General features: G+C 42.6%; 4 protein-coding genes and 1 pseudogene across 4 annotated transcripts; all 5 read left to right on the top strand.

The window, feature by feature from the left end:
• The first annotated feature begins 3,105 nt into the window (after positions 1-3,105).
• gdf9 (growth differentiation factor 9) lies at positions 3,106-7,982 on the top strand. Its single transcript, XM_046324618.1, has 3 exons — positions 3,106-3,631; positions 6,745-6,977; positions 7,168-7,982. The coding sequence occupies exons 1-3, from the start codon at positions 3,286-3,288 to the stop codon at positions 7,897-7,899; spliced, it is 1,311 nt and encodes a 436-aa protein (XP_046180574.1). The 5' UTR covers positions 3,106-3,285; the 3' UTR covers positions 7,900-7,982.
• Positions 7,983-17,337: 9,355 nt separating this feature from the next.
• On the top strand, positions 17,338-19,337 carry LOC124010890 (annotated as a pseudogene).
• A 145-nt stretch (positions 19,338-19,482) lies between these two features.
• Positions 19,483-35,410, top strand: LOC124010891 (heat shock 70 kDa protein 4-like). The gene is made up of 20 exons (XM_046323653.1): positions 19,483-19,925; positions 20,570-20,627; positions 21,027-21,167; positions 21,434-21,556; positions 22,227-22,326; positions 22,457-22,590; positions 22,844-23,088; positions 23,575-23,651; positions 23,816-23,967; positions 24,265-24,371; positions 24,744-24,877; positions 25,716-25,912; positions 26,168-26,269; positions 26,539-26,694; positions 26,927-27,052; positions 27,767-27,780; positions 27,931-28,039; positions 29,606-29,725; positions 31,441-31,602; positions 34,420-35,410. The coding sequence occupies exons 1-20, from the start codon at positions 19,819-19,821 to the stop codon at positions 34,627-34,629; spliced, it is 2,574 nt and encodes an 857-aa protein (XP_046179609.1). The 5' UTR covers positions 19,483-19,818; the 3' UTR covers positions 34,630-35,410.
• Positions 35,411-36,154: 744 nt separating this feature from the next.
• Positions 36,155-40,881, top strand: LOC124011367 (glucosamine-6-phosphate isomerase 1-like). The gene is made up of 6 exons (XM_046324678.1): positions 36,155-36,396; positions 38,281-38,382; positions 38,510-38,692; positions 39,070-39,254; positions 40,099-40,273; positions 40,505-40,881. Exons 1-6 carry the CDS (start codon positions 36,273-36,275, stop codon positions 40,552-40,554), a joined length of 819 nt encoding a protein of 272 aa, XP_046180634.1. The 5' UTR covers positions 36,155-36,272; the 3' UTR covers positions 40,555-40,881.
• A 121-nt stretch (positions 40,882-41,002) lies between these two features.
• LOC124011023 (NEDD4 family-interacting protein 1-like) lies at positions 41,003-57,121 on the top strand. The gene is made up of 8 exons (XM_046323955.1): positions 41,003-41,190; positions 49,478-49,580; positions 49,846-49,985; positions 50,133-50,202; positions 50,494-50,618; positions 53,225-53,291; positions 53,389-53,497; positions 55,761-57,121. Exons 1-7 carry the CDS (start codon positions 41,155-41,157, stop codon positions 53,493-53,495), a joined length of 648 nt encoding a protein of 215 aa, XP_046179911.1. The 5' UTR covers positions 41,003-41,154; the 3' UTR covers positions 53,496-53,497; positions 55,761-57,121.
• The last annotated feature ends 13,444 nt before the right edge of the window (positions 57,122-70,565 follow it).

Consider the following 70,565-nt stretch of genomic DNA (forward strand, 5'->3'; position numbering starts at 1 on the left):
AATAAGGATGCCAATAAAGGTTACCAATAAGGTTACCAATAAGGTTACCAATAAGGATGTCAATAAGGATGCCAATAAGGTTATGGATGCCAATAAGGTTACCAATAAGGATGCCAATAAGGTTACCAATAAGGATGCCAATAAGGTTACCAATAAGGATGCCAATAAGGATGCCAATAAGGTTACCAATAAGGATGCCAATAAGGTTACCAATAAGGATACCAATAAGGATGCCAATAAGGTTACCAATAAGGATGCCAATAAGGATGCCAATAAGGATGCCAATAAGGATGCCAATAAGGTTACCAATAAGGATGCCAATAAGGATACCAATAAGGATGCCAATAGGGTTACCAATAAGGATACCAATAAGGATGCCAATAAGGTTACCAATAAGGATGCCAATAAGGTTACCAATAAGGATGCCAATAAGGTTACCAATAAGGATGCCAATAAGGTAATCCAATAAGGATGCCAATAAGGATGCCAATAAGGTTACCAATAAGGATGCCAATAAGGATGCCAATAAGGTTACCAATAAGGATGCCAATAAGTACTCTGATCAATCTATTCCTTTGGAAGCTGTAGGTCATGATTGGCTGGTGAAGTCTGCTGCAGGTCTCTGGAGACTACAGTCTGCTGTTACAGGATCCGCCGCTGACCGAGAAGAGAGATTTCATCTCAGGTTTCACTGCCCTCCACTGGGCAGCAATACAGACATGGTCTGCAACATCCTGGACATCTCCAAGAAGAGAGGCACGGAGGTAGACGTCAACATCAGAACACAGGCAGGTTATTTTTATTTTACCTTTATTTAACTAGGCAAGTCGGTTAAGAACAAATTATTATTTTCAATGACAGCCTAGGAACTAACTGCCTGTTCAGGGGCAGAACGACAGATTTGTACCTAGTCAGTTCGGGGGTTTGAACTTGCAACATTCTGGTTACTAGTCCAACGTTCTAACCACTAGGCTACCCTGCCGCCCCTATCAACAGCAAGGTTATATTCCTCTACACGTCGCTGTCATACACAGACACGATGGAGTCTGCTGGCCAGAGACTATGGAGTGAATACACTGAGCAGACTGATGGAACAAAGGAGGAGACAAACACCACGCTGTTGAAGACACAGAGGATGACAGAAAGCATGGGCTGATAATGTTTTGCAGCTTTTTGGCACATCAGCTGCTTACTCATTTAAGTCAGTTCCCTTCAGTTGCTGAATCTGCCATAGAGAGCCTTGACCAAAATGACGATGACCCACTCTTTCTGTGAGCCAGCGTAGCCTGTGTGTGTGGAGGGGGGTCTGGAAAAAACAACAATGAACCTGAATTAGGGCCAGACTAGTTACCATAATGTTCTCATGTTGCCATTGACAGTTTTTTCTATTGTCTCTTTTTGGTCCATTTAGATTGTTAATATAGATTATATACAAAAAATGTAAAAAATGTTATGGTTAAAAATGTTCATGTTTTACTGTGACTTGTTGTATGCTCCTAAGTGGACCATAAGGTTAAAAACCAAACCAAATTTAGAAAACTAAACTAAAAATAATTAAATAATACACTAAAAAACTAAGTATCTCCGCCAGAGTGTCTCTTTTGGGTTACTTTTGCCGGTCACACGCCTGGATAAAGGAGGAGGGTTGTAATTGTGACATTAAAAAAAACAAAGAATCTACAGAAGAAAGTTCATTTGTAGTTCTAAACATATTTGGGGTGTTTTTTTTACTCACTTTTTGTCTCTCCCACGACGTTATTCCTCTCTCCTACAGCGTTCATGACAATTACATCCACTTGGCCCGATTATGCAAATTAAGCGATGACGTCATTTAGCGATTTCTAGCGACTTTTAGGACAGCCAATAGCTACTTTCCTTACTGAGGAGTTGGCAACACTGATTTAGGGGCTTCATAGCAAAGGGGATGAATACATATACAAGCGCCACTTTTCCGTTTTTTTCCCCCTATTTTACCAATTTTGTGTATGTCCATTACATGAAATAAAAATACATTTAAATTGCAGGTTGTAATGCAGTAAAATAGGAAAAAACGCCAAGGGGGATGAATACTTTTGCAAGGCACTGTACTTGGAGCACCTCATCCTTGTGAAACAGAAAACCTCTGGGATGAAATAAATAAAAATCTATCTTTACAGTGTAAAAATGTTTACATGTAATCAGCACAATGTTAAACTTTAACATACTTTTATAACAGCTTTCTACTCCATAAACTCATATGGCACTGAGCTGAGAACTGGCAAATGCCTCCTGCAGTAAAGACAACAACATACTTTTCCTGTGTATGTATGTATGTATGTATGTATGTATGTATGTATGTATGTATGTATGTATGTATGTATGTATGTATGTATGTATGTATGTATGTATGTATGTATGTATGTATGTATGTATGTATGTATGTATGTCACAGTTCTGTGTATTTAACCTCCCCACGTGTGTGTGACTGTGTCCTCTCTGTGTGTGTGTGTGTGTTGTCACCCTGTCACCTTCCCCCCTGTGGCAATGTGTCATCTTTACTAGATGTGTGTCTTCCACTGTATGTATGTATGTATGTATCCTTTTTATTTAACACCTCCCACACTGCCCCTATATATATGTGTGTGTATGTCCCTAGGCCGTCATTGAAAATAAGAATTTGTTCTTAACTGACTTGCCAAGTTAAATAAAAAGGTAGGTAGGTAGGTAGATACGTACATACAATGAGGTTAGAATAATTCATACTGAGAAATTCATTAAATGAAAATTCCCTAAACAAAAATAAGTAATATTTTTTTATATATATTTTTTCAATTTGAAATGAAAACAATCTCAGTAAGGTACTTATTGTTACCCAGAAATGATTTGATATTGAGATAAAAACGTCAAGTGGAAGAGTTGGAGACAGAAATACAATACACAAGGAGGTACGGACAGACAGAGTATCAGTACAAGCCCACCCTGACACGACCTTGGTCTTCTGATGGAAGTAGATTTTTTTTGTGGCCACAGTTAAATGTTTATGGTATTGAAGACTTGGTTAATTACACGGACGGTGCTCACCTGTAATCAGCTTATAAAAATCAGTCCTTGTACGATGCACTGGCACCTGAAGTGGCTCCTTCGGAACGGTTCATATTTCTACATCTGCGTACAGACGTTACCGTCCAAGGACCTTCACATTTTCGACGTAAGAGTTGATTGCGCACACCTGTTCAATTTGAGAGACTCGTGTATAGGTTGGTTGACTTGAGAGCGTTCTCCAGCAAGTTGACGGATTGATTTACAATGGAGACTCTCTTCCACTTGACCTCTGTTTTACTACAACTCTTGATCAGCGGCCTTTCATTTGGATCGACCCCGACCACGTCGAATCTAGCTGATTACGAGTTTGGCGATTCCGTTTTATACCAACATGGCAGTATCTTGTCACCCCTTCTGAAGGCGCTGACCGCACAGGGAGATCCATGGCGATCCACCCCAGTAATGAGACCCGAGTCGAGATATGTTCGATACATGAAACGACTGTACAGGATATCTTCAAGACATGAGAGGAGTTCAGAAAGGAACAACCACTTGTACAACACAGTTCGACTTATAACACCGCGTGATGAGTGCCTGGAGCAAAGCAAAGGTGAGTTTTGGGTAAACTATTTTTTTTTAAATATGGAAGGCCTATCTTACATTGGGACACTAATTTAAAACTGAGTGTACAAAACATTAGGAACACCTGCTCTTTCCATGACCGACTGATCGGGTGAAAGCTATGATTCCTTATTGATGTCACTTGTTAAATCCACTTCAATCAGTGTAGATGGAGAGAAGAGGCGTTTTTAAGGAAGGACTTTTAAGCCTTAAGACATGAGCTGTGTTAGAATACTCATACATACCATGCTGTTGTGACGTAAATTGAGTCAAATGCTTATTGGTCATAGTATGGATATAGTTACTATGCCAAAAGTTACCAGCTGTCATACTAAGTTCACCAAAAGACAAAGTGAAGCAGTGGACACTTAAGCGCTTTTAGGGCCCATTATGCAGTTCTTCAGAAAATAGTGTGGCTTCACAATGTTTTCAGATTTGTCGAAAATATGCATTACACAAACGGTGCCAAAGTTATAGAAATCAGTCCTCATGTGGAACATCGAAGAGCAGGAGTTCACATCTGCGTACAGACGTTACCGTCCAAGGACCTTCACATTTTCGGGGTAAGAGCAGATTGCGCACACCTTCGGGGAAGAGCACCCAGCAGGAGACATTTACAATGGAGACTCCTTCCACTTGACATCTGTTTTACTAGCAACCCAGGAGACATCATTTGGATCGACCACCACGTCGAATCTAGCTGGAAGAGCACCCAGGAGACAACGGGGAAGAGCACCCAGGAAGAGCACCACAGGAGATCATCGGGAAGAGCAGTAATGAGACCCGAGTCGAGATAGGAGACATCGGGGAAGAGCACCCAGGAGACATCGGGAAGAGCACCCAGGAGACATCGGGAAGAGCACCCAGGAGACATCGGGGAAAGCACCCAGGAGACATCGGGAAGAGCACCCAGGAGACATTGGGACAAGAGCACCCAGGAGACATCGGGAACAGCACCCAGGAGACATCGGGAAGAGCACCCAGGAGACATCGGGGAAGAGCACCCAGGAGACATCGGGGAAGAGCACCCAGGAGACATCGGGGAAGAGCACCCAGGAGACATCGGGGAAGAGCACCCAGGAGACATCGGGAAGAGCACCCAGGAGACATCGGGAAGAGCAGGAGACATCGGGAAGAGCACCCAGGAGACATCGGGGAAGAGCACCCAGGAGACATCGGGAAGTTCACCAAAGACAAAGTGAAGCAGGAGACATCGGGGAAGAGCACCCAGGAGCAGTTCACAGGAGACATCGGGAAGAGCACCCAGGAGACATCGGGGAAGAGCACCAAGACATCGGGAAGAGCAGGAGACATTGCACAGGAGACATCGGGAAGAGCACCCAGGAGACATCGGGAAGAGCACCCAGGAGACATCGGGGAAGAGCACCCAGGAGACATCGGGAAGAGCACCCAGGAGACATCGGGGAAGAGCACCCAGGAGACATCGGGGAAGAGCACCCAGGAGACATCGGGAAGAGCACCCAGGAGACATCGGGGAAGAACCCAGAGACATCCACCCAGGAGACATCGGGGAAGAGCACCCAGGAGACATCGGGGAAGAGCACCCAGGAGACATCGGGGAAGAGCACCCAGGAGACATCGGGGAAGAGCACCCAGGAGACATCGGGGAAGAGCACCCAGGAGACATCGGGGAAGAGCACCCAGGAGACATCGGGGAAGAGCACCCAGGAGACATCGGGAAGAAGAGACATCCACCCAGGAGACATCGGGAAGAGCACCCCAGGAGACATCGGGGAAGAGCACCCAGGAGACATCGGGGAAGAGCACCCAGGAGACATCGGGGAAGAGCACCCAGGAGACATCGGGGAAGAGCACCCAGGAGACATCGGGGAAGAGCACCCAGGAGACATCATCGGGGAAGAGCACCCTTCTCCAGCGTGCCAGTGGCCGTTGAAGATGTGCATTTGCCCACCAAAGTTGGATACGATGCCGAACTGCAGTCAGGTCAAGACCCTGGTGAGGACGACGAGCACGCAGATGAGCTTCCCTGAGGGTTTGACAGTTTTTGGGACCAGTTTGTGCAGAAAATCTTCTGTTGTGCGAGCCCACAGTTTTGTCAGCCTTCCAGGTGGCTGGTCTCAGACGATCCTGCAGGTTTAGAAACCGGATGTGGAGGTCCTGGCATGGCTACATGTGGTCTGCAGTTATGAGGCCGGTTGGACATACTGCCAAATTCTGGAAAATGTTGGAGGTGGCTTATGGTAGAGAAATGAACATTTAATTATCAACAGCTCTGGTGAACATTTATGCAGTAAGCATGCCAATTGAATGCTCTGTCATCTGTGGTATTGTTGTGACACAACTGCTCTTTTTTTTTTACAATGGCCTTTTATTGTCCCCAGCACAAGGCACACCTGTGTAATGATCATGCTGTTTAATTATCATGCTCTTTTTGATATGCCACACCTGTCAGGTGGATGGATTATCTTTTAGAAGGAGAAATGCTCACTAACAGAGAATTAAGCTATTTGTGTGTATGGGGAAATGTGTTTTATTTCAGCTCAGGGAACATAGGACCAACACTTTAGATGTGGTCCTTCTGTAGCTCAGTTGGTAGAGCATGGCGCTTGTAACGCCAGGGTAGTGGGTTCGATCCCCGGGACCACCCATACGTAGAATGTATGCACACATGACTGTAAGTCGCTTTGGATAAAAGCGTCTGCTAAATGGCATATATTATTATTATGTTGTGTTCTAGGTTTTTGTGCAGTGTGTATTATTTGATATTTTTAGGCCATTGAAGTTGACACTTAGTTTTATCTCAGGCCTTTACTCTTCCCATGTTTTTCGAGCATATGTAGGCCTAACCTATAGTTTTCATTAAGCTACTAAAGAGGTTGTCACAGTTCTACCAAAGATGGTTAATAAATGAAGATATCCTACTCAGGCCATTGTAATTTTTTTCATTTTTAAATGTCACAGTTCCGTTCTGCTTAAGAGGTGTCTCTCCCATAGGCACCAATGCATTAGCAGCTGTGTCTGGTCTGCTTAGTTTGACTATATGAAGCAGAAAAAAAGGAGTGAATGAGATGTCTCTGGTTCTACTTCTTATAGGCCTACATTTCCCATGTTTCTCTTCAGAGTTCTTCATGCAAGACCTCTCCTACAATTTGGGCCGTGTCAGAGCCAAGGAGCAGCTCCTGAAATCTGTCCTGCTGTACTCCTTCGACCAAGAGCAGGCCACGTTCATGACTAACCAGTGTTACCAAGATGTGAAAGAGCAGGACACCCACAATCAGTGTCCTCTCTGCCCAAGCACCCATCACTCGGTTAACTTCCTGTTCCACACGGATCGCAGGAGGAAGTGGGTTGAGGTGATTTTTGGTTTAATTCAATGCAAAAAAAAACATTTTGTTACCTCAGGAAAATCGTATAAGGACTATAAAGGGCTATATTTGATCATTTTTTTAAAAGCACAATTTAACAAACTATGTGGATACACTGCATTTACAATCGGAGGATGTTAAACCACAATGCTAACTTATTTTCATTGTGGCCCTCAAGGTGGACATCACAGCTTTCCTCCGCCCTCTCATCCAGTCCCACAAGAAGGACATCCACCTACTGCTCAACCTGACCTGTGTGGAGGGCAGAGGCAGGGTATCTAAGGCTGGAGGAGAGGAGTGGAGCGCTAGGAGCCCCATGGAGCTCCACCTAAGGTCTCCGTCCTTGCTGCTGTATCTCAACGACACCAGCGAGCTGGCTCACCAAAGATGGCTGCCCACCACGTCACAAGGTCATCCGAGGTCTGCCAATGAGGTGGACACCTTAGCGAGCCTGGCGGAGTTCAAACCAGAGCAAAGGATCATCCGGAGCGAGAGGAGGCGGCTGAGGAGAGAATCTCCATATCTGTCGACGAACAACGCCGAAGACAAAACGAGGACCTTCCTCCCGGACCTCCTCCCGAGTTCTGACTTCCCTACGAGTGACTGTGCCTTGTACGACTTCAGAGTGAGCTTCAGTGAGCTCAAACTGAGCCATTGGATCATTTTCCCCCACAGGTACAACCCCAGGTACTGTAAAGGCACCTGTCCCAGGGCTGTGGGGTTCATCTACGGCTCCCCCAGACACACCTTCTTCCAGAACATGATCTACCACAAACTGGACTCTTCTGTGCCAAGACCTTCCTGTGTTCCTTCAGAGTACAACCCCCTGAGTGTTTTAACCCTTGAAGCTGACTCCCTCGCCTACAAGGAGTTAGATGAAATGATCGCTACGAGGTGTACATGTCGCTAAAGTCCCACCTCCAGGGTCGGGCTCAATTCCATTTAAATCTAAATTGAAATTCCAATTGTTCTAAATACTTTTCAATGTAAAAAGTGACTGAATTTAAATGGAATTGACCCCGACCCTACCTACCTTCCTGCCTGATGACGTTTTACCAGCCTCAACACTTTGACTGTTAACCTAGCTACTGCGTTGACTGCCGCTCGACTTATTCCATCCTCAAGCGCTTGACTTCAATTACTTCCTCACATTAATTGTCTAGTGTAACATCCTGGTCTTGTGACTTCATGTCAAAACATCCGTGTCTTTGTCAAAACATCAGTGCGTTGAGCTTGATTTGATCTAGAACAGATGTATTTACTCACTTGCCAAAGTATTTTTTTTATCTAAATGGAAGATATGTCATTATTTTCTCTTTGTTTATGTGAAGTGATAGGAGGAATGTTGTGAAGACGTCTTGTTTGTCATCTGCTTTTGCAATGTGTTGACATGCATGGATTGATATTTTACAAATGAATTTAATATAATTTATTATTAATATGATTTAAGTTATTTTTGTTAATTTATTTTGGGTGTTTTGTCATTATTCTTTCACACTAACTGGTACATTTTAAGTACATCTGTTTTGGACAAAATATTGTTTTAAAGTAGTCCTATATACTCGTCTCAAACACTTTCACGTTTCATTTTATTCCTGGGGATTGCAGACTGTTGTTTTATGGACAACCCCTCTTTTCATACGGTCCAGAATGTAAGTTATCTTGTATGGCCAACTTGATGTTTCAGTGTGTATTTATTACCCTGGGTCATGAAATGACTGCATACCTATATGAATTTGTATTGGCAAATTTAACTAAAATGCATGTCGTCTATTTATGCAACAACAAAAAAAAATATTGTACAGTCTTGTTTGGCTCACTGATTATCACAATGTTAAATTTGATAACTTAAAATAAAGAGTACACAAAGATCCTTGTTTTATTCCATATAAATAATTCTAAATTGCATGGCTTGTTGGTTCTGACTTACAAACACATTTGACTGCTGAGATACACACTAGCCGCTGTTCCCCGGGCGTCTTGGACGTGGATTTAAGGCAGCCCTCCGATTCAGAGGGGTTGGGTTGAATGCATTTAGTTGTTCAACTGACTAGGTATCCTTTCCCTTTAAAGTCTGTGTGTCTGCAATCCTGTCTGAATTGACTCCTGTAGTAGATGGATAGTTAACATACTGCTTGGCAAAGGTTTATCAGCTTAGTTTTCTGATCCTAGGGGTACGTGACCCCCTCAAATTGGTCCTGTAAAAACAAACACAAACGGGATACTTTTTTTTTTTTTTTTTGTGTGTTGGTTTTAGCCCAGATTGGTTCTCAACCTCAACTAGCTACCAAGAAGCCATTTCAGGCTATCAATCAAGTTTAGAATTGCTATCTTTTCTAATTATCTTAGCTGGCATGCCTGCTGGCAAGGTCAAATTATAACTAAATGTACTGAATAAGACTCCCATTTTGTTAAATATTTTACCCAGATTTTTGCAGAGAAGCATACTTTTATTTTAAAGCACCAGTCCGGAATGAAGCAACAGAATTAAGCATGATTATGGCTCTTGACTGAATTAAAAAGCTGTTTCAGGGGTTTGAAAACTTCTCAAATTTTGGAAGGGGGGCCTAGACCCACTACGGACCACCCCTTTCAAATCATCACGTACTTTGTGCCCCCTCAGGTTTTGAGGGTGCATGATGCCCCAGTGTGGGGTGTCTGTAGTGCTCCAGAGTGGTGCAGGGGTCTTAGGCACTGCATCTCAGCGCTAGAGGCATCATTACAGACCCTGGTTCGATTGGAAGGTGTCTCACAACCGGCCGTGATTGGGAGTCCCATAGGGCGGCGCACAATTGGCCCAGCGTCGTCCAGATGAGGGTTTGGCCGGGGAAGGTCGTCATTGTAAATAAGAATTTATTCTTAACGGACTTTCCTAGTTAAATAAAGGTTGAATAAAAATAGAAAATGGAATTTTAAAAAGTGTGGGATGATTCATTCCAAAGAATGAGCCGCTGGCTATACTTAACCACATGGTGGCAGTAGAATCTAAATGTTCAGATATGTCACATGTGTAGAAGAAGAGAACGGAAGTTAGCCCTCCAGTGGGTGGAGGACATACAACCTGCTAGAATTATAGTGTGCTCAGATTCTCTGTATTGAATAGTTTATCATCTGGTCAATCTAATGTGTGACCTACTATTGGAGCTATTCATGTTATTATGGAGAATTGAGAGACCTGTGTGTAGTAGTGAGATTCTGCAGGGTCCCAGCACATTCAGGTGTGGAAAGGAATGAAATTGAAGACCAGTTAGCTAAAAGAGCTTTGAAACTAGATATAATTGATATTAATGTTCCACTGGGTATAGGTGAGGCCAGACGTAAGATCACAGCCATTTTGATAGATGTGTGTCAGAAGAGATGAGACTCTGAGCCCAAGGGACGGCATTTATATGCCTTCCTAAGAAAGGTTGCCTGACCAAGAATCAAAGGTCAGATTAGGAAGGAAGAGGTGGTGTTTGCTTGGTTGTGTTTAGGACATTGAGTCGAGTATTACTTTATTAATTCCAACTTGGGAAATAGTTTTTTCACAGCATGCATCATCAATGACTTACAATGACAGAACACGCAACCAGGACAAACACATGATAAAACAATAAAATAAAAACACATTAAGACAAAGGTACATGCACCAACCTTAGTATCCATAAAATTATAGTATGATTCAAGTGCTATTTTCTATCCTACTCTGGAGAAAACAAGCAACAACATTTTCCAATTGAAAGACCTCACAAAACAGTTGATCCATAACACCAATTAAAAAGTATCATATCTGTGGGTAAAAATGACCATCTAAAACTTTCTGTGGAATATCTGGGCAGCACAAACCTGCTACTGAAGCTGCTCCTGTGTGTCATTAGACTGCTGTGGAGTGGGTGTGTGTCATTATACTGCTGTGGAGTGGGTGTGTGTCATTATACTGCTGTGGGGTGGGTGTGTGTCATTAGACTGCTGTGGGGTGGGTGTGTGTCATTAGACTGCTGTGGAGTGGGTGTGATGCTGTGGAGTGGGTGTGTGTCATTAGACTGTTGTGGAGTGGGTGTGAGTCAGTAGACTGCTGTGGAGTGGCTGTGTGGGGTGGGTGTGAGTCATTAGACTGCTGTGGAGTGGGTGTGTGTCATTAGACTGCTGTGGAGTGGGTGTGTCATTAGACTGCTGTGGAGTGGGTGTGTGTCATTAGACTGCTGTGGAGTGGGTGTGTGTCATTAGACTGCTGTGGAGTGGGTGTGTGTCATTAGACTGCTGTGGAGGGGGTGTGTTATTAGACTGCTGTGGAGTGGGTGTGTGTCAGTAGACTGCTGTGGAGTGGGTGTGTGTCATTAGACTGCTGTGGAGTGGGTGTGTGTCATTAGACTGCTGTGGAGTGGGTGTGTGTCATTAGACTGCTGTGGAGTGGGTGTGTGTCATTAGACTGCTGTGGAGTGGGTGTGTGTCATTAGACTGCTGTGGAGTGGGTGTGTGTCATTAGACAGTCTGGATTATTTATTTATTTTGTAGAAACTGAGAGAATTGTGTGGCCTCACACATTTCATAAAGGACTCTGTTATATCCCTGTGATGAGCTTCGTGATCTCTCATCACACATCGGACTATGGCAGAGTCTCCTCTCATCACACAGCTGACTATGGCAGAGTCTCCTCTCATCACACAGCGGACTATAGCAGATTCTCCTGTCATCAGACTGCTGACTGGCAGAGTCTCCTGTCATCACACAGCTGACTATAGCAGAGTCTCCTCTCATCACACAGCGGACTATAGCAGAGTCTCCTCTCATCACACAGCTGACTATGGCAGAGTCTCCTCTCATCACACAGCTGACTATGGCAGATTCTCCTCTTATCACACAGCGGACTATAACAGTCTCCTCTCATCACACAGTCTGGATTATTTATTTAGTTTCTAGAAACTGACTATGGCAGAGTCTCTCATCACACAGCTGACTAAAGGAGTCTCCTCTCATCACACAGCTGACTACAACAGAGTCTCCTCTCATCACACAGCTGACTATAACAGTCTCCTCTCATCACACAGCGGACTATAGCAGAGTCTCCTCTCATCACACAGCTGACTATGGCAGAGTCTCCTCTCATCACACAGCTGACTATGGCAGAGTCTCCTCTCATCACACAGCTGACTATAGCAGAGTCTCCTCTCATCACACAGCTGACTACAACAGAGTCTCCACTCATCACACAGCTGACTATGGCAGAGTCTCCTCTCATCACACAGCTGACTACAACAGAGTCTCCACTCATCACACAGCTGACTATGGCAGATTCTCCTCTCATCACACAGCTGACTATGGCAGATTCTCCTCTCATCACACAGCGGACTATAACAGTCTCCTCTCATCACACAGCGGACTATAGCAGAGTCTCCTCTCATCACACAGCTGACTATGGCAGAGTCTCCTCTCATCACACAGCTGACTATAGCAGAGTCTCCTCTCATCACACAGCTGACTACAACAGAGTCTCCACTCATCACACAGCTGACTATGGCAGATTCTCCTCTCATCACACAGCGGACTATAGCAGAGTCTCCTCTCATCACACAGCGGACTATAGCAGAGTCTCCTCTCATCACACAGCGGACTATAGCAGAGTCTCCTTTCATCACACAGCTGACTATGGCAGAGTCTCCTCTCATCACACAGCTGACTATGGCAGAGTCTCCTCTCATCACACAGCTGACTATGGCAGATTCTCCTCTCATCACACAGCTGACTATGGCAGATTCTCCTCTCATCACACAGCTGACTATAACAGTCTCCTCTCATCACACAGCGGACTATAGCAGAGTCTCCTCTCATCACACAGCTGACTATGGCAGAGTCTCCTCTCATCACACAGCTGACTATGGCAGAGTCTCCTCTCATCACACATCGGAATATGGCAGATTCTCCTCTCATCACACAGCGGACTATAGCAGAGTCTCCTCTCATCACACAGCTGACTACAACAGAGTCTCCACTAATCACACAGCAGACTATAAGAGAGTCACCAGAGAATTTCTGTAAGTGGCTCAGTTCATTGTTGTGTGTAAAGTAATTTGTGTAAAGGGTCAACAGAAAAGCTGACCGTCCCGTGCGGTGCTCCTGTGTTCGTACATATCCGATCTGATACTGCCTGATTCAGTCTTACGAACTGTAGTCTATTGGTCAGGTAGTTCACAATCCATTTGATAGTGTGTGGATTTACGTGAATGTCCTACGTGAGTTTACGTGAGCTTTTCGGGCCAGCAGGTGGGGTAGTATGGCAATGAAAGCACTGGAGAAGTCAAAGAACATTGTACTCACCACACAACCGTGCCACTCCAGGTGCTCATATCCTCTGTGGAGGAAGTAGAGCAGAACGTCGTCAACATCACTTTCTGGGCGGTAGGCAAATTGCGAAATATCCAAAGAGGTTGCTACCTAAACTCTTAATACGGGCATTGAAACCCGCTCAGAGGTTTTCACGACTTGTGAGGTCAAAGCCACTCGTCTAAAGTATTTAGTTCCTCCTGCTTTCTCTGAGATGGGCACTTTGCAGGATGTTTTTCGTTTAGTGTAAATATCTGATAGTATTAGGGACAGGTTGAAAATATACTGCAGTATGACAGCCAGTTGATTAGCACATACCTTGAGTACTCTGGCTTTAACCACATCAGGCAGACTTACTGTGACTGAGCCTCTTCAGCTGCTTCACATAGCCAGACCTTTACTTGTTCCTCCCAGATGCTCATGGGCTCAGTGCTTCCCAGATCAGAGTCCAGCACCTCCCCTATCTGCTGAGAAATCATACTTATCGAATCTGGTAAACAAAAATGGTTCAACTCTGTGGCTCTGTCCCTTTCTTCATCACTCTGTGGCTCTGTCCCTTTCTTCATCACTCTGTGGCTCTGTCCCTTTCTTCATCACTCTGTGGCTCTGTCCCTTTCTTCATCACTCTGTGGCTCTGTCCCTTTCTTCATCACTCTGTGGCTCTGTCCCTTTCTTCATCACTCTGTGGCTCTGTCCCTTTCTTCATCACTCTGTGGCTCTGTCCCTTTCTTCATCACTCTGTGGCTCTGTCCCTTTCTTCATCACTCTGTGGTTTTGTATTTGTATTTGCAGCAGTTACTCTTCCTGGGGTAGTTGTCTCCCGGGGTAGTTGTCTCCCGGGGTAGTTGTCTCCCGGGGTAGTTGTCTCATGTTGTAGTAGCCTGTTATCTTCTTCATATCATCCCAGACATTCTTCATGTTATTCACTTTCAGCTTGAGTTCTAACTTCAGTTTGTATTCATGTTCGTCCTTCTTGATCAGCCCTTTAAATCTCCCTCTGTACCTCTCTCAACTCATCCCCATGTCCATTTTCAAAAGCCTTCTTCTTCCTGTTCAGTGCCTCCTTGATGTATTTTGTGACCCATGGCTTATTATTTTTCATTTCACTGTTTTGCTTGGCACCACATTGTCAGTACAGAAGTTAAAATAATCTGTTATTACATTCAGAAATACTATTCAGATCCTCCTCCCAATCGTCTATAAATAGGTTCCAATCTGTACCTTCAAAGCAACTCTCTGCAGTGCCTCTCCAGCTTTGAGTGTCCATTCGTGAATCACTGTCTGAGTGATGCGTTGCCTCTGGACCAGTGGGCTGTATTCTGGTAGCAGCTGGATCAGGTTGTGGTCAGACTGTCCTAGCGGAGGCAGAGCAGTCGAGCAGTAGGCATCATTCCTATTGGTGCAGAGAGGGCCAATGGGCTTGTCCATACGAGTTGGAACTTTAACATAATGTTTGAAGGTAGGAAGTGTCACGGACAGCAAACATTGAACTCGTCATTGCATCTAGTTGGCAAGCATGTGAATGGTTTGTATCTGGAGTGTATGGTTGCTGAAATGTTGGAGCATGTGTTGTTATATTGTTGTCAGCATGTTGAAGAGAGGGATAGATTGACGTGTAGGGTATTTGAGGTTTGACAGAGACGGGGGGGTTTGGACTGGATTTGGGGGATGGGGAAGGGTCTATTAGAAGTTATTAGGGCTCTTTTTGATTTTACCTACGGAGTTAGGTAGGAGGATTTAGAAATGTTGTAAACCTTGACTGACCACACACTCCAGCACAGTAGGTGGCGGCATGCACCTTTAACGTTTGTTTGTGGAACGCCAATATATCATAGAAGAAGAAAAAGAACGGAAGTTACGTAAGGCAACTTCTGCTGGTTGTTGAACCAATCCAGAGTTGTTTTTTATAGCTCAGCGATCTAGGGCAGAGCCCACACCAACAGCAATTAATCTGCGTTTTGAGAAGCAGTAAGGTAAGAGACACTGAAAGGTCAAGGTTTTTGGGATTCATTTCACAATGTTAATCACTTGTATAAGTGTCATATCAGTGTATGTTCTTGGGATTTTACGAAGTAAGTATCGTGCCATTACACACCTTTTAAATCGTGGCGTGAATGTCAAGCAAGGTCTTCATGGCTGGTTGCCCTCTTGTACAATCATCTTTTCTATCTAGCTAAATTTGACCATTTTCATATTTTATATTATCTCTCAGACACGAGTTTACCTGTCGTAATATCAATCGGTGACTAAGTGACCGATGTCATCGAATGTATGGTGTTAACTTGGCTAACGCTTTAGTTAATATAATGTTTGCCATCCAGTTGTGTTTGGAAATTAAGGAATCACGTCCAAACATGTCTATTGACATTGCATTTTTACTGGGGTCGGACAGGCTTCCTGTATAGATTAAGACACTGCTGAGCCGGCACTAGATATGGCTTGGAAAACACTTGTACATAGTTTGTGGACACCCCTTCAAATGAGTGGATTTGGCTATTTCAGTCACACCCATTGCTGACAGGTGTATAAAATCGAACACACAGCCATGCAATCTCCATAGACCAACATTGGCAGTAGAATGGCCTTAATGAAGAGCTCAGTGACGCTCAACGTGGCACCGTCATAGGATGCCACCTTGCCAACAAGTCAGTCAAATTTCTGCCCAACTACAGTTGCCCTGGTCAACTATAGGTGGTGTTATTGTGAAGTGGAAACGTCCAGGACGTAGACCACACAAACTCACAGAATATGACCGCCGAGTGCTCAAACTCACAGAATATGACCGCCGAGTGCTCAATCTCATCAAACACCTTTGGGATGGATTGGAATGTCGACTTCGAGCCAGGCCTAATCGCCCAACATCAGTGCCCGACCTCATTAGTACTTGTGGCTGAATGGAAGCCAGTCCCTGCAGCAATGTTCCAACATCTAGTGGAAAGCCTTCCCAGAAGAGTGGAGGCTGTTTATAGCAGCAAAGGGGGGGACCAACTCCATAATAATGCCCATGATTTTGGAATGAGATGTTCGACAAGCAGGTGTCCACATACTTTTGGTCATGTAGTGTACCTCAATCCAGGGATGAGAAATTGCATTGTACTCAGAATTGTCCCATAATCCCAATTGTTACACAGAAGATTGAACGACTGCTGTTCTCCTCCCCATGCTAGCTATCAGTAGCTACAGCAGACATTATGGAATGGCACTTCACATTGAACAACAAAGGAGCTGATTGGCTCCTTTGTTGACACTGCCATTAAAAATGGCTGCTGGTACTTCTGCTACCTAGAATGAGGATGAAAAGGGCAGTTTTCCAGAAAAACTAGCAGTCGTTCAATCTGGATTGAGGTATATTTTGAGCCATATCTCGCGCCGGCTCCGCATTTTATTGGTCACGTGGTTAGCAGATGTTTAACGCGAGTGTAGTGAAATGCTTCATCTAAACAGGAAGCCTGTCTGACCCCAGTGCAGCTGTAAACAAGCGTAGGGTCCGAATAATATATTCTGACTACTGTTGTGGAGGACTGGCTGACTCTCATGTTTGCCATTTCTTAGAAAGAGGAGATGCACATTTGCCTGGCTACCAAAACTCCTTGCTCCGGGCCAAACGCTACATGGAAGTTAATTTCTTCTCCGCAATGAGTCTGGATCTGATTACCTCCCCGATGAATTCTAGAACGCAAACGCGTTCTAAACATTCTAATTGGTCCCTGAAACTAATGGCTTGGGCAAGAGCCAGAACACATGTGGGTAAAGCCACGTTTAGAAAATTAACAATTGGCTTTGATACTCTGATTGGTACAATTGCTTATGACTTTGTATTGTAAAACTCTTCATTTTGACCACCACAAACGAATGCAGTCCCAGACTGAAGTATGTGGTGAACATAGAGCAGCTGAATAATTTAGTTTGTCGTCAGGCAAGATGCCCATTTAATGTCATTAATGCTAGTTGTGTGACGACTGCGTTGCAAAATCTAAACTACTGCACCTTTTTCCTCATCGATACCCTTTATACTCTTTGGTAATTTCAGATCGTCTCTCTGGACACCATGGGTCGCCACTTTGGAGATCTGGCCAAGATCAGGCACGTGATCACCTACAGTCTGTCCCCTTCGAGCAGAGGGCTTTCCCCAACTACTTCTCTAAAGGAATCCCCAACGTCTGGAGACGATTCACATCGTCTGTCTTCAAAGTTGCTCCACGTAAGTCCTCCCAGAGTTTACACGTTACTTTCTGGGAAGAACCAGGCAGGATATTCCCATGTTATAAAACCTCTCCATCCAATTTCTGAAATATTTTTCTCTCTCCCCATTTTCAGATCTGTTCTCGTCTTGATAAATATGGCCTCATTTAGGGCCATATTGTGCGAGATATGGTCCAATGACTACCTGCTAGCAGCGTCTGAAGCTACATCCATAATTGGTAGAATGGTTCACATTGGCGAATCACCGTTTGCATCGTTGAGCAGTGAACAAGAAACTATTAAATTCAGTTTAGATGTTACTCCCTCACCAAATCTAAATATTGATTCCATGTCTTATTCTCATTTTGCCCGCACAATGGTCTGTTTCACATCTGTCTTAATCAGCCTCACAATATGGGCACCATGCTGCCTCAGGCAGGAAGTAGAGGAAACGTGCCTCCATATTAGGTTTTGATTTGGTCAGGGGGTAGGTATCTGAACTGGATTTAATATTTTCTTATTCAGTGATTAAATTATTTTTTAATATATATTTGATTGGCAAGTCGGTTAAGAACAAATGATTTACAATTAAGGCCTACCCCGGCCAAACCCTCGAATCCGGACAATGCTGGACCAATTGTTACGCCGACCTGTGGGACTCCTGATCACGGCCGGTTGGGATACAGCCCTGGATCGAACCAGTGTCCGTAGTAACTCCTTAGACTACTGCGCCACTCTCCAATCGGAACCATTCTACTGGTTTTATGGATGTAGCTTCACTCTTCAGATGCAGGTAGTCGGTTGAAAGAATCTTCTCAATGTGTAGTCAGTTCGCTGTAGTTGGATAGCTATGTAACTCTCATTACAATTTCTGTCTGCCCATGTCTAAAATCTCTGACTCTTGGGATGTTTTAAATGGCCTGTTTTAAATGGCCTAACTAAACATGCATTGCTCGTATCTTTCAGTGTATACCTCCCGAGCCACATCCCTGTTTTCAGTCACTAGCCGGTCTTCTCCCGTTCTTCTCTTCCAGCTATGATCTGCATGTACCTGACATACACCTGGGGAAACCATGTCCACTCAGAAGGAAAGAGGAAGGTAGCTGCCGACTACGAGAATGAAGAGTGAAATGAAGAGGTCCCCCCGTTTAAACCTTCACTGTATGTTTCGTCAATAAAGATTATATTTATCAGAGAAGTTATTTTTTTCTTCCTGTTTGATACCACCTCACCTGGATATCTGGGATGAATTGTTTGCTGTCTTCCTGCCAGATGGGTCACTACGAAGAGATATAAATGAGTGACCAGTCATTTGTCACACAGTGTAAAGTTAAATGTAATATTACATAGCAATGAGGGTACTGCTCAACACGGCTAACAGGTCTATATAAAATACTGAAGTATGTGATGTGGGCAATATCAGGCTACATCTACATAGTCTATAAGAGTGTAACCGATGTGAAATGGCTAGCTAGTTAGCGGGGTGCGCGCTAATAGCGTTTTAATCGGTGACGTCACTCGCTCTGAGACCTTGAAGTAGTTGTTTCCCCTTGGTCTGCAAGAGACATGGATAATGATGCTTCGAGGGTGACTGTTGTGTGCAGGTCCCTGGTTCGAGCCCGGGTAGGGGTGAGGAGGACGGAAAGCAAAACTGTTACAAAATCATTAATATCAAGTTTAATGCCATTGTAGTTCTAGACGGCAGCCGTTGGGTCAGTAACCGAAAGGTTGCTGGATCGAATCCCCAAGCTGACGAGGTAAAAATCTCTTTCAGCCCCGAAACATTAAACTGTTCCTCGGCAAGCCGTAATTGTAAATCATTTTCTGTTAACTGCCTAGTTTAAAAAATAAAGGGGCAAAAATGAACCCGAGGATGAACATTGAGTATTTCTTGAGATTAAATATACCATAACATTTATTATATAAAGAAAAAAATTCAATATATTTGGTACCATGGAAAAATGTGTCGCATGATCCAGAACGGTCCATAGAATGAACCCAGATAGCATGAACAGTGCCAGTCTCTCTAGACATCCGCGTTGCCTCCCATACTTCTCAAATTGTCCGCCTATGGGTCTAGTTCTTCAGACATATGCCATCATGCTCATGGGACTTTTATACTGAACTCCATGTTGAAGTGAGCTTGTTCGAAGGCATCGACGATTTGCCGGCGAGAAGCGCACGCAGTTGCATCTTCATGAAACTAGGGTGGGGATAATGAATTAAACCAGCACGTACATTGATACATTCAGTTTGCGGTCTGGACTGTCATATTTAGGAGTTAACTGTAAGACTATATTGTGCTTTTCCATAATATTCTCTGTTTGTTGAGTAACATTTCGCGAAGATGTCTGTGGTAGGATTCGACGTCGGGTTTCTGAACTGCTATGTTGCGGTAGCTAGAGCCGGAGGAATAGAAACCGTAGCCAATGAATACAGCGATCGATGTACACCGTAAGTGACATTTTATATTTCGTGTGAGTTATTCTGCTTGTTGTGAATTGTACAATTTCAACCGGTTTTACTTCTAAAGGAATTGAGAAACTAGAGAGATGAGAATACATTTTGTGGCCTTGACAGACGGGGAGATGCGCTATAACATTAACGGAGCAACTCGCCAACTACCGACCAGCGTTGCAACAGCACGTTGTTAGTGAGACCGATCACCCCATGACTTGTAAAAAAACAACTAGCAATCGTTGTACTCAGTTTATCTATTTTACTAATTAAACGATGCGCCATTTGACTTTTGAAGCCTTAACTTGTTTTCCTCACCTAACATCTTGTGTGTTTTCGAAGACAATGGGGGGGTTAATTGTTGTCCCCTGTTTTTAAGGGGTTAATTTTTCAATAAAGTATGAATGGGCGCATGAATCCTACTTGGAGGAGGCCTGCAATCTCTTGACATCAGTGGACTTGTTCATAGGAATCATGTGTATTCTGACTTTTATTATTAGCCAGCTAATAAAACACATTTAGATGGGTAATTTTAAATGCTACTGTGTTATCCTAGCTAGCGCTGTTATCTTATTACGGCGAGCCCTGTGAAAACAGACATGAGCATTTTACTGATATTTATTCCGCTGTAATTCTTTCAGAGCATGCGTGTCATTTGGACCACGGAATCGATCTATTGGTGCAGCTGCAAAAAGCCAGGTATGTTTTGATCGAGGGCGACCTTTACTTGATTATTTATTTGATTAGTGACACATTGAGGGTGTGACTCTTCTAGCAAGTTCTATGGTTTTGTGCTTATGCATAGAAATAGGGATTTCATATCCAGGCCAATATATATTGACCAGATGTAACTGGTAAAAACAGAAGAGAAGATCGTTATACATTTATACCCTCAAAGGACTCTAAATAAAACTATGGGGTCAATTTTGACCGTTTTTTTCATATCTAAAGTGTTTGATAAGGGATTTCACCTATTCCATAATTTATAATTACTCCTTCCACATTAGGTTGCAAATCATTAAATTACTTTTTTAAATGTGAGATAATTATTTATTTTGCATAAAGCATTGTGTTCTTTCCCTGCTAATCTCATATCAGGTCGTCACAAACTGCAAGAACACAGTCCAAGGGTTCAAGAGATTTCATGGCCGGGCGTTTTCTGACCCGTACATCCAGAGTTTGAAATCCAGCCTGGTTTACGACCTGGCACAGATGCCTTCGGGCACCACTGGCATCAAGGTAAGGAGAGAGAACAGAGATCTGGCTGAAAGGGTGGGAAATATATGAATAGGCCTGATGGAGAGACGGGTCCCTTTTTAATGATCTAATAGATTACTCATCATCCTTGTCTAATCTGTAATCAACAAATATATATTGGTTGTCTATCCATCTGTCTGTGCTGGGAAATACTTTCATGTGTTTATTCTGTATTTGTACTCTACCTGTGTGAACCCTAAAATCAAGCAATCGTTTACAATGACAACTGGTGTCTGTGTGTCCATCAGGTGATGTACATGGAGGAGGAGAAGGTGTTCAGCATTGAGCAGGTCACTGCCATGCTTCTGACCAAGATGAAGGAGACAGCTGAGCATGCACTGAAGAAACCCGTGGCTGACTGCGTTGTCTCTGTGAGTCAGTCATACTGCTGCAGCTCTAGAGAACAATACATTTCATAGCTGGCAGATCTCCATAAGCCGGGACAAGTATGCTTTATTTGGTACAGCACAGTTGACAGATTAATAGATCAGTACATGCATACAGGACTGTTCTCATGTGATTATTATTATTCGACCATGCTGGTCATTTATGAACATTTGAACATCTTGGCCATGTTCTGTTATAATCTCCACCCGGCACAGCCAGAAGAGGACTGGCCACCCCACATAGCCTGGTTCCTCTCTAGGTTTATAATCTCCACCCCACATAGCCTGGTTCCTCTCTAGGTTTCTTATCTAGGTTTTGGCCTTTCTAGGGAGTTTTTCCTAGCCATTGTGCTTCTACACCTGCATTGCTTGCTGTTTGGGGTTTTAGGCTGAGTTTCTGTACAGCACTTTGAGATATCAGCTGATGTACGAAGGGCTATATAAATGCATTTGATTTGGATTTTCTTTAAATTTGAGTATCAATCTGCTGTGTGCTAGTGTGCACTGGGCGCTACACTTTACTAGAAGGACCAGGAATTTGGTCACATGTTAAACTGAGTTTGGACAGTTAGACTAAAGACCAGATATGAAAAACAATTTGTAATTGAGTTTCTACACCTGCTGAGTATTTGCATCCTTATGTTATCCTCCCCAGGTCCCCTGCTACTACACGGACGCCGAGAGGAGATCAGTGGTGGACGCAGCACAGATCGCTGGACTCAACTGTCTGAGGCTCATGAATGAGACAACTGCAGGTATGGAGAGAGCTGTGTTGACCCCTAACAGAGTTACTGTAGCTAATTTACTCAACCGCACCTTATTATTTGATATTAAGGTGATATGCTGTTTCATAATAAATTGTGATTATACCCATCTTTCTTACAGTGGCGTTGGCGTATGGGATCTACAAGCAGGACCTCCCTGCTCCAGAGGAAAAGCCCAGGATTGTGGTGTTTGTAGACATTGGACACTCTGGATACCAGACCTCTGTCTGTGCCTTCAACAAAGGCAAGCTGAAGGTGAGTGTCTTTCAATCAGGAGGCTATGGGGGTCATGCTAATTCTACAAATGAACCGTTTTTACTAAAAATGTCCACAAAAGAGTTACAGACAACTTCAATAACCTCTTGGCTATTGAACAAAACAAGTGCTATAGGGCCCAGAGTTGTTCTGGTCAGGTCTCATGGGCTCAGGGAAAAACTCCCGGCCCTCATAATACATTTTTGCTCATATTCTTTAAAAACAAATTAAATACCATTTTCTTTTCCCTCAGATCCTTGCGACGGCCTGCGACCCGGAGCTGGGCGGGAAGGACTTTGACGAGATGCTGGTGAGACACTTCTGTGAGGAGTTTGGGAAGAAGTACAAGCTGGACGTGAAGACCAAGCCCAGGGCTCTGGTCAGGCTCTACCAGGAGTGTGAGAAACTCAAGAAGCTGATGAGCGCTAACTCCTCAGACCTGCCCCTCAACATCGAGTGCTTTATGAACGACATTGACGTCTCTGGAAAACTCAACAGGTATAGTGTTTTGTGAGTCTATGAGATTGTTGTAATCTCAATTGAGCACCTCCTTGATGTGTTCAACTGGTAAGTCTTACATGATCTACAGTACTAGATATGAGTCATTATTTTTTGTCTTTGATGCAATTACCAAATGACAGTTATATTGTAAGTTTAGTGACACCTTAGAACACATTGTGGTCCTTGAACTCTAATGGCTTTATCACAGAAATGTGCATATTGATGATGCATACATATGTAGGATTTAATTTGACTAGTTTCTTACAGCAGGAAAATAATCTTGCCACAACATAATTAATGGACATTTTCTTTGTCAGGGTTGATATATTTTTAGTTAGGGAAAATGAAGTCTGACATGTCTAATTGGATATTACAAACTTTTTAGGAGCGTTTTTAAAAAACTTGAATGCGCTATAAACAAGATTCCTGCAACAACAGGGTGATCAAATTAAGGTCCTATATCTGCATCTGAATTTTATCTAGGGGTCAATTTGAGGAGATGTGTGCTGACGTTCTGGCCAGAGTGGAGGCACCACTGCACAACCTGATGGACCAAGCCAGTGAGTATCGTAGGTTTGCATATAGCTTGCTTGAATCTTAGTACAGCATTTATCTTTGTATATAACATTGAGCATTTTCTGTGTAGGCATTGACTATTGTCTTCATAGCATTGAGTTATGTCAGGTCTAATTGGTGCCTTCCTTCCTGGTTCCTGTCCAATCAGAGCTTAAGAAGGAGGACATCTATGCGGTGGAAATAGTGGGCGGGGCCTCCCGTATCCCGTCTGTCAAAGAGAGGATCAGCAAGTTCTTTGGGAAGGAGCTGAGCACCACCCTGAATGCTGATGAGGCCGTGGCCAGAGGATGTGCCCTGCAGGTCTGATGATCTCTCTCTGTCCCCCCCCCCCCCCCCCCCCCCTCCTGACCTTAACACACCCTTTGGCTATCCAGGATTTGCTTGCACAGCAGATTAAATCAGAAAACTAAAGTTAGCCTCCAAACGCTTCTTTTACTATTATATGTCAATATTGGAGTACTAATGTTCATGATTCCAACGTTTTGTAGATGTAATTCTAACCAGCAGACCCTAATTCATTGTTGATTTCTACTGGAGTATGGTGATGGAATTATTGTTTGCCTCCCTGCTAAAAATATCCCCTGTCTGCCTCCTCAGTGTGCAATCCTGTCCCCTGCATTCAAAGTGCGTGAGTTCTCCATCACAGACGCAGTTGCTTACCCAATCTCTCTGAAATGGAACTCTGCTGCAGAGGAAGGCTTGAGGTAAACTACAATGCATATGTTTTGTTAATTATCACCTTGATTTATAGATTTTTTTTGTTTCTGATAGCTTCATAGTAGTTATTTTACTGCTAGTAAACTAGACTGTTATGTGTGTTGTTCATTGTGGTTATTTTACTGCTAGTAAACTAGACTATTATGTGTGTTGTTCATTGTAGTTATTTTACTGCTAGTAAACTAGACTGTTATGTGTGTTGTTCATTGTGGTTATTTTACTGCTAGTAAACTAGACTATTATGTGTGTTGTTCATTGTAGTTATTTTACTGCTAGTAAACTAGACTATTATGTGTGTTGTTCATTGTGGTTATTTTACTGCTAGTAAACTAGACTATTATGTGTGTTGTTCATTGTAGCGATTGCGAGGTATTCCCAAAGAACCATGCTGCACCCTTCTCCAAAGTGTTGACTTTCTACCGGAGGGAGCCTTTCTCTCTGGAAGCCTACTACAACACCCCCAACGAGCTGCCGTACCCCGACCCCACCATAGGTATGTACAAGGCATTGACTCCACTATGAACAACGCTCCCGTGGGTCCTTTTCTGTCTGCCAACAGTATCTTCTATAGAAACATAGTCAGTCATGCATCCTAGCAGCAGTATCTTCTATAGAAACATAGTCAGTCATGCATCCTAGCAGCCGTATCTTCTATAGAAACATAGTCAGTCATGCATCCTAGCAGCAGTATCTTCTATAGAAACATAGTCAGTCATGCATCCTAGCAGCCGTATCTTCTTTAGAAACATAGTCAGTCATGCATCCTAGCAGCCGTATCTTCTATAGAAACATAGTCAGTCATGCATCCTAGCAGCCGTATCTTCTATAGAAACATAGTCAGTCATGCATCCTAGCAGCAGTATCTTCTATAGAAACATAGTCATGCATCCTAGCAGCAGTATCTTCTATAGAAACATAGTCAGTCATGCATCCTAGCAGCAGTATCTTCTATAGAAACATAGTCAGTCATGCATTCTAGCAGCCGTATCTTCTATAGAAACATAGTCAGTCATGCATCCTAGCAGCAGTATCTTCTATAGAAACATAGTCATGCATCCTAGCAGCAGTATCTTCTATAGAAACATAGTCATGCATCCTAGCAGCAGTATCTTTTCAAAAAGGCTTGTGGACTACAGTTTGCAATATGAAACTTATTGACTTGCCAATTCATTTTGTAAAAATATTAATGTATAACTGTTTTTGCTATGTGTCTATAATGCAAGTTTCCCCCTATGGACAATAAATTATAGGCCAGTTGGTCATTAGTTTTTCCTGTGAAATGTACCAACTGTGTGCCATTACCACCTTATTTCCTGTGTCCTTTCCTATAGGTCAGTTTGTGATCCAGAAGGTGGTGCCCCAGGCGTCTGGGGAGAGCTCCAAGGTCAAGGTGAAGGTGAGGGTCAACATCCACGGCATCTTCAGCGTCTCCTCAGCCTCGCTGGTGGAGGTCCAGAAGACCGAGGAAGGAGAGGAGCCCATGGACACAGAACAGCAGGCAACACCAGAGAAAGAGGAAGAGAAAGAGGTGATTGTTAATAATCATATTCTTTCAAATTGAATATAGGATTTTAATTTGACCAGTGTCTTATTCAGTACACAGACAGTTAACTTTGTACATCATTGAAAGATAGGCCTACAAATGCTTTATTAAACTATACCACCTGAGGAAGAAGAGGTTCAGTTAGGTACACTACTATATTGTGATGACACTGCCACCTGGAAGTCTGTCTGTCATTGGCCAGAGATGTGGCGTTAATGAAGTGACCTGCGCTCTCTGCAGGGCAACATGCAGACTGACCAGGATGAGACAAAGGCCCAAGGAGATGGACAGAAAGAGACAGAAGAGGAGAAGAAGACGCCGCCGGAGAACGAGGAGATGGAGGTAATATAGAATATTCCCTTTTATGTCCTGAGACGTTTGACATCTATGATCATGACTTTTATGGTAGTGGAGCACTGCAGTTTGTAGAGGCTTAGACAAAAATGAGTAGCCTGGTCCCAGATCAGTTTGTGTTGTCTTGCCAACGACCAGCTGACCAGACAGAACAAACCCATCTCCGAGCAGGCTGAAAAACATTTACCAGGCGTGAAGAGCACTACTTTATGGATATTTAGTTTCAATGATGCTGTTTCCCACTCCTCTCTCCCCAGACCTCTCCAGAGGAGAGTAAGACAGAGAAGAAGTCTGACCAGCCTCCCCAGGCCAAGAAGCCCAAAGTCAAGACAAAAGTCTTGGAGCTTCCCATCGAGAACAGCCCTCAGTGGGAGCTGGCCATCGACATGCTCAACCTCTTTGTAGAAAATGAGGTAATACATTATTATCTGACATCTGTGGATTGTGTTGTTGACCTATTGTGTTTCTCCTTACTGCTGTCCTCTGTTTCTTTTATCTCTGTCTGTTATGTCATTCTGTGTTGTATTCATCAGGCTGTTGCTATATACTTGTCTTTTACACGTTTCTCTCTCTCTGTTTTGAGTCGTGCTTAAAAGAGTGTTCTGTGGTAACTTGAAGTGGTTGATTTTTGTCTGGTTTCAACAGGGTAAAATGATCATGCAGGACAAGCTGGAGAAGGAGAGGAACGACGCTAAGAACTACGTGGAGGAGTATGTGTACGACATGAGGGACAAACTTCACGGCAGGCTGGAGAAATTTGTCAGTGAAGCTGTGAGTACTGTGGCTTTCTGTGGCACTTCCAACCGTCTGAAATTAGCTGCCCACGAAACACCCAGCAGGTTTCTATAAGGGATACTTTGGGACTTGGTCAGTGAAGCTGTGAGTACTGTGGCTTTCTGTGGCACTTCCAACTGTCTGAAATTGGCTTCCCTTTAACAACAATGAAACACAAGCCACTTTAAACAATGCTACCTTATATAATGTTACATTAAAGGGATTCATCTTTATGGATTTCAACACAAATGAACACTCTGACTACTTCCACTTTGTTTACTTTGTCTAGTCAGATGATCTTATGGAAGTAGATAAATGGCTCAATGCCAAAATCCTGAAGTATCCCTTTAACAACAATATATAAAGGGCTTTTTATAGTACTGTAGATCAGAATGGTCTTCTCTGTAATATGTTCACAACAGCATGTTGACTTTGACTGTTGTAGGATGGAATACCCTGTCCTTAACTGTGTTAATAACTGTCTGGTAGGATGGGATACCCTGTCCTTAACTATGTTAATAACTGTTTGGTAGGATGGGGATACCCTGTCCTTAACTATGTTAATAACTGTCTGGTAGGATGGGGATACCATGTCCTTAACTATGTTAATAACTGTCTGGTAGGATGGGATACCCTGTCCTTAACTATGTTAATAACTGCCTGGTGGGATGGGATACCCTTTCCTTAACTATGTTAATAACTGTGTGGTAGGACCGGGATATCCTGTCATTAACTGTGTGGTAGGATCGGGATATCCTGTCATTAACTGTATGGTTTTGACTGTGGTAGGACCGTGATATCCTGTCATTAACTGTGTTTTTGACTGTGGTAGGACCGAGATATCCTGTCATTAACTGTGTTTTTGACTGTGGTAGGACCGGAGATATCCTGTCTTTACAACTGGAGGACACAGAGAACTGGCTGTATGAAGACGGAGAGGACCAGCCTAAACAACAGTACATCGACAAACTGGCCGTGCTGAAGGTAAAGCTTAGTGTTCTACACTGTTACTGTAGACCAGTTTCCCAGACCCTGATTAAGCCGAGTCTGAGGTAATGCTTTCCGTTTATCATTATAGTCACGCCGGTATGCGTTGAGGTTTTCGTCTCTCTCTCTCTACCGCACCTGCTGTCTTGACCTCTGAATGCTTGGCTATACCAACTGACATTTACTCCTGAGGTGCTGACCTGTTGGACCCTCTACAACCACTGTGATTATTATTTGACCCTGCTGGTCATCTATGAACATTTGAACATCTTGAAGAACAGTCTGCCCTTAATGGCCATGTACACTTTTATAATCTCTACTCGACACAGCCAGAAGAGGAATGGCCTCAGAGCCTGGTTCCTCTCAAATGTTTCTTCCTCGGTTCCTACCTTTTCTAGGGAGTTTTTCCTAGACACCGTGCTTTTACATCTGCATTGCTTGCTGTTTGGGTTTCTGTATAAGCACTTTCTGAAATTAGCTGATGTAAAAAAAAGGCTTTATAAATTGATTTGATTGGTTGAAGCTTATCTCCCTACCATATCTAAGCCAATATGACACCAATGTCGATGAAAATTGACAAATCAACTTGATTGGAGGTTCACAACACACTTTCTGCCTCTCGCCATGAGCCGTCCTGCCGTTACAGAGAACCACACACCCTGATTTTTAACAGGGTCATGAACAATTGAGTTTGAAAGTATTTTTTTGCTATTACCTAGCTCAAATTCTAGGCGTCGGATTAAAACGAGACGATAGCTTCCATACAGTGACCATTTGACTTAAAAACATTTTTTGAATTGACTTAGAAACTGTTGCACCAACAAACTATTACATAATGTATCTCTCTCACATGCACATTTCCGTCCATTAAGAACCAAAGAGGTGCTATTTTATTTTTCTTTGTAGCATTTCTGACAATGCTGATAGATTTTCAGCCGAATCTCAGAATTCAATCTAACTGGGTCGATCGAACTCTGTTGCTCGGCAACAACACAGCTGCTGCTGCCTGCAACAGGCTGTCAGACATGAAAGTAGCTGCGGACAAAACTAGGCTACTGTAGATAACTAGCTATGTGGTGGTATTCAAGCTGAGGTTAAACAATCAATGCAAACATATATATTTTGATTAGCTCGCTAAAGTTTAGCTAGTCTGTTTGAGAAAGTTTGAATGCTAAGCATCCAGCATACAGGTTGTTTGATGTTCAATAGACCAACATAGATACTCTCGTAGGTCAAAGCTGAATGCTGGAAAACCTTGGTAGAGCATGGGTGGAGTAGGCATTGTGGTGCTCGTGTCACTTTCCTTTCTTTTTTCGGGCTTCAGACCAATGCTTACTTCTCACTTAAAATTTTATTTTATTTTTTGTCCTTGTGAGTTAAAGTTCTGTCAAGTCAATTGTGTGTTCTGCAAATTTCTGTTACATTTCGACGAAGTCAGGTGAAAGTCGCTTCATCACGCTCTCTGAAAATGCCTAGCCTTCCTCCTCAGTCTAGTTCTCAACACAGTTGAAATGGGTCAGATTAGCCAATGTGTCTGACACGAGTGTCGTCTGCTGTCTCCAGAAACTGGGCCAGCCTATCCAGGAGAGGTACATGGAGTCTGAGGAAAGACCCAGAGCCTTCGATGACATGGGGAAACAGATCCAGATGTACATGAAGATCGTTGAAGCTTATAAAACCAAGGTACAGCTGCCCTTATACAGCCATGGTTCCCCTGCCCTTATACAGCCACGGTTCCCCTGCCCTTATACAGCCATGGTTCCCCTGCCCTTATACAGCCAGGGTTCCCCTGCCCTTATACAGCCACGGTTCCCCTGCCCCTTATACAGCCACGGTTCCCCTGCCCTTATACAGCCACGGTTCCCCTGCCCTTATACAGCCATGGTTCCCCTGCCCTTATACAGCCATGGTTCCCCTGCCCTTATACAGCCATGGATCCCCTGCCCTTATACAGCCATGGATCCCCTGCCCTTATACAGCCATGGATCCCCTGCCCCTTATACAGCCATGGATCCCCTGCCCCTTATACAGCCATGGTTCCCCTGCCCCTTATACAGCCAGGGTTCCCCTGCCCTTATACAGCCAGGGTTCCCCTGCCCCTTATACAGCCACGGTTCCCCTGCCCCTTATACAGCCAGGGTTCCCCTGCCCCTTATACAGCCACGGTTCCCCTGCCCCTTATACAGCCACGGTTCCCCTGCCCCTTATACAGCCACGGTTCCCCTGCCCCTTATACAGCCACGGTTCCCCTGCCCTTATACAGCCACGGTTCCCCTGCCCTTATACAGCCACGGTTCCCCTGCCCTTATACAGCCACGGTTCCCCGGCCCCTTATACAGCCACGGTTCCCCGGCCCCTTATACAGCCACGGTTCCCCGGCCCCTTATACAGCCACGGTTCCCCTGCCCCTTATACAGCCACGGTTCCCCTGCCCCTTATACAGCCAGGTTCCCCTGCCCCTTATACAGCCAGGGTTCCCCTGCCCCTTATACAGCCAGGGTTCCCCTGCCCCTTATACAGCCAGGGTTCCCCTGCCCCTTATACAGCCAGGGTTCCCCTGCCCCTTATACAGCCAGGGTTCCCCTGCCCCTTATACAGCCAGGGTTCCCCTGCCCCTTATACAGCCAGGGTTCCCCTGCCCCTTATACAGCCAGGGTTCCCCTGCCCCTTATACAGCCAGGGTTCCCCTGCCCCAGAGGTCTAGAAGTAACCTGATACATTTTGATCATAATGCTCCACAGAACTACAACAATCATTCTAAGCCATTGCAAATATCAGACGTTGAGAATGGTTGCATTTCAGGAATGACCAAATGTGTATTGTATTATGCTACTAAATGGATATAAACTTTATTATTATTACTGGACTGCTACAATGGACGACATCTTTATTCTTTGCGTACCCCAGGAGGAGCAGGTACGACTGAGAAATCGTAGAAATACTACTAGTAGTAGAAATGTACTATAGTACAGCCGTTAATGCTAGAATGCACCACTGTCAAACGTCAGATGGCGTCACTCCGACGCGACCCTCGACCCTCAGTGCGGAATCGACGCACTATCTGACGTAAGACAATGAGAATACACGAGACTAGTTCTGTTAAAATGCAGTCCAGTTCACCAATCGTATCCTATTGTTACTTCCTACAGATACCTTCATATTCCAGTGTAGCAAGTTAAAAAAAATATTCACAGCAATTCTAAAACCATTTGCAGATATCCCAAAGCTGTAAAAGCAGTTCGATGTATGTGTGTGTGTGTGTGTGTGTGTGTGTGTGTGTTACACTTTGTTACAAAAGACGACATCTTGGGGTTTGAGGGGGCCGTTATCAGAGGTTTGTCTTTCAGGAATGAACAAATGTGTCAGACGTTTCCTTGACTTGTCTTTCCATCCCCCAGGAGGAGCAGTATGATCATCTGGACCAGGAAGAGATCAACAAGGTGGATAAGATGGTGAATGATGCCATGATCTGGATGAACAGCAAGATGAACCAGCAGAGTAAACTGAGCTTGACTGTGGAGCCTGCTGTTAAAGTCAGAGAGATACAGGACAAGACTAAGGTGAGACTCTCTACAGTACGGCTCACTAACTACAGTACGGCTCACTCACTACAGTACGGCTCACTCACTACAGTACGGCTCACTCACTACAGTACGGCTCACTCACTACAGTACGGCTCACTCACTACAGTACGGCTCACTCACTACAGTACGGCTCACTCACTACAGTACTGTATATACTGTACTCGATACCATCTACTGTATGCTGCTCTGTACCATCACTCATTCATATATCCTTATGTCCATGTTCCTTATCCCCTTACACTGTGTATAAGACAGTAGTTTTGGAATTGTTAGTTAGATTACTTGTTGGTTATCACTGCATTGTCGGAACTAGAAGCACAAGCATTTCGCTACACTCGCATTAACATCTGCTAACCATGTGTATGTGACAAATACAATTTGATTTGATTTTGCTCACTCTACAGTACTGCTCGCTAACTACAGTACTGCTCGCTAACTACAGTACTGCTCGCTAACTACAGTACGGCTCGCTAACTACAGTACGGCTCGCTAACTACAGTACGGCTCGCTAACTACAGTACGGCTCGCTAACTACAGTACGGCTCACTCTACAGTACGGCTCACTCTACAGTACTGCTCACTCTACAGTACTGTATATACTGTACTCGATACCATCTACTGTATGCTGCTCTGTACCATCACTCATTCATATATCCTTATGTCCATGTTCCTTATCCCCTTACACTGTGTATAAGACAGTAGTTTTGGAATTGTTAGTTAGATTACTTGTTGGTTATCACTGCATTGTCGGAACTAGAAGCACAAGCATTTCGCTACACTCGCATTAACATCTGCTAACCATGTGTATGTGACAAATACAATTTGATTTGATTTTGCTCACTCTACAGTACTGCTCGCTAACTACAGTACTGCTCGCTAACTACAGTACTGCTCGCTAACTACAGTACGGCTCGCTAACTACAGTACGGCTCGCTAACTACAGTACGGCTCGCTAACTACAGTACTGCTCGCTAACTACAGTACTGCTCGCTAACTACAGTACGGCTCGCTAACTACAGTACGGCTCACTCTACAGTACGGCTCGCTAACTACAGTACTGCTCAACTGTATATACTGTAGTACTGCTGCTCTGTACCATCACTCATTCATATATCCTTATGTCCATGTTCCTTATCCCCTTACACTGTGTATAAGACAGTAGTTTTGGAATTGTTAGTTAGATTACTTGTTGGTTATCACTGCATTGTCGGAACTAGAAGCACAAGCATTTCGCTACTGCATTAACATCTGCTAACCATGTGTATGTGACAAATACAATTTGATTTGATTTTGCTCACTAACTACAGTACTGCTCGCTAACTACAGTACTGCTCGCTGACTACAGTACTGCTCGCTAACTACAGTACGGCTCACTAACTACAGTACGGCTCACTCTACAGTACGGCTCCCTCTCCACAGTACGGCTCCCTCTCCACAGTACTGCTCACTAACTACAGTACTGCTCACTAACTACAGTACGGCTCACTAACTACAGTACGGCTCACTAACTACAGTACGGCTCACTCTACAGTACGGCTCACTAACTACAGTACGGCTCACTAACTACAGTACGGCTCACTAACTACAGTACGGCTCACTAACTACAGTACGGCTCACTAACTACAGTACGGCTCACTAACTACAGTACGGCTCACTAACTACAGTACGGCTCACTAACTACAGTACGGCTCCCTCTCCACAGTATGGCTCCCTCTCCACAGTATGGCTCCCTAACTACAGTACGGCTCACTAACTACAGTACGGCTCACTAACTACAGTACGGCTCACTCTCTACAGTACGGCTCACTCTCTACAGTACGGCTCACTCTCTACAGTACGGCTCACTCTCTACAGTACGGCTCACTCTCTACAGTACGGCTCACTCTCTACAGTACGGCTCACTCTCTACAGTACGGCTCACTAACTACAGTACGGCTCACTAACTACAGTACGGCTCACTCTCTACAGTACGGCTCACTCTCTACAGTACGGCTCACTCACTACAGTACGGCTCACTCTCTACAGTACGGCTCACTCTCTACAGTACTCTCTACAGTACGGCTCACTCTCTACAGTACGGCTCACTCTCTACAGTACGGCTCACTCTCTACAGTACGGCTCACTAACTACAGTACGGCTCACTCTCTACAGTACGGCTCACTCTCTACAGTACGGCTCACTCTCTACAGTACGGCTCACTCTCTACAGTACGGCTCACTCTCTACAGTACGGCTCACTCTCTACAGTACGGCTCACTCTCTACAGTACGGCTCACTCACTACAGTACGGCTCACTCACTACAGTACGGCTCACTCACTACAGTACGGCTCACTCACTACAGTACGGCTCACTCACTACAGTACGGCTCACTCACTACAGTACGGCTCACAAATCAGACTTAAATCTTGCGAAGTTAGATTTGTTTTGTTGCATTGAAGAGGGGCTGATATAACGTTGATTAGATCACAGAACAAATGTTGAGCTATATAGTGCAAACCAATGGGGCGGACTCAGTGACGTTCAATGTCTTGCATCTCTGCCTCGCATGGCATTTCTTCTGCGCAGCATTCCTGTATGAAGTGCGCAGGCGGGCACATGTGCAGATTAGAGGGAATTTTTCTTGCAACCAAGCTGTACTGTGAATAATATTGCATTTTAGTCATGAATATCATTATACTATTGTAATTATGCATGCCAGCCTTCTGCTTCTCATCCAACTCAACATTACTTACACATGATCCTGTGATATGCTTGTAAAGTTATTCATAACATTCACTCTTTCCCCCTCAATAGGAGCTGTACTCCACCTGCAACCCCATCGTGACCAAGGCCAAGCCCAAGGTGGAACTGCCTAAGGAAGACAAGGCAGGGGAGCAGAATGGACCAGTCAACGGACAGGAGAAAGCCCCAGCAGAGGGCACCGAGAAGGGGACCGCCGACAGCACAGGCAACCCTCCCTCCACGGAATCCACCAACCCTAGACCTGACATGGACCTTGATTAAGCAGACGGACAAGCAGCAACCAGTGTCTCCTCTACCAGGGGCTGTGTCTTCATTTGAGAGTAGTCTCCTTCCCATGTTTCCTTGTCGCCTTCCCCTTTCAGATCTGATAGGACTGGATAGATGAGTTCCAACAAAAGCAAAACAATACTCTACCTGCATGGTCTACCAAAAGGCATGCTGGATATATTAACTACAGTACTGTAGCACATTGCTCACGTCTTTTCTAGCTTGTCAAATCAGTTGCGGTCAGGAAGGAATTAACCAAGGCAGCGAGGGAAGGAGGCAAAGGCAGGAATGAGACGCTGCCCAGATGTACCAGAGCTGCTAGTGAAGTGTAAACTCCTTGCTTGTCTCAAATGGCATCCCATTCACTATATAGTGCACTACTTCCCATTCACTATATAGTGCACTACTTCCTATTCACTCTATAGTGCACTACTTTTGGCCAGAGACTCTATATGACCCCTGATTTAAAAAAAATAGTGTACTATATAGGGAATTGGTGCCATGATGTTGCCATTCACTCCACTTGTCAATGCAGGCAGCATTCTGTAATTTCGGCACATTGACCCCAGTACCTGATGATGGTGTATTTCTGCAGCCAATAGCATGTCCATTCTTTTTTGTTTTTGTTTTGCTGAAATAAAATTGAAAGAACCAACTGCAATAAGCCTGTTTGACGATGAGCGCTGTATCATGGTATTTATTTCTGTTTTGTGCTCTCTATAACTGTTCCGGGTCATTGTCACAATTTGAGTTTTAATAAAGTTATTGAAAACCGCTTCACGAGGCCCTTCTTTCAACATTATAGAGGAATGCAGTTTGACTGAAACTACTCAATATCGCCACCTGGGCTATATAATGACTGTATGGCTATCTAAATGTCCTAATTTCTTATGCCATCAATGAAAAATTAATCTCATCTGTCAAAAAAACTGGACTGCAGTTATTCAGGATGATACGCTACTTTAATTATAAACTAATGTAAATGTACTAATGTACACACTTCAAGAATACCTAATTCATCCCAATCAACACACAGCATTCCAATCTGAAAACAATGCGTTCGCTAGAACTTGCCCTGCTCCGGTTCGTGCCTGCTCCGGTAAGTTGGTTAATGCCTTTGTTTTTCATTTACTCTCGCCACAAACTAAGATGGTAGTACAATCTACGTCACTACAGACCCTGATTCGATTCCAGGCTGTATCACAACCGGCCGTGATTGGGAGTCCCATAGGGCGGTGCACAATTGGCCCAGCCTCGTTAGGGTTTGGCCGGGGTCATTGTAAATAACAATTTGTTCTTAACTGCGTTGCCTAGTTAAATAAAATAAAAATTAAACAAACGTTTACCATCGGCCTCTTTTGGATATGCACGATAAGGTTTTAAAGTAAAGTGGTTTCAACATTTGCATTCCATTCATAGGGCGGACAATGCGTCGTATAGTTTGATTTGGTCTACCCCCCCCCCCCCCCCCTTCAATTCACGTAGGGAAACGTTAGTACATCTTCCGGCTGCAAGTGCTCACATTTTATGAGTCTAAAGTCTGCTTTAGGTGGAGAACAAAAATAGCTTCAATAGTAGTTCGTTCTTGTACATTAACAGCTGTATTCACCATCCAAGTTTGCATTTAACTCAGGACCATGAAGCTGATCATCCTGAATGATTATGACCAAGTTGGTGAGTGGGCTGCCAAGTACATCAGGAATAAAATCATTAACTTCAACCCTGGACCAGACAGATTCTTCATTTTAGGACTCCCCACGGGTAAGCAAGCTGTTGATTCTACAGTGCACGCCCTCCTTTCCTTTGTACAATTAATGTTGCGCTTAATAATAATTGTGTCAAATGTGTAAAACAAACAGATTACCGACCATTTCGAATCCCACCGTACCTTCTCCGCTATGCAACCTGGTTTCAGAGCTGGTCATGGGTGCACCTCAGCCACGCTCAAGGTTCTAAACGACATCATAACCGCCATCGATAAGAGACATTACTGTGCAGCCATATTCATTGATCTGGCCAAGGCTTTCGACTCTGTCAATCACCACATTCTTATTGGCAGACTCGACAGCCTTGGTTTCTCAAATGATTGCCTCGCCTAGTTTACCAACTACTTGTGTCAAATCGGAGGGCCTGTTGTCCGGACCTCTGGCAGTCTCTATGGGTGTGCCACAGGGTTCAATTCTCAGGCCGACTCTCTTCTCTGTATACATCAATGATGTTGCTCTTGCTGCTGGTGATTCTCTGATCCACCTCTATGCATACGACACCATTCTGTATACTTCTAGCCCCTCTTTGGACACTGTGTTAACCTCCAGGCGAGCTTCAATGCCATACAACTCTCCTTCCGTGGCCTCCAACTGCTCTTAAACGCAAGTAAAACTAAATGCATGCTACTCAATCGATCACTGCCCGCACCTGCCCACCTGTCCAGCATCACTACTCTGGACAGTTCTGACTAAGAATACGTGGACAACTACAAACACCTGGGTGACACTAAACTCTCCTTCCAGACTCACATTAAGCATCTCCAATCCAAAATTGAATCTAGAATTGGCTTCCTATATCGCAACAAAGCATCCTTCACTCATGCTGCCAAACATACCCTTGTAAAACTGATCATCCTACCGATCCTCGACTTGGGTGATGTCATCTATAAAATAGCCTCCAACACTCTACTCAGCAAACTGGATGCAGTCTATCACAGTGCCATCTGTTTTGTCACCAAAGCTCCATACACTACCCACCATTGTGACCTGTACGCTCTCGTTGATTAGACCTCGCTTCATACTCGTCGTCAAACCCACTGGCTACAGGTTATCTACAAGTCTCAGCTAGGTAAAGCCCGGCCTTATCTCAGCTCACTGGTCACCATAGCAGCACCCACTCGTAGCTCGCGCTCCAGCAGGTATATCTCACTGGTCACCCCCAAAGCCAATTCCTCCTTTGGTCGTCTTTCCATCCAGTTCTCTGCTGCCAATGACTGGATCGAACTTAAAAAATCTCTGAAGCTGAAGACTCACATCTCCCTCACTAGCTTTAAGCACCAGCTTTCAGAGCAGCTCACAGATCACTGCACCTGTACATAGTCCATCTGTAAACAGCCCATCTACCTACCTCATCCCCATACTGTATTTATTTATTTATCTTGCTCCTTTGCACCCGAGTATATCTACTTGCACATTCATCTTCTGCACATCTACCATTCCAGTGTTTAATTGCTATATTGTAATTACTTCCCCACCATGGCCTATTTGTCTTAACTTACCTTATTTGCACTCACTGTATATAGACTTTTGTTCTACTGTATTGTTGACTGTGTTTAGTTTATTCCATGTGTAACTCTGTGTTGTTGGATGTGTCGAACTGCTATGCTTTATCTTGGCCAGGTCGCAGTTGCAAATGAGAACTTGTTCTCAACTAGCCTACCTGGTTAAATAAAGGTGTTCTCAACTAGCCTACCTGGTTAAATAAAGGTGTTCTCAACTAGCCTACCTGGTTAAATAAAGGTTAAATAAAGGTTAAATAAAGGTTAAATAATCTGTATAAAGACATCAACATTGATTTATTTGACGTGTAAAACTACAAATATTTGAGTTGAAAAAGCAATGCATATGAACCATAATTATTCCCCGTTGTACACTGTAGGAGGTACTCCTCTGGGATGCTATAAGAAGCTGATTGAGTTTTATAACAAAGGAGAGATCTCTTTCAAGTATGTCAAAACGTTCAACATGGATGAGTATGTGGGTACGCTTCACCTTTACAATACTTCTCTATTTCACCTATTTCTACACCATACAGTATCAACATTCTTCACAGCATTAGAAGCCATACAAAACTGTGATCCCTGTTTTTTTATTTTTTAATATTGCAGGTATTCCTAGGAATCACCCAGAGAGCTACCATTCCTTCATGTGGAATAATCTCTTCAAGCACATTGACATCAAATCGGAGAACACTCATATTCTGGATGGCAACGCTGCCAATCTTGTAGAGGAGTGTGATTCCTTTGAGAAGGAGATCAAAGCAGCTGGAGGAATTGACCTCTTTGTTGGAGGTCAGTAGGGAGGACAATGATAGGATGGAATTTAGTATATTGATTCTATTTAATCTACTACATTCTAAAGTTGCTGTGGCAATTGACCTCTTTGTTGGATGTAGGTAGGATAACAGTGATGATGTCAAATGACACAATAGCAACTGCTCAATCAAACAGGCAGACACACCCATGCTGGATTTAAATGAGAAGTTTATAGTCTTGTTCTAACATTGTTGCATCATAAAAATATGTTTTTGTATTGTGTGGCACGTACTTTTTCAAAGACATTGCTGAAAAAGCTAAGAAACACCACAAACACAAACCAGTTCAGGAAACAACACATAGAAAAAAAGAAATACCAAAATCCAACAAATGTAACCCACCCTGTCTGTCAGGTATTGGACCGGATGGCCACATTGCCTTCAACGAGCCAGGCTCCAGTCTATTGTCCAGGACCAGAGTGAAGACCCTGGCTCAGGACACCATCCTGGCCAACGCACGCTTCTTTGACGGAGATCTGTCTAAAGTACCCACCATGGCTCTGACTGTGGGAGTGGCCACTGTCATGGATGCCAGAGAGGTTAGAGATGATTTCAAGATGTCTGTCTATGCCTTTTGTTTCTGGTCTGTCTTCTCTTGTAACTTATTTTGCATGGACAACTGGTCCCTTTACAGCTCCTATACTTATTAAATGATGATATAATGAGGCTGTAACACATAGCCTTACGATTAAATACTTTTACCCCAAATACTTTTAATGCTTTATTGTAACGATGTAATGACAGTCTATAGCGATGTAATGACAGTCTATAGCAATGTAATGACGGTCTATAGCAATGTAATGACAGTCTATAGCAATGTAATGACGGTCTATAGCAATGTAATGACGGTCTATAGCAATGTAATGACGGTCTATAGCAATGTAATGACGGTCTATAGCAATGTAATGACGGTCTATAGCAATGTAATGACGGTCTATAGCAATGTAATGACAGTCTATAGCAATGTAATGACGGTCTATAGCAATGTAATGACGGTCTATAGCAATGTAATGACAGTCTATAGCAATGTAATGACGGTCTATAGCAATGTAATGACGGTCTATAGCAATGTAATGACAGTCTATAGCAATGTAATGACAGTCTATAGCAATGTAATGACAGTCTATAGCAATGTAATGACAGTCTATAGCAATGTAATGACAGTCTATAGCAATGTAATGACAGTCTATAGCAATGTAATGACAGTCTATAGCAATGTAATGACAGTCTATAGCAATGTAATGACAGTCTATAGCAATGTAATAACAGTCTATAGCAATGTAATGACGGTCTATAGCAATTTAGTGACAGTCTAGCAATGTAATGCAATGTAATGACGGGTTATAAGATGAAAATAATACATTCACTCCTTAATGTCTCCAGGTCATGATTCTCATCACGGGAGTACACAAAGCGTTTGCCCTGTACAAGGCCATAGAGGAAGGGGTGAACCACATGTGGACGGTGTCGGCCTTTCAGCAGCACCCTCAGACTGTGTTTGTGTGTGACGAGGATGCTACCCTGGAACTGAGGGTTAAAACTGTCAAGTACTTCCGAGGTGAGGGTCTACTCCCTTACTAAAGGACTTGGTCCTCACAGTTCATTTCCTTCTTATGCTGCTTGCATGGTTTAGGAACTAGTGCTTCATCAATTTCCAAATTCATTGTGTTTTGTTTTATTATTGGCCTGGGAGGGATACATTATTTTCTTCAATGAAACCATAATTGAAACATAATTGTGAATAAAGTGGTAATCTGACTCACTTGACCTATCGTTATTCCTCCTACAGGGATGATGCATGTGCACAACAAGTTGGTGGATCCACTGCCTCCAAAGTAAGACGAGGGAGTCACAAAAACACCTGTAAACCTGCAATAACCAAGAGAACTGATGCCATACTCCCCTGGATATGACAGTCGCCAAGGGTGGATGATCAATTGTGTGTGTTGTACCGTGGTTTATCTCAAGTTACATTTTATGTAACATAATAGTAAACCTACTTGTAGTGGGCTACATCGAGTACATTGATTATAGAACATAAACCAGTGTGATGTGACATCACTGACAATTCAAGTTTCTTAGCTCCATTGTTAAATTTTTAATACAAACTTGACTATGAATTTATTTCAATGAGAGTCATTTGAATAAAATAACTTTGACAATGAATCTATATTTGTTACATATTCGTTTCATTGTAGTTTAGCGGTGCTCTGATGATTTAGGCAAATCGTGAGATTGTTGCTGTCTTGGATAATGCTGACAGTTCCGCTGGGTCACATGACCGGGCAAGGGGCGGAGCAACACACCCGACTTGTGAGGAAGAGGAGATGGCGGAGCTGTGCTAGTTTCGAGGGTTAGCGTACAGTATCAATAGTATATACGGCTCACAGTTTGTCAAACAAGTCATTTTTTTTTTCAAACACTCAACTTCCATCCAGGATGGCCGAGCAAATCAGCAACGTTAGATATCAGGAGGTACGTTTATTTTTTCATTTCTATGGCAACCCAATAAAATTAGCTAACGGCTAGCTAGCTAAACGAGCCAGGAGTGGAAAACGAAACGGTGACTGTTATGACTTCGGCCATGTTTACCAAACGTTATATCTCATTATGTCTTGAAAATGTAGCTTGATGGTTTGGCTAACAAGAGTAATTTACTACCTCGTTTATGGTGGCTAACTAGCTACATTTAACAAGGACGGGGCCACAGGCCCATTTGTTACATGTCCCACCCTCATAGGCCATTGCAAGGCTAATCCGTGGAATATGTTGTTGTTGCAGTGAATATAATCTAAATACGGGTAGGTATTTAGCTAGCTAGTTAGCTACCACATAGTGACATTGAAATGTATCAAGATTGCACAAGAACCCACTACTATCGCTAGCTAGTAGGTAGGCCTACATTAATTGATAGTTGTAGACAGCCAATCTGAGATTTAATACCAGAGAGGTATACCACAAGGCAGGATAAAGTAGCCAGTTTACTCACCTAAATATAATGAAATAACTTCTTTTTTTTCTGGACAAACTTGAAATGCTCAAGGTCAAATTGATTGAACACACCCGAAAACACATCCAGTGTCTTCAGTATTTATTCCTCCTTTTCCACGTTGTGACAAAGAAATCGATTTAACAGTCAATGTTGGTCAGTAATCTACACAAAATACTCTGTCAAAGGGGAAGAAAAATAAAACACATTGATTAGATAAATATAAAACCTCCTGAATCAATCAATACATGTTAGAATGGCCTTTGGCAGTGATTACAGGTGTTATTCATTCTGGGTAAATATGAGTTTTGCACACCTGGATTGTACAGTATTTGAACACTAGTATTAAAATAAATATTCAAGCTCTAACAAATTGGTCATAGATCATTTCTTGGCGGCCATTTTCAATTCTTGCCATAGATTTTCAACACGATTTAAGTCAACTGTAACTAGGCCACTCGGGAACATTTAATGTCATCATGGTAAGCAACTCCGGTGTATATTTGGCCTTGTGTTTTAGTTTATTGTCTTGCTGAAAGGGGAATTTGTCTCCCAGTGCCTGTCGGAAAGCAGATTGAACCAGATTTTCCTGGAGGATTTTGTCTGTCCTTAGTTCTATTCTGTTTATTTTTAGCATTAACGCCCTAGTCCTTGCCGATGACAAGGCTACCCATAACATGTTGCAGCCACCACCATATTTGAAAATATGAAAAGTGGTACTCAGTTATGTGTTGTTGGATTTTCCCCAAACTTACCACTTTTTATTCAGGACATAAAGTTAATTACTTTGCCATTTTCTTTTTGCCCTTTTTGCCTACTTTCGTGCCTTATTGCAAACAGGATGCATGTTTTGGAATAAAAAAAAATCTGTACAGGCTTCCTTCTTTTTGCTCTCAGTTAGTATTGTTGAGTAACAACAATGTTGACCAAAACACAGTTTTCTCCTGTCACAGCAATTAAACTCTGTAACCATGAGCCTTCCTCTGCGGTAACTGAGTTAGGAAGGACGCCTGTATCTTTGTAGTGACTGGGTGTATTGACACACCATCCAAAGTGTAATTAATAACTTCACCATGCTCAAAGGGATATTCAAAATCTCTTGTCTTTTTTTAAATGATTGTTTACCCATCTACCAATAGGTGCCCTTTGTGAGGCATTGGAAAATCTCCCTGGTCTTTGTGGTTTTCAAAGCTTTTCATTTTGAATTCATTTGGAAGAACAGAATTCCACTTTGACATCAAGGGGTATTGTGTGTCATTGGCCTACACACAATCTCAATTTAATCCATTTTCAATTCAGTCTGTAACACAACAAAATGTGGAAAAAGTCAATGGCAGTGAATACTTTCTGAAAGCACTCTTATTTATATTTAACTTTCTTAATGAACCAGATAAATCTTTAGTTATTTCTGGTTGTTTATCAAAGTTAGCTGGCTAACTCATTTATTTCTGGTTGTTTATCAAAGTTAGCTGGCTAACTCATTGATATTTCTAGTTGTTTATCAAAGTTAGCTGGCTAACTCATTGATATTTCTGGTTGTTTATCAAAGTTAGCTGGCTAACTCATTGATATTTCTGGTTGTTTATCAAAGTTAGCTGGCTAACTCATTGATATTTCTGGTTGTTTATCAAAGTTAGCTGGCTAACTCATTGATATTTCTGGTTGTTTATCAAAGTTAGCTGGCTAACTCATTGATATTTCTGGTTGTTTATCAAAGTTAGCTGGCTAACTCATTGATATTTCTGGTTGTTTATCAAAGTTAGCTGGCTAACTCATTGATATTTCTGGTTGTTTATCAAAGTTAGCTGGCTAACTCATTGATATTTCTAGTTGTTTATCAAAGTTAGCTGGCTAACTCATTGATATTTCTGGTTCTTTATCAAAGTTAGCTGGCTAACTCATTGATCTTGCTTCGTAGGATACCCCTCGGGTATCAAAGGTTCCTGTCATGTCACTGATGGGGTGTTGTCAGTCAATTTGTCTCACTAGGAAATAGATGAATGATTACATCAAATCAAATTTGATTGGTCACATGCATATGTTATTGCGGGTGTAGCGAAATGCTTGTGCTTCTAGCTCCGACAGTGCAGTAATATCTAACAATTTCACGACATATACCCAATACACACACTAGAGGTTGACCGATTAATCGGAATGGCCGATTAATTAGGGCCGATTTCAAGTTTTCATAGCAATCGGATCAGTATTTTTGGATACCGATTTGACCGATTTAAAAACATATATATATATATATATATATATATATATATATATAATAAAAAAATACCTTTATTTAACTAGGCAAGTCAGTTAAGAGCACATTCTTATTTTCAATGACTGCCTAGGGGCGGTGGGTTAACTGCCTTGTTCAGGCGCAGAACGACAGATTTTTACCTTGTCAGCTCGGGGATTCAATCTTGCAACCTTACAGTTAACTAGTCCAACACTCTAACCACCTGATCACGTTGCATTCCACGAGGAGCCTGCCTGTTACGCGAATGCGGTAAGCCAAGGTAAGTTGCTAGCTAGCATTAAACTTATCTTATAAAAAACAATCAATCAATCATAATCAATAGTTAACTACACATGGTTGATGATATTACTAGTTTATCTAGCGCGTCCTGCGTTGCATATAATCGATGCGGTGCGCATTCGTGAAAAAGGACTGTTGTTGCTCCAATGTGTACCTAACCATAAACATCAATGCCTTTCATAAAATCAATACACAGAAGTATATATTTTTAAACCTACATATTTAGCTAAAAGAAATCCAGGTTAGCAGGCAATATTAACCAGGTGAAATTGTCACTTCTCTTGCGTTCATTGCACGCAGATTCAGGGTATATGCAACAGTTTGGGCTGCCTAGTTTGCCAGAATTTTATGTAATATGACATAACATTGAAGGTTGTGCAATGTAACAGTAATATTTAGACTTATGGAAGCCAAAATTTCGGAATGGTTCAGTATTTCACTGAAAGAATAAACATCTTGTTTTCGAGATGATAGTTTCCGGATTCGACCATATTAATGACCTAAGGCTCGTATTTCTGTGTGTTATTATGTTATAATTAAGTCTATGATTTGATAGAGCAGTCTGACTGAGCGATGGTAGGCACCAGCAGGGCTCGTAAGCATTCATTCAAACAGCATTTTCGTGCGTTTTGCCAGCAGCTCTTCGCAATGCTCCAAGCATTGCGCTGTTTATGACTTCAAGCCTATCAACTCCCGAGATTAGGCTGGTGTAACTGATGTGAAATGGCTAGCTAGTTAGCGGGGTGCGCACTAATAGCGTTTCAAACGTCACTCGCTCTGAGACTTGGAGTAGTTGTTCCCCTTGCTCTGCATATGTAACGCTGCTTTCAGGGTGGCTGTTGTCGATGTTTTCCTGGTTCGAGCCCAGGTAGGTGCGAGGAGAGGGACGGAAGCTATACTGTTACACTGGCAATACTATAGTGTCTATAAGAACATCCAATAGTCAAAGGTTAATGAAATACAAATGGTGTAGAGAGAAATAGTCCTATATTTCCTATAATAACTACAACCTAAAACGTCTTACCTGGGAATATTGAAGACTCATGTTAAAAGGAACCACCAGCTTTCATATGTCCTCATGTTCTGAGCAAGGAACTGAAGCGTTAGCTTTCTTACATGGCACATATTGCACTTTTACTTTCTTCTCCAACACTTTGTTTTTGCATTATTTAAACCAAATTGAACATGTTTCATTATTTATTTGAGGCTAAATAGATTTTTATTTATGTATTATATTAAGTTAAATGAAGTGTTCATTCACTATTGTTGTAATTGTCATTATTACAAATACAGTAAAAAAATCGGCATTGGCTTTTTTTTTTGGGGGTCCAACAATAATCGGTATCGGCGTAAAAATCATAATAGGTCTATCTAACACACACATCCAAGGAATGGAATTAAGAATATCTAAATATATGGACGAGCAATGTCAGAGCGGCATAGACTAAGATACAGTATATGCAGTTGAAGTCGGAAGTTTACATACACCTTAGCCAAATACATTTAAACTCAGTTTTTCACAATTCCTGACATTTAATCCTAGTAAAAATTCCCTGTCTTAGGTCAGTTAGGATCACCACTTTATTTTAAGATTGTGACTTGTCAGAATAATAGTAGAGAGAATTATTTATTTAAGCTTTTATTTCTTTCACTGGGAACCATGGTAGCATTGCCTTAAATTGTTTAACTTGGGTCAAATGTTTTGGGTAGCCTTCCACAAGCTTCCCACAATAAGTTTGGCCCATTACTCCTGACAGAGCTGGTGTAACTGAGTCAGGTTTGTAGGTCTCCTTGCACGCACATGCTTTTTCAGTTCTGCCCACAAATTTTCTATAGGATTGAGGTCAGGGCCTTGTGATGGCCACTCCAATACCTTGACTTTGTTGTCCTTAAGCCATTTTGCCACAACTTTGGGGTCATTGTCCATTTGGAAGACCCATTTGCGACCAAGCTTTAACTTCCTGACTGATGCCTTGAGATGTTTCTTCAATATATCCACATAATTTTTCAGCCTCATGATGCCATCTATTTTGTGAAGTTCATCAGCCCCTTCTGCAGCAAAGCACCCCACAACATGATGCTGCCACCCCCGTGCTTCACGGTTGGGATGGTGTTCTTTGGCTTGAAAGCCTCCCCATTTTCCCTCCAAACATTACATTTACATTTAAGCCATTTAGCAGACGCTCTTATCCAGAGCGACTTACAAATTGGTGCATTCACCTTATGACATCCAGTGGAACAGTCACTTTACAATAGTGCATCTAAATCTTAAGGGGGGGTGAGAGGGATTACTTATCCTATCCTAGGTATTCCTTAAAGAGGTGGGGTTTCAGGTGTCTCCGGAAGGTGGTGATTGACTCCGCTGTCCTGGCGTCGTGAGGGAGTTTGTTCCACCATTGGGGGGCCAGAGCAGCGAACAGTTTTGACTGGGCTGAGCGGGAGCTGTACTTCCTCAGTGGTAGGGAGGCGAGCAGGCCAGAGGTGGATGAACATAACGATGGTCGTTATGGCCAAACAGTTCTATTTTTGTTTCATCAGACCAGAAGATATTTCTCCAAAAAGTACGATCTTTGTCCCCATGTGCAGTTGCAATCCGTAATCTGGCCTTTTATGGCGGTTTTGGAGCAGTGGCTTCTTCCTTGCTGAGCAGCCTTTCAGGTTATGTCGATATAGGACTCATTTTTACTGTGGATATAGATACTTTTGTACCTGTTTCCTACAGCATCATCACAAGGTCCTTTGCTGCTGTAATGGGATTGATTTGCACTTTTCGCACTAAAGTACATTCATCTCTAGGAGACAGAACGCGTCTCCTTTCTGAGCGGTATGGCGGCTGCGTGGTCCCATGGTGTTTATACTTGCGTACTATTGTTTGTACAGATGAACGTGGACCTTCAGGCATTTTGAAATTGCTCCCAAGGATGAACCAGACTTTTTTTCTGTGGTCTTGGTTGATTTCTTGTATTTTCCCATGATGTCAAGCAAAGAGGCACTGAGTTTGAAGGTAGGCCTTGAAATACATCCACAGGTACACCTCCAATTGACTCAAATTATGTCAATTAGCCTATTGGAAGCTTCTAAAGCTATGACATAATTTTCTGGAATTTTCCAGAAGGCCCAGTCAACTTGGTGCATGTAAACTTCTGACCCACTGGAATTGTGATATAGTGAATTATAAGTGAAATAATCTCTCTAAACAATTGTTGGAAAATTTACTTGTCATTCACAAAGTAGATGTCCTAACCGACTTGCCAAAACTATAGTTTGTTGACAAGAAATTTGTGGAGTGGTTGAAACACTTAGGCTGGTGGTTTATGTAAACTTCTGACTTCAACTGTACATATGAGATGAGTAATGCAAAATATGTAAATATTATTAAAGTGGCTAGTGTTCAATTTCTGAGTGGCCAGTGATTTCAAGTCTCGGTATATAGGCTGCAGCCTCTCTAATGTGCTCGTGATGGCTATTTAACAGTCTGATGGCCTTAAGATAGAAGCTGTTTTTCAGTCTCTCGGTCCCAGCTTTGATGCACCTGTACTGACCTCGCCTTCTGGATGATAGCGCGGTGAACAGGCAGCGGCTCGGGTGGTTGTTGTCCTTGATGATCTTTTTGGCCTTCCTGTGACATCGGGTGGTGTAGGTGTCCTGGAGGGCAGGTAGTTTTCCCCCGGTGATGCGTTGGGCAGACAGCACCACCCTCTGGAGAGCCTTTCAGTTGAGGGCGGTGCAGTTGCCGTACCAGGCGGTGATACGGTCAGACTGGATGCTCTCATTTGTGAATTTGTAAAAGTTTGACGGTTTTAGGTGCCAAGTTTTTTTCAGCATCTTGAGGCTGAAGAGGCGCTGTTTCGCCGCCTTCACCACACTGTGTGGGTGGACCATTTTATTTTGTCAGTGATGTGTATGCTGAGGAACTTGAATTTTTCCACCTTGGATAGGGGGTGCTCCCTCTGCTGTTTCCTGAAGTCAGGGTCATCTCTTTTGTTTTGTTGATATTGAGTGTGAGGTTATTTTCCTGGCACCACACTCCCAGGGCCCTCAACTCCTCCCTGAAGGCTGTCTTGTCATTGTTGGTAATCAGGCCTACTACTGTTGTGGTGTTTGCTAACTTGATGATTGAGTTGGAGCCGTGCTGACCACGCAGTCATGGGTAAACAGGGAGTACAGGAGGGGGCCATGCACGCACCCTTGTGGGGCCCCAGTGTTGAAGATCAGCGAAGTGCCGGTGTTGTTTTCTACCTTCACCACCTAGGGGTGGCCCGTCAGGAAGTCCAGGACCCAGTTGAACAGGGCAGGGTTCAGACCCAGGGCCTCAAGCTCAATGATGAGCTTGGAGGGTACTTGATGTTGAATGCTGAGCTAATGTCAATTAACAGCATTACATAGGTATTCCTCTTGCCCAGATGGGTTAGTGCAGTGTGATTGCATCGTCTGTGGCTCTATTGGGGCGGTATGCAAATTTGAAGTAGGTCTAGGATGGCCGGTAAGGTAGAGGTGCTATGATCCTTGACTAGTCTCTCAATGCAATAGTGCGATAGTCATTTAGTTCAGTTACCTTTGCTTTCTTGGGTACATGAACAATGGTGGCCATCTTGAAGCAAGTGGGGACAGCAGACTGTGATATAGAGAGATTCAATATGTCCGCAAACACACCAGCCGGCAGCCTTGCAAGGGTTAACACGCTTAAATGTCTTACTCACGTCGGCTACGGAGGAGAGCCCACAGTCCTTGGTAGCGGGCCACGTCGGTGGCACTGTGTTATCCCCAAAGCAGGTGAAGGTGTTTAGTTTGCCTGGAAGTAAGACGTCTGTGTCCACGACGTGGCTGGTTTTCCCTTTGTAGTCCGTGATTCTGTAGACCCTGCCACATACGTCTCGTGTCTGAGCCGTTGAATTGCGACTCCACTTTGTCTCTGTACTGAAGTTTTGCCTGTTTGATTGCCTTTTGGAGGGAATAACTACACTGTTTGTATTCTGCTATATTTCCAATCAAATTGCCATGGTTACCACATTAATTCATTTTTTTTTGGTATAAGCACAGAAGCAGCTAGCTAAATTACTCTCAGCATTGGTCAGACATAATAGTTGCACAGCAGCATCATTCCACTGTGTGTGTGTGTGTGTGTGTGTGTGTGTGTGTGTGTGTGTGTGTGTGTGTGTGTGTGTGTGTGTGTGTGTGTGTGTGTGTGTGTGTGTGTGTGTGTGTGTGTGTGTGTGTGTTGCTCTGGCCCATTCCTTCAGCTGTTGAATGAGGAGGAGCCAGCAGCAGCCCAGCCCCCCCAGGAGGAAGCAGCTGTCCTGGATGCCCCTCCCCCTTACAGCAGCATCTCCGCTGCCAACGCAGGTAATTGTCCTCTGTCCATCCATAGCACTACACACAGTACCTGGCAAAATATTGACTAATCTCATATGACAATGGGGGTGGAAGACCATTGCAGATGCAAGTCAGGAATAGGATTTTGTTCTCGGGTTACTCTAGTGCTCAAAAGAAAAGGCTACGGTACAAAGCTGTGGTGTCTGGTGAGCGCTCCACCTTCACCTTGCTACTCGCCATCACTAATGTGCTGTGTCATGTTTTAGTTTTCTGCCCCTTTCCATTTCCCTTCCAGCGTTCTTTGACTACAAGGAGGATGCAGGCAGGTTCCCCAACCCCCCGTCCTACAACGTGGCTACAACACTGCCCTCCTATGATGAAGCAGAGAGGACCAAAGCGGAGACCGGCGTCCCTCTCGTCCCTGGCAGGGTCGTGGTATGTCTGTCCTCCTTTCACAGTGATATTCATTCATTCATTCATTGAGGTATTTTTCATTGAGAGCCTACATCCTCAATAAACATGTTTGGGCCATCATCATTTGAAGATGTCTGACAAACATACATTTCCTATTTCTCCTTTCAGGAGGATGAGTTTGACGATGCTGACCAGCTGCGGATAGGGAATGATGGCATCTTCATGCTCACCTTCTTCAGTAAGTGTTCTCTCTGTTTCCTGTACAGTGTAGGGATTGTTATGGGTGGACAATGCCTGTCTGCATCTCATGGGTACACTAAACAAATCAACTAAATAAGTCAAGCCAGGGACTTGTCCAACCGGATCATAAGGAGGAAGTTTGTGATTTTAGAAAAGCTGTTGTATAATCTTCCACAAAGCATCATGGTTTGTGTGGTGAACAGCACAGAATGTTAACTGATGTGCAACTTCCTCATTAGTGGTCTATGATTGATTGGTTAATTGATTGATTGTCCTCTCTTCTCTCCAGTGGCATTCCTGTTCAACTGGATCGGTTTCTTCCTGTCCTTCTGTCTGACCACTTCTGCAGCCGGCCGCTACGGCGCCATCTCTGGGTTTGGCCTGTCTCTCATCAAATGGGTTCTCATAGTCCGGGTAAGATCAACACACGCAACCTCACAAGGTAGGGGGGTATACAGAAGATGGACCTATTTGGTAAAATACCAAGTCCATATTATGGCAAAAACAGCAAAGAGAAACGACAATCCATCATTACTTTAAGACGTGAAGGTCAGTCAATCCGTAAAATTTGCGCAGTCTCAAAAACCATCAAGCGCTATGATGACCGCCACAGGAATGGAAGACCCAGAGTAACCTCTGCTGCAGAGGATAGGTTCATTAGAGTTACCAGCCGCAGAAATTCAGTTAAGTTCAGTTAACAGACATATCTCAACATCAACTGTTCAGAGGAGACTGCGTGAATCAGGCCTTCATGGTTGAATTGCTGCAGAGAAACTACTACTAAAGGACACCAATAATAAAAAGAGACACAAGCAATGGACATTAGACCGGTGGAAATCTGTCCTTTGGTCTGATGAGTCCAAATTTGAGATTTTTGGTTCCAACCGCCATGTCTTTGTCAGACACCGAGTAGGTGAACAGATGCTCTCTGCACGTGTTGTTCCCACCGTGAAGCATGGAGGAGGAGGTGTGATGGTGTCGGGGTGCTTTGCTGGTGACACTGCCAGTGATTTATTTATATTTCAAGGCACACTTAACCAGCATGGCTACCACAGCATTGTGCAGCGATACACCTCCCATCTGGTTTGCTCTTAGTGGGATTATCATTTGTTTTTCAACAGGACAATGACCCAACACACCTCCAGGCTGTGTAAGGGCTATTTTACCAAGAAGGAGACTGATGGAGTGCTGCATCAGATGACCTCTCCTCCACAATCACCCAATCTCAACCCAATTGAGATGGTTTGGTATGTGTTGGACTGAAAAGTGAAGGAAAAGCAGCCAAGTGCTCAGCATGTGGGAACTCCAAGACTGTTGGAAAATCATTCCAGGTGAAGCTGGTTGAGAGTACCAAGAGTGTGCAAAGCTGTCAAGGCAAAAGGGTGGATACTTTGAAGAATCTAAATCTAAACAATATTTTGTTTTTTAAAACAATTTTTGGTTATTAAATTATTCCATAGTTTTGATGTCTTAACTATTATTCTACAATGTAGAAAATGGTTAATCAAATATATAAGAAAAACCCTTGAATGAGCAGGTGTGCCCAAACTTTTGACTGGTATTACATATATATCTTACCACCACTCCCCTAATTGGAGTAAACTAATGGACAACAACACTTAGGCCTCTACTTCCAGCTTCTACATACTATATACAGTGCATTTGGAAAGTATTCAGACCCCTTCCCCTTTTCCACATTTTGTTACGTTACAGACTTATTCTAAAATAGATTAAATAAAATATTGTTGAGACACAGATCTGGAGAAGGGTACCAAAGAATGTCTGCAACATTGGTCCCCTAGAACAGTGGCCTCCATCATTCTTAAATGGAAGAAGTTTGGTACCACGAAGACTCTTCCTACAGCTGGCCAATCTGAGCAATCAGGGGAGAAGGGCCTTGGTCAGGGAGGTGACCAGGAACCCGATGGTCACTGACAGAGTTTGTCTGTGGAGATCGGAGAACCTTCCAGAAGGACAGTCATCTCTGCAGCACTTCACCAATCAGGCCTTTATGGTAGAGTTGTCAAACTGAAGCCACTCCTCAGTAAAAGGCACATGACAGCCCACTTGGAGTTTACCTAAAGGACTCTGACCATGAGAAACAAAATTGAACTCTATGGCTGGAATGCCAAGTGTCACATCTGGAGGAACCCTGGCACCATCTCTACGGTGAAGCATGGTGGTGGCAACATCATGCTGTGGGGATGTTTTTCTGTGGCGGAGACTAGTCAGGATCGAGTGAAAGATGAGCGGAGCAAAGTACAGAGATCCTTGATGAAAACCTGCTCCAGAGCGGTCAGGACCTTAGACTGGACTCTCCAAATACAGGTGTGCCAAGCTTGTAGCGTCATACCCAAGAAGACTTGAGGCTGTAATCGCTGCTAAAGGTGCTTCAACATAGTACTGAATAAAGGGTCTGAATACTTATGCAAATGTGATGTTTCTGATTTTTTATTTTTTATTATGAATTTGCAAAAAATGTTTCAACTGGTTTTGCTGTGGTATTGCGTGTAGATTTACGGGGGGAGGGAGCTATTGAATACATTTTAAAATAAGTAATGTACCAAAATGTGGAAGAAGTCTGAGTACTTCCGGTTTGTTTTTAGTTCCATCTATCTATGAAGAACAAGTTCTCATTAATTAAAGATCATTTTTCTAATATTATTATTATTATTATTATTATTAATCGATTGACTATGACTTTTCAGATCACCCAGTAGTGCTATCTGCAGATTTAGCTCCAGGTAAATGTGGCAGTACTTCAGCCATTCCTGAACCTACGACCCCCCCCCAAAAAAAAACCTGCTTACATATGGACAAGTACCAAAATAAATGACAGAATCATTCAGTCTCTTCACAGCTACATCGACAGAGCTGGGATGGTTGTATCCCCCATGTATATAATTCTCACTGTGCTGCGGTGCATTCGGGCTTTTGTTCCTGCACTAAATGCTTTGGAATGCTACTGTGTGTACGACTGGTCCTCCTAATGCTATTTTACTGTCTTTTGAACATTTCAGTTTTCCACCTACTTCCCCGGCTACTTTGATGGCCAGTACTGGTTGTGGTGGGTGTTCCTGGCTTTGGGTAAGTGGAGCGTACGTCTGAGCTCTTATTTGAATGATTTAATGTGTATGAAATGTGATCATGGAACGGATGCTGTTGTCTTTTTGTGACTCTCCAGGCTTCATGCTGTTCGTCAGAGGGTTCGTCAACTACTCCCGGGTTCGCAAAATGGCCGACCCTACTTACGCCACACTGCCCCGAACGAGAGTCCTGTTCATCTACTGAAGGTAAAGGGCCCTAATTCACACAGCATTCCTGTGTTACAGCAGAATAAGACCTTATCAAATCATAAGCCTGGTCCTTTTATTAATAAATCAAATAAATAGTACTGGTAATCTACCAAATCATATTGATTCTCTTCACTCACTAGTTTCCTTCCAATGTAGTCTGCCGACTCGGTACCGGTACCCGCTGTATATAGTCTCCTCATTGACTCTGTACTGGTACCCCCTGTATATAGCCTCCACACTGACTCGGTACCGGTACCCCCTGTATATAGCCTCCACATTGACTCTGTACTGGTACCCCCTGTATATAGCCTCCACATTGACTCTGTACTGGTACCCCCTGTATATAGCCTCCACATTGACTCTGTACTGGTACCCCCTGTATATAGCCTCCACATTGACTCTGTACTGGTACCCCCTGTATATAGCCTCCACACTGACTCGGTACCGGTACCCCCTGTATATAGCCTCCACATTGACTCGGTACCGGTAGCCTCGTTATTGTCATTTTATTTACTTTAGTTTATTTGGTAAATATTTTCTTAACTCTTTCTTGAACTGCATTGTTAGTTAAGAGCTTGTAAGTAAGCATTTTGCGGTAAGGTCTACACTTGTTTGGTGCATGTGACAAATAAATGTTGATTTGATTTACATGTAAATATACCATAAACAAAATGTTTATATGTTCAGAACTGTTGTGAAATAACACTTGCAAATATAAATCAAACTGGATGGACATCAGAAATAGAGGAAGGACTAAAAATAAACTAAATATAACTATTGTAAAATAGACTGTGTCTGTAAAATGTGTATAAGATATATAAATTGAAGGTAAAAACCTAAGTTTACTCCAATTGGGGGATCGGAGGAAGGGTTTGGGGGGAATAATAATAAAGGTATATTCTTTAAAAAAGTATGTCTGTCTATATAGGTCTGTCTATATAGGTCTGTCTATATAGGTCTGTCTATATAGGTCTGTCTATATAGGTCTGTCTATATAGGTCTGTCTATATAGGTCTGTCTATATAGGTCTGTCTATATAGGTCTGTCTATATAGGTCTGTCTATATAGGTCTGTCTATATAGGTCTGTCTATATAGGTCTGTCTATATAGGTCTGTCTATATAGGTCTGTCTATATAGGTCTGTCTATATAGGTCTGTCTATATAGGTCTGTCTATATAGGTATGTCTATATAGGTATGTCTATATAGGTATGTCTATATAGGTATGTCTATATAGGTATGTCTATATAGGTATGTCTATATAGGTATGTCTATATAGGTATGTCTATATAGGTATGTCTATATAGGTATGTCTATATAGGTATGTCTATATAGGTATGTCTATATAGGTATGTCTATATAGGTATGTCTATATAGGTATGTCTATATAGGTATGTCTATATAGGTATGTCTATATACTGTATGTCTATATACTGTATGTCTATATACTGTATGTCTATATACTGTATGTCTATATACTGTATGTCTATATACTGTATGTCTATATACTGTATGTCTATATACTGTATGTCTATATACTGTATGTCTATATACTGTATGTCTATATACTGTATGTGTATATACTGTATGTGTATATACTGTATGTGTATATACTGTATGTGTATATACTGTATGTGTATATACTGTATGTGTATATACTGTATGTCTATATACTGTGTGTCTATATACTGTGTGTCTATATACTGTATGTCTATAATGTGTGTCTATATAGGTATGTATATAATGTGTGTCTATATAGGTATGTATATAATGTGTGTCTGTATTGGTATGTATGTACTGTGTCTGTATAGGTATGTATGTACTGTGTCTATATAGGTATGTGTATGTATATATGTGTGTATGGATATATATATATTTACCCCAAAAATATATGGGAGATTGGAAATGATGCAGACAATTACATTGATGGAACCAATATTCTTTCCGCAATATTTAGCTGATCCATATATATATATCTCATAAACAAACATGGTCCATAGTAAACCACCCTTCCTCCTACAGAGATACTGATCTCCCCCTACAGAGATACTGATCTCCCCCTACAGAGATACTGATCTCCCCCTACAGAGATACTGATCTCCCCCTACAGAGATGCTGATCTCCCCCTACAGAGATGCTGATCTCCCCCTACAGAGATGCTGATCAGAGATGCTGATCTCCCCCTACAGAGATGCTGATCTCCCCCTACAGAGATGCTGATCTCCCCCTTTAACGTTTCTCCTGTTTTCCTTTTCACACAGCTGAATAAACACAACGTCACAGGATCTGGATAAAGAATCCTGGATGTTTGGAAAGAAACATACCCGACAAAAAGCAACAAAACTGCAGAAGTCTAAAACCAAACTACTCAAAATACCCATCACGAAGCTGCAGGATGAGAAGAGAAAACCTTGATGAAGACGACTCTTGTAACGTTCAGGAATTAAATACGTCAGTTTTATTATTCGATTTGAAAACTTCATAAATGGATTATGGGTAGTCATTTTAACTATGTATTCATTAGTGGCGAATGTTAAGTGCTATTTGACATTTTTTCAGTCTGTAATGTATGGGTAATGCCTTAGATCGTTTGATGGTAGTGTACTAGCATGCATCTGCCCCTCAAGCCAATTGGGATCAGTCTTATTTACATTTACATTTAAGTCATTTAGCAGACTTCAGTAACACTTTATTCAAAGCCCGCCGTTATAATGCACAATAACTTGGTCATAAAGACCCTTTTTATGTTTTGTTAGTAGTTCATAGTAATCATGAGATCAACCAGTTGAGGATGGGGAAAAAAATGTCACACAGGGCATTACAATTTGAACATGTTTTACACATGCTTATAGCAAGTCATAATACACAGTACCTTTTGGCTCCATATGAAGCGTTGCCCTTATGTCTAGACAATAGAGAGCAGAGTTCTTTGCTAAATTGAGTCAACATGAATAATTCCTATAAGACAGAATCCTACCTTTTTTATATATGCTCGCGCACATACCTCAAACGTAAGGTATCGTATGTGCGAAGTGTTGTACAAGTCATGCAGTTGTTTTAGTTTAGAGAACAAACACATTCGGTATGGAAACTAACTATGATGCTATCGGAGAATTTGAGCAGCTGCACTTTTACAAACAGCACTAAAACCCCAAGGAGTTTCTTCTAGTGGAACCTGGACATATCATCCACACAAACAACTATACATGACCAAAGGGTAGTTATTGGGTGAGTATAAAGTGTTCATGAGGGGGATATGGCAATTTTATAATCTAATAATAATCATTAGATTTAGGAAGAAGACAAGAAATTATACTCGTTGATCTTTCTCTTTTAGGCAATTGTTGGCATATTGTTAACTAAATTCTCTCAAACCTGCTCTTAACGGAACCCCCCCCCCTCGTATGCCAGCCAGTCAGTCTGCTTTAAACCAGCTGTTTAGATTTCTTGCTTAGCCCCTATGTGGAATGGTACAGCTAAGATCCTGACCCAGTACTGGTTCACACACATCTCTATCTGTGTGAACTAGTAGTACAGCTGCATTCCTGGGGATTTTATTGTTATGAGATGTTATAAATTGTAAAAAGCTTCATGTCTAATAAATGTGACTTTTTAAAAGCGAGATTTGATCGTCTCTGTTGCAAGTTTGTGTTGTGAAGCATTGACACCTTGTGGTTGAAAGACGCTATGACTGGACAGCTACAGTTCCCCCAGGGGGGCTTATGGTTTTCAATGTACAGTATGTGATTTTCATATCCATCAGCTTTCTATAAGATATTTAAATATGCCATTTAGCAGACCCTTATCTTAAACGAATGACAGTAATGCATGCATTTTACGTACGGCTGGTCCCGGGAATCAAACCAAATATCCTGGCGTTGCAAGCTCTGTGCTGTACCAACTGAGCTACAGAGGACCACAGCGATACTCGTATCACATCAGTAGAGGTATACATTCTAAATGTCTATAGCACATCAGTAGAGGTAGACATTCTAGATGTCTATAGTCACATCAGTAGAGGTAGACATTCTAGATGTCTATAGTCACATCAGTAGAGGTAGACATTCTAGATGTCTATAGTCACATCACATCAGTAGAGGTATACATTCTCGATGTCTATAGTCACATCAGTAGAGGTAGACATTCTAGATGTCTATAGTCACATCAGTAGAGGTAGACATTCTAGATGTCTATAGTCACATCACATCAGTAGAGGTATACATTCTCGATGTCTATAGTCACATCAGTAGAGGTAGACATTCTAGATGTCTATAGTCACATCAGTAGAGGTAGACATTCTAGATGTCTATAATCACATCAGTAGAGGTACACATTCTAGATGTCTAGTCACATCACATCAGTAGAGGTACACATTCTAGATGTCTAGTCACATCACATCAGTAGAGGTAGACATTCTAGATGTCTAGTCACATCACATCAGTAGAGGTAGACATTCTAGATGTCTATAATCACATCAGTAGAGGTAGACATTCTAGATGTCTATAGTCACATCACATCAGTAGAGGTATACATTCTAGATGTCTATAATCACATCAGTAGAGGTACACATTCTAGATGTCTATAGTCACATCACATCAGTAGAGGTAGACATTCTAGATGTCTATAGTCACATCACATCAGTAGAGGTAGACATTATAGATGTCTATAATCACATCAGTAGAGGTAGACATTCTAGATGTCTATAGTCACATCACATCAGTAGAGGTAGACATTCTAGATGTCTATAGTCACATCACATCAGTAGAGGTACACATTCTAGATGTCTATAATCACATCAGTAGAGGTAGACATTCTAGATGTCTATAGTCACATCACATCAGTAGAGGTATACATTCTAGATGTCTATAGTCACATCACATCAGTAGAGGTACACATTCTAGATGTCTATAGCCACATCAGTAGAGGTATACATTCTAGATGTCTATAGTCACATCACATCAGTAGAGGTATACATTCTAGATGTCTATAGTCACATCACATCAGTAGAGGTAGACATTCTAGATGTCTATAGTCACATCACATCAGTAGAGGTATACATTCTAGATGTCTATAGATCACACCAGTAGAGGTAGACATTCTAGATGTCTAGTCACATCACATCAGTAGAGGTAGACATTCTAGATGTCTATAGTCACATCACATCAGATAGAGGTCACATCACATTCTAGATGTCTATAACATCACATCAGTAGAGGTACACATTCTAGATGTCTATAGTCACATCACATCAGTAGAGGTAGACATTCTAGATGTCTATAGTCACATCACATCAGTAGAGGTATACATTCTAGATGTCTATAATCACATCAGTAGAGGTAGACATTCTAGATGTCTATAGTCACATCACATCAGTAGAGGTATACATTCTAGATGTCTATAGTCACATCAGTAGATCAGTAGAGATGTATAGTCACATCACATCAGTAGAGGTATACATTCTAGATGTCTATAGTCATCACATCAGTAGAGGTATACATTCTAGATGTCTATAGTCACATCACATCAGTAGAGGTATACATTCTAGATGTCTATAGTCACATCACATCAGTAGAGGCCTAGCACTTGACATTCTAGATGTCTATAGGGACAGAAAAGGCCCAAGTATCTTCCTACATCACATCAGTAGAGGTATACATTCCACCTAGATGTCTATAGTCACATCACATCAGTAGAAAAGGTAAGTGGGACATTCTAGATGTCTATAGGCTCACATCAGTAGAGGTAGACATTCTAGATGTCTATAGTCACATCACATCAGTAGAGGTATACATTCTCAGATGTCTCCTGTGGGATAGTCACAAGCTAAGGCTCAGTAGAGGGTGTTTAGTGATTAACATGATTCGAAGGCACACTCTGAGATGTGTCCCAAAAATTGACATCTTACCCCAGTAAGAAATCACATCAACATCATCAGTAGAGGTAGACATTCTAGATGTCTATAGTCACATCACATCAGTAGACAACTTCATGACCCCTCACCCCCACCTGAGAACTCAATTCCAGCTGAGGAGGGCATATGAAGGCTCAGGTACACATTCTAGATGTCTATAGCCACATCAGTAGAGGTATACATTCTAGATGTCTATAATCACATCAGTAGAGGTAGACATTCTAGATGTCTATAGTCACATCACATCAGTAGAGGTATACATTCTAGATGTCTATAGTCACATCAGTAGAGGTAGACATTCTAGATGTCTATAGTCACATCACATCAGTAGAGGTAGACATTCTAGATGTCTATAGTCACATCACATCAGTAGAGGTATACATTCTAGATGTCTATAGTCACATCACATCAGTAGAGGTATACATTCTAGATGTCTATAGTCACATCACATCAGTAGAGGTATACATTCTAGATGTCTATAGTCATCACATCAGTAGAGGTAGACATTCTAGATGTCTATAGTCACATCACATCAGTAGAGGTATACATTCTAGATGTCTATAGTCACATCAGTAGAGGTATACATTCTAGATGTCTATAGTCACATCACATCAGTAGAGGTATACATTCTAGATGTCTATAGTCACATCACATCAGTAGAGGTAGACATTCTAGATGTCTATAGTCACATCAGTAGAGGTAGACATTCTAGATGTCTATAATCACATCAGTAGAGTAGACATTCTAGATGTCTATAGTCACATCACATCAGTAGAGGTAGACATTCTAGATGTCTATAGTCACATCAGTCACATCACATCAGTAGAGGTAGACATTCTAGATGTCTATAGTCACATCACATCAGTAGAGGTACACATTCTAGATGTCTATAATCACATCACATCAGTAGAGGTACACATTCTAGATGTCTAGTCACATCACATCAGTAGAGGTAGACATTCTAGATGTCTATAGTCACATCACATCAGTAGAGGTATACATTCTAGATGTCTATAATCACATCAGTAGAGGTACACATTCTAGATAGATAGTCTACATCAGTCATTCATCACATCAGTAGAGGTATACATTCTAGATGTCTATAATCACATCAGTAGAGGTATACATTCTAGATGTCTATAATCACATCACATCAGTAGAGGTATACATTCTAGATGTCTATAATCACATCAGTCATTCTAGATCAGTCATCACATTCTAGATGTCTATAGCCACATCAGTAGTATACATTCTAGATGTCTATAGTCACATCACATCAGTAGAGGTATACATTCTAGATGTCTATAGTCACATCACATCAGTAGAGGTAGACATTCTAGATGTCTATAGTCACATCACATCAGTAGAGGTATACATTCTAGATGTCTATAATCACATCAGTAGAGGTATACATTCTAGATGTCTATAACATCACATCAGTAGAGGTAGACATTCTAGATGTCTATAGTCACATCACATCAGTAGAGGTATACATTCTAGATGTCTATAATCACATCAGTAGAGGTACACATTCTAGATGTCTATAGTCACATCACATCAGTAGAGGTATACATTCTAGATGTCTATAATCACATCAGTAGAGGTATACATTCTAGATGTCTATAATCACATCAGTAGAGGTATACATTCTAGATGTCTATAATCACATCAGTAGAGGTATACATTCTAGATGTCTATAATCACATCAGTAGAGGTATACATTCTAGATGTCTATAGTCACATCACATCAGTAGAGGTACACATTCTAGATGTCTATAGCCACATCAGTAGAGGTATACATTCTAGATGTCTATAGTCACATCACATCAGTAGAGGTATACATTCTAGATGTCTATAGTCACATCACATCAGTAGAGGTAGACATTCTAGATGTCTATAGTCACATCACATCAGTAGAGGTATACATTCTAGATGTCTATAATCACATCAGTAGAGGTACACATTCTAGATATCTATAGTCACATCACATCAGTAGAGGTATACATTCTAGATGTCTATAATCACATCAGTAGAGGTATACATTCTAGATGTCTATAATCACATCAGTAGAGGTATACATTCTAGATGTCTATAATCACATCAGTAGAGGTATACATTCTAGATGTCTATAATCACATCAGTAGAGGTATACATTCTAGATGTCTATAGTCACATCACATCAGTAGAGGTACACATTCTAGATGTCTATAGCCACATCAGTAGAGGTATACATTCTAGATGTCTATAGTCACATCACATCAGTAGAGGTATACATCCTAGATGTCTATAGTCACATCACATCAGTAGAGGTAGACATTCTAGATGTCTATAGTCACATCACATCAGTAGAGGTATACATTCTAGATGTCTATAGTCACATCACATCAGTAGAGGTACACATTCTAGATGTCTATAGCCACATCAGTAGAGGTATACATTCTAGATGTCTATAATCACATCAGTAGAGGTATACATCCTAGATGTCTATAGTCACATCACATCAGTAGAGGTAGACATTCTAGATGTCTATAGTCACATCACATCAGTAGAGGTACACATTCTAGATGTCTATAGCCACAGCAGTAGAGGTACACATTCTAGATGTCTATAGTCACATCAGTAGAGGTATACATTCTAGATGTCTATAGTCACATCACATCAGTAGAGGTAGACATTCTAGATGTCTATAATCACATCAGTAGAGGTAGACATTCTAGATGTCTATAGCCACATCAGTAGAGGTATACATTGTGGATGTCTATAGTCACACCAGTAGAGGTATACATTGTGGATGTATACCTCGTTGTAGTGTGGAGTGGAATGCTTCATTTGGTCAAGTTTTAGCATGATTCTACCAGTCAGCTGTCCACCATATTGCGACAACAATTTATAGCATCTATATCAGGTCAGTGGAGACATTGGTAAACTGCTGTTATAACCTGAAACTCAAGCTTCATGCTAGTTGAAATGCAAATACTGCTTGTTGAGCCTGTCTGCAATTTCCCAATGAGCCCTTTGGAAAGGATGTGTCTAAAATGGAAACTTAATCCCAATATCGTGCACTACATTTAACACACCCCTGGACTTACAACCTTCACTCCCCTGTGCCCTCTAGTCACCGTGGCAAGAAGATGGCCTTCTGCCCTATGTGGGTTCTGGAGTCTAGTTTGGGTTTCCTTTTCTTTTTCAGTCCCAACGTACCAACTTAATTCCTGGTAGGTGTTGTAGTGGTTCTTCTCCAGGAAATAACACGGATCAGTATCTATCGACTACATGGGAGAGACAAACACAGTCATCACAAACATATGCTGATCGTTGATTAGATTACGTGGGGTTGGTCAAAGACCAAGTAGTCCCAAACAGATTGGTAAGGTTCTGGGGTTGGTCAAAGACCAAGTAGTCCCAAACAGATTGGTAAGGTTCTGGGGTTGGTCAAAGACCAAGTAGTCCCAAACAGATTGGTAACGGTTCTGGGGTTGGTCAAAGACCAAGTAGTCCCAAACAGATTGGTAAGGTTCTGGGGTTGGTCAAAGACCAAGTAGTCCCAAACAGATTGGTAAGGTTCTGGGGTTGGTCAAGGGCTCTAGGTAGTCCAAAACTGATTGGTAAGATTGTATTAAAATGTTTGAGTGATCCAAACTAATTATTTGAAAGATGATAATAATTGTAAATGTCTCCTGTCACAATCCTAAATGAATGTGTTGACATCAATCTTAAAACTGCCCTGTTTCTGTGACCTTTATGTCTCGGGGAGATAGTTGGGGAGGGTGAAGGGGTCACCATGAGAACATGGTCATACCGACACCAAGAGGACATGGTCATTAAAATGGTTGACACCACGAGGACATGATCCAAACATGGTCAATGGCCATATTTGAAATATGATGGTCATAATTGGTCATAAATGTCTCATGTCACAATCCTAAATGAATGGTTGACATGGTCAATGGTCATAAAACATGGTCATACCTGGTCATACCGACACCACGAGGAGGACATTCTGGTCATACAGACACCACATGGTCATGGACATGGTCATACCGACACCACGAGGACATGGTCATGGTCATAGGACTTGTCTCGGGAGATGGTCATACCGGGACATGGTCATAGGGGTCATACATGAGAACATGGTCATACCGACACCACGAGGACATGGTCATACCGAGGACATGGTCATACAGACACCACGAGGACATGGTCATACCAACATCATGAGGACATGGTCATACAGACACCACGAGACATGGTCATACCGACATGGTCATACCGACACCACGAGGACATGGTCATACCGAGGACATGGTCATACAGACACCACGAGGACATGGTCATACCAACATCATGAGAACATGGTCATACCGACACCACGAGGACATGGTCATACCGAGGACATGGTCATACAGACACCACGAGGACATGGTCATACTGAGGACATGGTCATACCGACACCACGAGGACATGGTCATACTGAGGACATGGTCATACTGACATGGTCATACTGAGGACATGGACATGGTCATACTGAGGACATGGTCATACAGACACCACGAGGACATGGTCATACCGACACCACGAGGACATGGTCATACTGAGGACATGGTCATACCGACATCACGAGGACATGGTCATACTGAGGACATGGTCATACCGACACCACGAGGACATGGTCATACTGAGGACATGGTCATACAGACACCACGAGGACATGGTCATACTGAGGACATGGTCATACTGAGGACATGGTCATACTGAGGACATGGTCATACCGACATGGTCATACTGAGGACATGGTCATACCGACACCACGAGGACATGGTCATACTGAGGACATGGTCATACTGACACCACGAGGACATGGTCATACCGAGGACATGGTCATACCGAGGACATGGTCATACTGAGGACATGGTCATACTGAGGACATGGTCATACAGACACCACGAGGACATGGTCATACTGAGGACATGGTCATACAGACACCACGAGGACATGGTCACATGGTCATACCGACACCACGAGGACATGGTCATACCGAGGACATGGTCATACTGAGGACATGGTCATACCGGTCATACCGAGGACATGGTCATACCGAGGACATGGTCATACCGACACTTTAATACTCACTGAACTACATAGCCAAAACTAAGGGCCAAGTAGCGTCCTGGATGTCAACCATCACTATGGTCCACAGATTTCACTCTCAGCCACTCAACTATCAAAAGAAGTTCAACAGAAGCATTCCAACCATCCTTAAAAATAAACTTCCACATGATAACAAAGACACAAACTAGAAGGGCAAACCTGAGATAAGTAGAGGACAGACTAAAATAAACAGTGATGTAGACAGCATGTGGAAGTCAGTTACAATTTGAAACCCTGAGGGTTAGCTACCTTTTTGTTTGGTTATCATGGCATTATGCAACATTCAAAGAAAAGGCTCATCTATATAGCCTCAGTATGAATGGTAGATGTTTTGCAAATGGGAGCTTTTAACAACAGTAGAATATTTACTAATAACATTGTCTGTAGATATTCAACACTACTTCCTAAGCTCATAACCAGCTGTGTTGTTGCAGTGTAAATAGATCCCACATATTCTTATCATGTAATTCAAACACACATTGCCCTTATTATTGAGCCATAACATAATTCTGGGTCATTATTAGTGTGGGAGACTGAGGATTTATCTTTAATGAAGTTTAACAATATGAGCCTTCATGTCTATTATGTTAAGTCGATTGTGAACATTTGCAATCCATTAACGCATGTATCAACATAATGTATTACTGTTGAATATAAAGCAAATTTTGAAGATAAATATTAAACTTCTTGATTGGATGAACAATTTAATAAACAAAATAATGACAGATTTTTGTATTCTTGACATAGTATTCTGTTGTCATTTGAGAACACAAAATCCACTGAAATATTCTACTATTTCTGGTTTTACTGTCATTTTTGTCCCTCTTGCCTCCCACCGTCCCACCCGGGTGAATCTTCAGATGACGTTGGCTATTCATGCAGTATAGGGTCAGTTTTATTATTGTAGAGCAGATTACTTCTGAATCTCAGAGCCCGGTCCAATATCTGGAATCTGGCATAGGAGCTACAGCCTTGGAGCCTGGTTCAACATCTGGAATCTGGCATAGGAGCTACAGCCTTGGAGCCTGGTTCAACATCTGGAATCTGGCATAGGAGCTACAGCCTTGGAGCCTGGTTCAACATCTGGAATCTGGCATAGGAGCTACAGCCTTGGAGCCTGGTTCAACATCTGGAATCTGGCATAGGAGCTCTGGAATCTGGCATAGGAGCTACAGCCTTGGAGCCTGGTTCAACATCTGGAATCTGGCATAGGAGCTACAGCCTTGAAGCCTGGTTCAACATATGGAATCTGGCATAGGAGCTACCACCTTGGAGCCCGGTCAAACATCTGTTTGTGGCATCTTGCCATTAACAACCTTTTTGGTATACCAACAACCATAGGAGTCGGCCATACAGTACAAACACATCTGGGATCAGGCTAAAGGGCCTCAATAAGAATGAAAAAGCACTTTTCTCCCAACATTATAACGGGCTTTGGGGCACCAAGTATTGTCATTATAGAAATGCTGATACCAAGAGACTAACCGTAGCAATATTAGACTGATTAGGTTGGTGTCAAATACATTAAAATTTCCATCAACTAGAATAGGTCCCCTGGCAGCTAGCCAAGGAAATAACTTCATCAAGTCCCTAGTCATACAAAAGGTTACAAATCAAATCAATAAGCACCAGAATGGAAAAGCCCCTTTTATTGAATGAACCATTGTTGAATTATCACGTGGTTATTAAAAGTACAAGAAGTTAACATCATGATCAATCTGTATATCATTTCTCATTTTTAAAAAGATACCACACAAAGACGTAGTTCAACATTTAATGGAAGGAAAAGCATCAACATGACCTACAGATTAGCAATAATACACAGGATATAGAAAACTATTATTATTTGTGGGAGAAATACAACAAATTGTTTTTGCTTTACTCTGGATTATATGTACATAATTTGTGTACAAGCAAAACGAATAAGCTTCGGAGAACAGCATATTACTAGTGAATAATCGTCGTCCCCTTGATGGCTGCATATGTTTTATACAAAATAGAAATTCAAAACAATATTTTGTGGCAGAGGAAATTGTTAGGTTCAAACTGGTTGATTTGTGAACTTTTTGACTGACTACTATATTCATAATATTAGTACACAACATTTGACCAAAGCAAAAAGAAAAGAAAATATCAAATGTGTTATGAAACAGAAAAGCCCTGCAACGTCTGTCGTTCCACGAGCCACTAAAACGACAGGAAAATATGCTGAACTTTGCTTTGGCCACCTGATAGAAAAAAGTCATATAGTGGAACTGTGTTGTCTAAATAAATGGTATATATTGACACTATTGAAAGGTTTCCTGAAAATCTGTCCTGCAGAGAAATACAGAGAATAGTTCACTGAAGTAAACATTTTCTGTCTAAAATAGCTTATATTGTAAAAGAAAAAAAAGAAATTACATAGTACACGTCCATATTCTCTTGTTTAGAGCAACAAGTAAGTCATGTATTTGTAATTCGTATTGCATATTTTCAGATTTCCTTGTCAAAAATGTACTGTATGATACAATTTCACAGAGACCAATACATTTTTTGGATAAGGAGAGGTGAGTAGTTTGTGGTTTCATACTTGTTATATGAAAGGCAACAGCAGAGAACAACTTGTAGCCACACTGACTGTGAAAGTAATCCAAAAGCTGTTTAGATCGGGAGAACTAGTCTGCTGGTTTTGCTCAACTATGTTTGTACCACCATTGAAAGAAAATCAAATATTTTCCTTTAGGATAGATTGGGAAGCTAACAATGGCTAACCAAGTAGTGAGAACATCAAATGACTTTGGCATGTCCAGTATGTATGAAACTTAACTTACCTGAATGGCCAGGTGAGCGTTTATTTAACCTGACTGTTAATTAAGAAGGTCACAAAAACACACAATGTTGGGAATCAAAACCAAATGTTTTTGGTTCTAAACGGTGCCATCAACATAGATGACCACATACATGTGTAACGAATGACAACAACCTGAGTATGGTAATAGTTGTTCTTAAGAGTCACTAATGTATAGCCTTTTATTACACGTAGGCATAGTGTATGAAAATAATAAAATAGTCATTTTTCCAACACGTAAACAGACAAATAAGTAGCATTGTATTTTTAATGCCAGTTCGGTGAGAAGTTGGAACACGCCCCAACTATTCAAAATCGCTTCAGGTCTCGGGTTAACAATTCTCTCAAATTCCCCTCCCCTGCGGCATCACCATACATTTTTAGAACGTCTCCTGGTTTTTTGTCTTTTCCCTTAAACCAGTGACTGAATTTAACCAGGTATGTTGCCCTCTCAGAGCAACTAGTAAAATTAATGGATTAAATACGTGCCAGGAGTTAGGAAATGTAACCAGCAGACACTATGCCCTCCCTCTAGGACCAGCGGACACTATGCCCTCTAGGACCAGCGGACACTATGCCCTCTAGGACCAGCAGACACTATGCCCTCTAGGACCAGCGGACACTATGCCCTCTAGGACCAGCGGACACTATGCCCTCTAGGACCAGCGGACACTATGCCCTCTAGGACCAGCGGACACTATACCCTCCCTCTAGGACCAGCAGACACTATGCCCTCTAGGACCAGCAGACACTATGCCCTCCCTCTAGGACCAGCAGACACTATGCCCTCTAGGACCAGCGGACACTATGCCCTCCCTCTAGGACCAGCGGACACTATGCCCTCCCTCTAGGACCAGCAGACACTATGCCCTCCCTCTAGGACCAGCGGACACTATGCCCTCCCTCCAGGACCAGCAGACACTATGCCCTCCCTCTAGGACCTGCAGACACTATGCCCTCCCTCTAGGACCAGCGGACACTATGCCCTCTAGGACCAGCGGACACTATGCCCTCCCTCCAGGACCAGCAGACACTATGCCCTCCCTCTAGGACCAGCAGACACTATGCCCTCCCTCTAGGACCTGCAGACACTATGCCCTCTAGGACCAGCGGACACTATGCCCTCCCTCCAGGACCAGCAGACACTATGCCCTCCCTCCAGGACCAGCGGACACTATGCCCTCCCTCTAGGACCTGCAGACACTATGCCCTCTAGGACCAGCGGACACTATGCCCTCCAGGACCAGCGGACACTATGCCCTCCCTCCAGGACCAGCGGACACTATGCCCTCCAGGACCAGCGGACACTATGCCCTCCAGGACCAGCGGACACTATGCCCTCCCTCTAGGACCAGCAGACACTATGCCCTCCCTCTAGGACCAGCAGACACTATGCCCTCCCTCCAGGACCAGCGGACACTATGCCCTCCAGGACCAGCGGACACTATGCCCTCCAGGACCAGCAGACACTATGCCCTCCCTCTAGGACCAGCGGACACTATGCCCTCCCTCTAGGACCTGCAGACACTATGCCCTCCCTCCAGGACCAGCAGACACTATGCCCTCCCTCCAGGACCAGCAGACACTATGCCCTCCCTCTAGGACCAGCGGACACTATGCCCTCTAGGACCAGCAGACACTATGCCCTCCCTCTAGGACCTGCAGACACTATGCCCTCCCTCCAGGACCAGCAGACACTATGCCCTCCCTCTAGGACCAGCGGACACTATGCCCTCCCTCCAGGACCAGCAGACACTATGCCCTCCCTCTAGGACCAGCGGACACTATGCCCTCCCTCTAGGACCAGCGGACACTATGCCCTCCCTCCAGGACCAGCAGACACTATGCCCTCCCTCTAGGACCAGCGGACACTATGCCCTCCCTCCAGGACCAGCGGACACTATGCCCTCCCTCTAGGACCAGCGGACACTATGCCCTCCCTCCAGGACCAGCGGACACTATGCCCTCCCTCTAGGACTTGAGTCATCCCCGCCTGACCTAGTACAGATTCACATTCATGTTGATACATGGGGTTGGTTGGTTTGTGTTTCACGGGAGAAAGAACAAAAAATCTGCACAGAAGCAAAACATGAATGACAAGCAGGAAAATGTTTTTAGTGACAACATGAATGACAAGCAGGAAAATGTTTTTAGTGACAACATGAATGACAAGCAGGAAAATGATTTTAGTGACAACATGAATGACAAGCAGGAAAATGTTTTTAGTGACAACATGAATGACAAGCAGGAAAATGTTTTTGGTGACAACATGAATGACAAGCAGGAAAATGTTTTTAGTGACAACATGAATGACAAAGCAGGAAAATGTTTTTGGTGACAACATGAATGACAAAGCAGTAAAATGTTTTTGGTGACAACATGAATGACAAAATCATAAAATGTTACAAATTCATGTTGGACTCATTAAACTACCTAAGTACATGTGTATAGAAAGGGTTTGTTAGACTTAAAGGGTCAACCTGCTATATATATTTATGCGAGGGAATCTCTAGTGTGGATGAAAACACTAAAAAAGGTCAATAGTTCACGTTTTTAGTTTCTGTAATAATCCACTCAATCCACGGTGGACATAAGCGCTTTTAAGTAGGTTTTTTTTTCTCTCCCTCATCTTTTTCTGAAATAAACACTGACAACTGTTAAAACGAGGACTGTTTTCCAAACCTGAAAAAAAAGAGAAAGTTCAAGTTTGGCACTGAAACTCCCAGAGGACAGAAGATGGAGAGCTATGCCCTCCCATCCACTAAACTACATCCCAAATGGCACCTTATTCCCTATTCCGTGCACTACTTTGGACCAGAGCCCTCCTCTGGTCATAAGTAACACACTACAAAGGGAACAAGGGTGTCATTTGGGATGACCCACAGTTTGAGTGCAAAACACAAGATGACAGAGAAGGATGTTAGTACTAAGTGCTTTTCTGGAAAATGTTTTTAGTAAAACACACATAAAGAGCTAAGACGTAAGCAAGGTGCCTCGGTGGGTTAAGAGGTTGTCCTAGACCACGGTCCATCAGTGGCAGTTCTCCGGAACCCCCTGTGTATCGCTGGTTTGTCTCATAAAATGGTCAAATTGTCTGATATGTCAGTGACATGTCACTGTTGCCAGAATATAAGTGCCTCTTTAGGGATCAATAGTGACAAGTTACCCATGATTCAT

The sequence above is a fragment of the Oncorhynchus gorbuscha genome, linkage group LG23, assembly GCF_021184085.1.
Source record: "Oncorhynchus gorbuscha isolate QuinsamMale2020 ecotype Even-year linkage group LG23, OgorEven_v1.0, whole genome shotgun sequence".
Lineage (NCBI taxonomy): Eukaryota > Metazoa > Chordata > Actinopteri > Salmoniformes > Salmonidae > Oncorhynchus > Oncorhynchus gorbuscha.

Bases quoted from the DNA above. Each gene is read 5' to 3' on its own strand.
- LOC124011367 (XM_046324678.1), top strand. From the start codon at position 36,273: ATGAAGCTGATCATCCTGAATGATTATGACCAAGTTGGTGAGTGGGCT. The intron at 36,397-38,280 runs GTAAGCAAGCTG...TGTACACTGTAG, and splicing joins CATTTTAGGACTCCCCACGG to GAGGTACTCCTCTGGGATGC. The intron at 39,255-40,098 runs GTTAGAGATGAT...TAATGTCTCCAG, and splicing joins CTGTCATGGATGCCAGAGAG to GTCATGATTCTCATCACGGG.
- LOC124010891 (XM_046323653.1), top strand. From the start codon at position 19,819: ATGTCTGTGGTAGGATTCGACGTCGGGTTTCTGAACTGCTATGTTGCG. The intron at 26,695-26,926 runs GTAATACATTAT...TGGTTTCAACAG, and splicing joins ACCTCTTTGTAGAAAATGAG to GGTAAAATGATCATGCAGGA. The intron at 31,603-34,419 runs GTGAGACTCTCT...CCCCCTCAATAG, and splicing joins AGATACAGGACAAGACTAAG to GAGCTGTACTCCACCTGCAA.
- LOC124011023 (XM_046323955.1), top strand. From the start codon at position 41,155: ATGGCCGAGCAAATCAGCAACGTTAGATATCAGGAG. The intron at 50,619-53,224 runs GTAAGATCAACA...TGAACATTTCAG, and splicing joins AATGGGTTCTCATAGTCCGG to TTTTCCACCTACTTCCCCGG. The intron at 53,292-53,388 runs GTAAGTGGAGCG...GTGACTCTCCAG, and splicing joins GTGGGTGTTCCTGGCTTTGG to GCTTCATGCTGTTCGTCAGA.
- gdf9 (XM_046324618.1), top strand. From the start codon at position 3,286: ATGGAGACTCTCTTCCACTTGACCTCTGTTTTACTACAACTCTTGATC. The intron at 3,632-6,744 runs GTGAGTTTTGGG...GTTTCTCTTCAG, and splicing joins GTGCCTGGAGCAAAGCAAAG to AGTTCTTCATGCAAGACCTC. The intron at 6,978-7,167 runs GTGATTTTTGGT...GTGGCCCTCAAG, and splicing joins GCAGGAGGAAGTGGGTTGAG to GTGGACATCACAGCTTTCCT.